Source organism: Camelus ferus, chromosome 14 (genome assembly GCF_009834535.1).
Source record: "Camelus ferus isolate YT-003-E chromosome 14, BCGSAC_Cfer_1.0, whole genome shotgun sequence".
Classification (NCBI taxonomy): domain Eukaryota; kingdom Metazoa; phylum Chordata; class Mammalia; order Artiodactyla; family Camelidae; genus Camelus; species Camelus ferus.
This window is the reverse complement of record NC_045709.1, coordinates 23,280,989-23,341,936: the sequence shown is the minus strand read 5'-3', so window position 1 is coordinate 23,341,936 and position 60,948 is coordinate 23,280,989. Positions and strand designations below refer to the sequence as shown.

Sequence of the window (60,948 nt, the reverse complement as noted above, 5' to 3'; positions counted from 1 at the left end):
CTGCAGGAGAGCCGCAGTCCCCGAAGGCCCGGGGCTCCAGCCTCCCGCTCCCTTTGTGAGGCCCAGGCTCCTGGCGCCCCCGGTCCCGCGCTCGGGCACGCGGCGCAGGGCCTGCCGCAGCGCGGCGGGCGGGGCGGGCGCTAGGACCGCGGGGAGCGCGGGCGGCGCGGCGCTACCTTAAACCCAGCCCAATGCCGCTGCCTGCGCCACTCTGCGCGCCGCGGGGCTGCGCAGGAGGAGCGCTCGCCGGCCACCTCGCCCCGCGCCCGCGGCGACACCTGTTCGCGGCCGCCGGCGGCACGCGGGTCCCGCCGCGGCGCCCCTCGCTCCCGCCGCCGCCCGCCGCCAGCTCTAAGCCAATGGACGCCTGCCGAGGCCCTGGAGAATTCTGGATACCAGCTTTGGACGCCTAAAGTTTTCCCCTCTTTTTGTTTTATTATCATTATTCTCATTTTTGGAGGGGGGCCGGGGGGCAGATTAGTCGCCGCCACCAACGTGAGATCTTTTTTCTCCTTGAAGGATTCCTGCTGATGTCTGCAGAGTCGGTTAGAGTAAAAACGGCGCATGCCTTCCTGGAGTCAGGATCCGTAAATTCTGACGTAGCCCGTGCATCTCAAAAATCCCTATAATAACGCCTAGGCATTTAAGTTGCTATGGTCATTCTGATCTCGAACCAAATGGAGAAACTACGGATTTTTTTTCCTTACTACGGTCGGATGGGATGAAGACCTTCCTGCCTGCCGAGAGCTGGGGACCTGTCTGTAGAGATACATAGATATGTTTATCAGTATGTCAGTGTGTGAGTATAAAGTGGTGGTTTCTTAGACTATCCGTGGTTTGACCTTGAACCTGTGCCAGTGAAACAGCAGAGTACTTTTATTTATGCACTTAATGGATTGAAGAAAAGGACCTTGTTTCTCTCTCTGCAGCTGCAGTAAGGGAGGGGAGTTGGATATACCTCGCCTAGTATCTCCTGGGTTGGCACCAGCATTATTGTTTATCGCTGTGCTCCGAAAGCCGAATCTTCTGATGGCTCCCCTCGGTGAAGTTGGGAACTATTTCGGTGTGCAGGATGCGGTACCGTTTGGGAATGTGCCCGTGTTGCCGGTGGACAGCCCGGTTTTGTTAAGTGACCACCTGGGTCAGTCCGAAGCAGGGGGGCTTCCCAGGGGACCCGCAGTCACGGACTTGGATCATTTAAAGGGGATACTCAGGCGGAGGCAGCTGTACTGCAGGACTGGATTTCACTTAGAAATCTTCCCCAATGGTACTATCCAGGGAACCAGGAAAGACCACAGCCGATTTGGTAGGTATACCGTTAACCCTTTAGTGTCCGTGCCGGCATGTTTGGATTGTAACTACTTATAAGGTGGTGGCGGGGGTGGTGTGGTGCGGGAAGGGGTCTCTCTCTCTGTCTTGTCTGTGTCTGTGTCTGTCTTGCTAGCTAAAAAAAAAAAAAAAAAAAAAAAAAAAGCCTCCGGAATTGCAGCTCTGCCGCTGGCACTGATGCGAATCTACATTGAAAGGCTTTTTTTTTTTTTTTTTTTAAAGGAAGGTTACGATTTATAAATATAACACAAGCCCCTAGTTCTTTCGCACCAGATACACGGGAAGATCAGGTTTAGGAAGTTTCTTTTGAATGGACTGATTCCACGAGTTTAAAGCTTTCATCATTAACTAACTGAGAACTTAAAAATGCGTTTTCGCAAAGGCAGTGGTTATCATATGTGCCCAACGAAGTTCTGGCCCCCTCCTTTTCCCCTCTAGTGAGTATACTGCTTGAACTGTAAACTAAGCATATCGCTCATCCCCACCGTGAGGGTCTGGAACCCTTTAGGCGAAGGTTGCTGATGTTCTGTTGGGAAGAGGACTGAAGCCGTATTTTAGACTTCCGAGCTCGGGAAGGGGCAGAGACACGGCGTGGTGGTGGTGGTGGGGGGATGACTCGGGAAGGGGCAGGGCGCTCACCAGGGGCGTAAGTCCTTCCAGCCATCAAGTTATTCCCCGGCCCTGTAATTTCCATAGTGTGCAGCCCCGTGTGGGTGTCCTGGGTGGCCCTGGTGTGAGTGTGTGCGCTCGTGCAAAAGCGGCGAGCTACTTTTAAAGGGCATTCCGAGGATTTCATTTCCCGAGGAGGGTACTTGTGACTCAGCATTGAAGGCTGCAGACCCGAGAGCTGGTGACTGTCCCCTCAAATGCCAGCACACGCGTGCCTGCTGGGCCACCCTGAGCCCAAAAGCAGCGAGTCAGCGAGCACAGTTTGGGGGTGGGGGCGACTCGGGTTTTCCCCTTACTTGCAAAAAAAAAAAAAAAAAGCCAGTGTGGGCAACCAGGCTGTTGGTAGGAGTTAACTTACGAGTGAATCCACCTGACAACACTTAAACTAGGTCGTAAAAGCAAAGTCCTGTGGTGATTTCTCTTCCTCATGCTTTAACGCCAGACGTTGAACAGGATCTAAACTATCTGTGTAGGTTCGTGGGCTGGAGACGATGTCGGAGGTGAGGAGGATTCGGGCCTGAGATGGGGCTGGTCCCGGATGCAAGAGCTCCGGGATTTTTTGCCCGAACGGAACCTGCTAGTGTGAATGGCTCTGGCAGCCTCTCCTCCCCGCTTTACAGTTTTCAGTTACAGAAATGTAACTCCCGGAGGAGTGGAGGCAGCTCTGGCCGCTGCACAGCGAAGACGAAACTTTGCTAAAGTGCTTTCTCCCAGGCTGCGGCCGAGCCGAGCGCTGCGCTCCAGAACCTCGGGCGGCCGGGGCGGGCGGCGTGGGCGGCCGGGTGCGCCGCGCCCAGCCGGGTCCCCCGCGCGCCGGCCGGCAGGTGCCACTCGGCTGCCCGGGCCCCGCGGCGCACTCGGCGGCCGCCGGCCAGCTCCGCGCGGTCCTAGACGCGCTCGGGTTCCGCAGCTTGCCCCCGCCCCGCTCGCCCTCCGCTGCGGGGACTGCCGTGTCCTAGGCGCCCGGCCGGCTGGCGCGCTCCGGCCGCGTTTGGGGGTCGGGCTCTTTTTGCCCACGCTCCGTCCCTTCGCGCGCGCTGCGTGTGAGTGCGGGTCCGGCTGGGCCGCCGCCCGGGCAGCGGGGTCGCGCGCGGGGTGGGAGCTGCCGGAGGCGCGCGCGGCGGGGGAGTTGGCGGTGGGGCCGAAGCCCCTGAGCCCCGTCCTGTCTCGGACCCCTCTCCCTCCTTCGAAGCTCACAGCCGGGTCTCGGGAGCGGTGGGCTCGCGGCGCCGGAGGTGGGTCGGGCCAGCCGGCAGGGCCAGAGCCGCGGGGAAGGGAGGGGGACAAAGGGCGGCGCAGGCGGCGGGGGCCGCGTGCCATTGTTACCGCTCCCGAGCGGAGCCCGCCACCCCTCTCTGCGCCCTGCGAGGCCGGCCTCCCGGCCCGTGGAGCCCGCGGTGGGCGCCCGAGTGCGGCCGGCAGCCTCGTGTGCGGAGCAGCCGAGCCCCGTCCTCGCGAGCGCCGGAGACCCGCGCAGCAAGATAGGGAGGCCCCGGGAGGCTCCGGTTAGGCTCCTCCAACCCCCACCCCACCCCACTCTCCATCCCCAGTCCCCACCCCGACTGTGGGCTTTTTTTTTTTTTTTTTTTTTTTTTTTAACGCAGTCACCTTTCGGGTAGGACGTTTGCTACAAGCAACCGAGTCATCAGGAATCCGGTGACTCTGCCGCGGGAACAGCGAGGAACTAGGGTGGATGGAGGGAACTGGGGGCCGGTGGGGGCGCAGGAGAGAGGCGTGCTCTGGGGTCAGCCGACAAGGACGCTGGCACAGAGGCTGAACAGAGACCATAAAACAAAAACCCGGCCTCGGCACCCCCCACCCCCAATCCCGGAGGTGACACGTCCTCTCCTTGTCCGCCTGGCGCAGTCGGCGGGCTGGTAGGGGCAGTGCTGGGTGGGAGGCCGGGCAGCGGAAGCCCCGGCCCGGGTTGGGGTCGGGGGGGCCCATCCGGAGCTCGGGGGGTCGGCCAGGAGAGGGCAGCGGGGGAGGGGCGCGCCCGGCGCTCGCCGCGCCCTCACCGGGGTTTGGATGCGGCTGAGTGGGTGGTGTGCGCAGTGGGGGCGGGGAAGGAGGGAGAGGCAGGAGGCTTATTTCAGTCTTCCATCCGGTGGCAGAGAGAAGCGCCCCCGGGGTGACAGCAGTGCCGCGGTCTCCCGCTGCGGCAGGTCCCAATATTAGCAACCTCTGCAGCGCTGCGCGGCCGAGCCTCCCACCCTCGCTCCCAGCCCCGCCCCGAGGCTCCTGGAAGCTGCGGGCGGGCGCTAGGACCCGGCTCGGGGCGGGCGCGGGGCTGCGGCCATCACACCTGGGGCTCCCGCCCCGCCCCCGCCCCGCCCCCGCCAGCCTCACCTTGGGCCCTCCCCCTCCCTGCCTGCGCCCCCTCCTCACCCGCCGCGCTCTGGGGACGCTGTGACCCCCACTTTCTCTTCCGAGTCTCTGGAAAAGGGTAGCCGTGGGTAGGAGGCGAGGTGGGTTTGCACCTCGATTAAAATAGAAGGTGCATTTTCTACCTGAAATGGAACTGAGGAAGGAAACGTGCTGGAGAGAGTCTGCCACCCCCTGCAGCCGCAGGTGACTGCACCGCTGCTAGCGTGGCGGTGACACTGCAGCGGCAGTGCGGGTGTGGGGGCGGGGGGCGGCTCACCGCTGTCCCAGCAGGAGCTGCGCGGTGACAACTTAGGTGGGACCGAGAGGGCGCCCTTTGTTTCCCTTTGGGGCGCTGGTGGGGGGTGAAGCTGGCGGGGGGGGGGGGGAAGCTAGAACTGTCTCTGGCTGACGGGCCCAGGGAGCCAGACGTTCGCTTCCTAATTCTTTAAAGCACTTGCTAGACGGGAAAAGTGAGCAGAAAATCAGTTGAGGAAATGGTAACGTGCAAGAATCATAACCAGGGAGCGCTGGGCCTGGTCCGCTACTTCACTCGGCGCCAGGCGGCCCCTGCGGGCTGACCCTGGTCTGGCGGGAAGATGGCTGCTTCCCGCGGCGGGGCCTTCTGGCCTGATGGAAGGCCGCCTCGGCTGGACCGGGCGCTCGCGCCCGCCGGGGCTGCCCTCGGAGGGTCAGGTGGAGTTGTACTGGAGGGGAGAGCGGTGTTAAACAGCACGGTAGACAAAAGGGGGTTAAAAATCTTATTTGTAGGGCTTTGCACTTGAAACAATTGTGTTCTGTGTATCTGGCTCTTCAACATCTCACCAAGGGGAAGAGCCTGTTTAAGGAGCTCTTTTCAGGATTGGTCCAGATCTCAAAAATCAGCAGGGTCATGACTCCCATTCAGTTCGTCATTTCCCACAGAAACTCTGGGGTTTGCTCCAGCTCCTGCAGACTCGGCCTTGCTGGGATTCGGGCTCCGAGATGATTGGTTTGGCAGCCCTAGTGCGGGGCTCTCTGGGTGAGCTCTGTAGGGAGGGGTTAATCTACTTTCGAAAGCCTTGTGTCCTGCCTCGCTCCAGTCTGCACCGTGCTTGTCCTTGAAGAATGCGGCTCTGCTGAGGGTGGGGGCTTTCAGGCTGAGGGTTGTTTACCGTGGGCCGGAGCTGAGCAGCTTCTGCCCACACCCCCTTCCCAGCCGGCCTCGAGACGAGGCCCGATACAGAGGGGCTCTAGGGGGCTGGGCCTGCTTTGGGTTAATGGGCCATGTGGACAGAGCCCTGGGCGCTAATACCTGGTGAGTCTGGAGCGAGGATGACGGCCTATTTTGGTCATTTTCCTGAAGTGGTCCCAGGAACTGACCTGGCGTCTTGTGGCCCACAGATGACCTTGGACCCCATCAGACCCCATCAGACCCCCTGGGGCGCAGTGAGTGCATCCTCACTGGAGCTGGCGCTGCTGTGCAGGGGAGTAGCCGAGTGCCACTGGTCACTGACCGCACGCTTCCCCGGTCCCTCCGGCTCTGCCGGTTGCTGTGCCCTTCTGAACTGAGGATGTCCAGGTGTGTCTGGTGCACCCAGGTACACCGGGCACAGCCCCCATCCCGCCCTTTCTTCCTTCTTCCTCTCCTGTGGCTCGTGACACAGTTAACTGTTTCTGCACGGAAGACCTCTCCTGGGCTCTTACCAAGCCAGTGCCCCTCGGTCCTGCACACTCAGGTGAATAGCCAGCATGGGGCCTGGCCGTCCTCTGCTCAGTGCAGCTGGAAGCATTTGCTTGGCACCAGCTCAGGCCCAGAGAGAGGTCAGGGGACCTGACTGAGCTTACAGAGTTCACTGTGGACAGGATGGGCCAGGAATGATAACGATTCCAGTCTGGTGGGGTGCAGTCTGGTGGCCAGGTCTCTCCAGCCATGCAGCTTTGGTGCTCCAGTGGGGAGATGGCTGTGGCTCAGAATTTGAAGTTCTCCTTGCCCTCGGTCGTGAGGTGACTTCAGGAGAGCTGGGGCTGTTCTTTGGAGGGCTCTGCTTCTCAAGGAGCTGCGTGATCCGGTCAGTGCTTTGAGCTGGTGAACTCTTTTCCACCTGGTGTCCCTAAACAGGCAGTTCCTTCTCACGTGGAGAGCCCCTTGGAGCCTCGTCTCTGCTGTTAATACTTTCAGGCAGCCGCTCTGACTCCCTTCCCCAAGCCTGCGTGCGCTGCCCCTGGGCACTGACCATGCCCAGAACGCCTGCCCTGACTGCATTCTCCCCGTTGTTACTGTGTCTGTGTGCTGACGTGGCCTCCCTCCCACTAGCTGGTAAGCGCTTTGAGGGCGTGGGCTAGCTCATATCCATCTTCACATGCTCCACAGATGGCCTGGCGCTTGGATTACGGTAGTCATTCAATAGTTTGTTGATTGAATGAGTCAGTGCATATTAATTACAGCTCTCTTGTTGATGCCAGGAAGAGGAAACAAGACAGATATCTTAATACTTTCATTTCCAAAATGTCTAACCATAATTTCAGAACTCAAGTCCTTTAACAAAAAAGCTCTGTGCACATAAACAGTGTGCTAATAGTCTGCATGCACAGACCTTCCCAGGCTCTGTCTGAGGAGGGCATGTTCCTTCAGCTCACCTGTTCTTCGCTTCCTCTGCGGCATCTAGTCCTGAGCACTGGGTCCGTGGAGTCTCCTCTCGGGCACATCTTCCAGTCACTAGAAAGGGCCTAACTCTGTGAAGATGGTGCAGAAATCACGGATGGGTGAGGAGTGGTAACACGCACATCATCATACGGGTCTAGGCTCTGGAGTCTGATTGCTTGGTGGCAAGTTATTTAGCGTCCTCGAAGCTTGGTGTCCCCACGTGTCAGCTGGAGGTGAGCCTCTTGGAATGCCCAGAGTTGTTCCAAAGGTTGAGTGAGAGTCCGTCTCACTGGGCGCAGCCTGGATGCTCCAGGACTCCAGCTGTTCCAATGGTCCTTGTGGTTGCTACACCCCCGACGTCCTGTGGACCAGCCGGCCAGATGGATTTTTGAGGTCACACACTTACTTCTTGTTGGGCCTGATGGGCAAAGTTGGTTAATATTCGGTATTAGTCCCTCAGTGCTGCCTCACGTTTAGGGAAAACAGATTATCAGATGCTCTCTTAGAAGGTGCCAGTATCTTTTAGTTTTATGACTTCCCTTTTATTGACATGGTGTATTACGTGGATCAGATGCAAAGGGGCAAAATGTTTTCATTTTACAATGAAAATCAGACATGAATGAATTCCTTGCGCTGTTTCAGGATAATGATGATCTGAGCAGAGGCGTGTTCGCATGTTCTCATGCATGCAGCTGCTACAGTAGTAGAACGCCACCGTTTAAAGCATTTTTAATCATAAGAGTTAGACGTGGTACGTTGAAATAAAATGGTGCGTCAGGAAGGGAGAGCATCTCACAGGAACTGACTCTTGTGGGAACAGTGCCTTATTGTCTTCCTTTTTGCTGTGTGAGGTGGGGCTGCCTGGAAGGAACTAGCTTATTTCAGATGTATCTGCCACTAGCGACTCACAGGTCATTGGATCCAAAACATAATTTGTAATTTCTCTTTATATTTTTCCATACACTGTTCCACACTCTGTTAAATACTTTCGCAGGTCCAGAGAGATATTCTGCAGACTGTAAACACAAAATATTTGTTGCCTTTTGGGCTTATAAAAGACTCAGGACTACCAGTTTGTAAGCACTCTCTTTGTGCCTCACCTTAGAGCACTCGCTTTATTAGATTTATGTACTTCATGCCTTCATTTGACTGCAGCACAATCTGATTTGCGAGAGTTGCAAAATTAGTTGTTTAAAAAATCCATGTAAGTGCTTTTTTATTAGTCACATGAGACTGACTGTAGCACAATGTTGTCCTTAGTTTTTTTTTCTAAACTCTTAAATGTAAGTAAGGTTTTTAATATTTGGAGATATTTTGAAAGCAGCTCAATATTTGGTATGCGTTGATGCAAGGTCTACACAGAGTGTAGCGCTGTGTGAGGAAACAGAAAATGACTGAGCGTGAGGGGTGTGAGCGGCGTCCCCGGTAAACCGTTGGGTAGTCGTGTTAAAGCAACAGAGCACTCGTAGAAATTGACGCTGCTGCGGTGTGACCATAAAATTCTGGATTTATGCTCAGCTTAGGTATTGTTATTCTTGGGGAGGTAAGCAAGGCAGGAAAGGAAATAAGAAAAGATCATCATGTTGCCTTGATTCTGGGGTACAGCATTCCATGCCTGCTTGAAATCAGGAGCATTTGTGGAACTGGCGTGTTTTTTCAGACTGTTGTGTTATCTTGATTGCTTAGCTGTCCCTCTGAGGCTTGGGTAAGTACAGCAAAAATACTTTGTTGAAGCAGAAAGATTTGGGATGTGTGAAGACTTCTCAGTTTTCCAGACGGAGCTCCGCGCAGTTAGGCGGGAGAGAGCTGGATGATTTCGGCGGAAGTCAGACAGGTCATCAGTAGCACCCCTACTCTCATTTTGAGAGTCAGGACCCTTCACTGAACAGAATTCTTTCCCCCTCAATCCATGCCCACATCCAGACACCCAGGTTCACATTTTTAAAGTGGAGTAAGGTTTTGCTTACGTTGCGCGCTTTCAGGTTAATTGGAATTCGGACATTGGTTTAGCTGACCTACCCCTTCTTCGCGTCTCTGTGTCAGGACTAGCTTTGTTTATTCTTAAAGTGTTTTGTGTATTATGTGTCGTGTCGCTCGGTGTTTTGTACCATTACTACGAGGCAGGGCTTGGTCGGACACCCGACTCCTTTGGCAGCGGTTGTAAGAGAAAGCGCTTCCTGCGCGAGCCGAGTGAGCGGACATCCTCTCAGACGCCCCCCGGGTGCTGAGGCGGGGAGACGCTCCTGCTCTGACCTGCCTCCCCTCTGCTCTTGGTCTCGCAGGCATCCTGGAGTTCATCAGCATAGCGGTGGGCCTGGTCAGCATTCGAGGCGTGGACAGTGGACTCTACCTCGGCATGAACGAGAAGGGGGAGCTGTACGGATCAGTAAGTACCGCGGGGCCGCGGCTGTCTCCCTGGGGCGGCACCTTCTCTAGGTTATAAATAGCTGGAAACGAAACCGTGTTGGGAAGGCGAGTGTGCGTTTCCACTTTTGGGGGAAACCATTTCATTTTTACTGATTGATGATCAGCCCTGGACCGTCACTCGACCAAGTTTCTAAGAAGATGCTTTATTTCTCTGCCAAACCATTTTCATTATCAAGTAAATAAAAAAATTCACAACTGTGAAAAATCCCATCTTCTTGCATTGAATGGGAGTTATTTTTGAAATGAATTGAAATTACCTTTTCCCAAGCTTTGCCAAGCATTGTGATTAAAACTAGAAATAGACCACGCAGTGAGCATAAACCTTTTCTCTGAGCCACAGAAGATTTTCATTATGTAGAGAGAGACGGGAGATGGAAATTACTGTCAGAGATTCTTGTGTGTGAATAAGAGTATAAAAATGTAATCATTGTTTGCAAGTATTATGAGTGTCTTTTTTTCCTTGTCCCCTGGGTTAGAAGCTCCTTGGGGGAGGCGGGGTGGGGGTACTGATTGTAGCCTGCCAGGTCTGGGCCCTGTTCTGGGGGCTGGGGGACAGCAAGGATGCGACAGAGCCCCCCATCTGCTTTGAGAGGAGGGGGCCGACTGGACATTTTTGTATCTCTTTACTCAACAGTTTCTAAAACACAGGGCGTGGTAGGAACTTGGTATGTTTTTGCTGAAGGTATGAGTATGAATGATAGGTCGTCAGTCACCATATCCTAACTTGAGTTTTTAGCAAAAGATTTGTAGTGAAATCACCCTCTGTTTTTCATTTCCATTATTGGTGGTCAAGTGGGAATTTTCTCCATGCGTCCAACATGAGAACTTTGGTTAGAATCTACAAAAAGTTGACAATTACAAGAAGCTTGGAATGGGAGAAGTTCTGGAGTCGTCTGTTGTCAGAAGTGAAGGGCACTGTCACCGTAGAAGCTGGAGACATTTTTTCTAGACACACTCTTTTCCTATCCATGTACCGGCAAACACGGACGTGTGCGCGCGCGCGGGCTGGAAGTCACAGCGACCTTTCACTCAGGACTCCGGGGCCTGAGTGGTGGCCTGTGTTGTCTGGATGTAGCTCTCACCATTTTTGGTCACACAAGGATGGTTTTCCTGCCTTGGTGAAATCTGAATGTACATTGGTTGATTTTGTTAGATATTTGTCTTCTTAAAAAAGTGCTTCCTTGAGAGAATACGTTATTTTAAGATATGTTTTTAAGCATAGGGTGGAGTTTAGCTTTTTACAGAGTTCTTGGTTTAGATGAAGTTGTCTCCTTCCTAAACGATCTCTGTTGACACTTTCGAGTGTGAAGGGACAAAGTATCAGGACTTGTAGGTTTTAAACCGTGGCGCGATGTCCTCCGCGTCAGCCCTCGCCTGCTTCCTCGCCTCTCAGGGTGCAGCATGTCGGGCCGTGAGCCCCGGAGAGCGCTGGCCGTGCTCGGGCACAGTCTGCCCTTCGGTGGGTGGAAGGGCTGTGGTTCTGCACAGTGGGCTTCAGGTGTTTTTGAATATGGATCTCAGCACTGCCTGCTAAATTATTTGAAAATTGTACATATGAAATGTGGTTCGTGTATGCTGTTATTTTAGGAAACACATATTAAAGGTTTGTAAAGGAAGCGAGGAGTGAGTTGTCACAGACAGAGGCCCTCGTGCCGGAGGAAAGATGGGACACTTGGTGTCCTGCGGGGCCTCAGCCCGGTGCTCGGGCTCAGTGGTCGGCTGAGCCTGGACCCCGTTGGGTGCCTCCCGGGGATGCTGGCCCCTTCGTCTCCCTGCCTCCTCCTCGGCGGCCCCCACTGGGGGCAGGGCCAGGGCTGAGGGGTCCCTGACTGTAGACCAGGTGAGGCCCAGTCCCGCCTGGGGTGGTGGCCGGGTGGCTGGAGAAGCCGGTCTGGGCGTGTTTCTGAGAGGCCCAGCTGTGCGCTCACGTTTATCGTGCATCCCAGCTGCGAGCGAGGAGGTGGGGCTCGGCCCCGGGGAGCCCAGCAAAGGCAGGACAGGCTCTTGGTCCTCTAGGCCCAAGAAACGCATCGGTCCCTTCTCGCCTGAAGGGTGTCCTCAGCTTGGAAGCTGTGGTTGGAAAGTGACCAGGAGTGTTTTCCATCTGTCATTTCCTTTGTGGAGAAAGGTCTTCAGTGGCTTCTCTGCCCCCAGCGTCTCCTGTCTCCAGCCCCCGGCCGCACTGCCAGGAGGCCCCCCCGCCCCAGACACGAGCCAGGACCCCTTCAGGCCCTGCCTCTGGCCCCGCCTGCCCTTGGCTTGGTCCAGCGCTCTCCCCAGTCCGCGCGGCCTAGATCTGCTTTGCTGGAATCAGCTTTCGTCCTCCTCGTCTGATGTGCGCAGTGGTCAGGGGGCCCCTCTGGCCGGCCACCCCTCCCTCCTAGACCGGAGGGGACAACTTTCTTTAAGATTCTGTGAGAGCTGCGCTTCTCAGGCAAGACCCTCACCCCACCCCTGACTTGAACCCCAGTTTCCGGTTAGCGTTGCTGGTGATTTCCTTGGGCCCCAGTGAAGCTGTTCGCATTTCCATCACACGCGCGTCCCCGGGGACTCACGGTGTGGTCGGCTGTGTGTTCCCTGATGTGTCGAAGGGCGCAGCTGGCAGGCTTCTTTGTGGTGTTGCCCACATGTGGCGAGGGCCGTGCACATGCTGGGTGTTCGGTGAGCCCTCGTGGGGCTGCTGTGACCCTGACGTGGTGCTGATGCACACGCTTCATCGGGCCCCAGGAGTGCCCTGGCCATGGCTGACGTGCGCGGCTGCGCGTCCTTAGGGCTCTGCTGGAGGGAGGAAGCCCTCTCTGCCGTTGCGTGCTGGCTTGGACTGGGACGTGTCCTCCTGGGTGGGTGGGGGGCGGGTCTCCCCCCGGGGGTGTGGCTGGGGCTGGACAGGAAGATGGTGTGGCAGGCCTGGCGGGTGAGGGCGGGTACCAGCATCAGGAGACAGGTTGCTCCTTCTGTCCCTGCCTCCTCCTTCCCACCTGTGAAGCGAGAGCTGGACGAGGTGTCCGGACCATCCTGTCCTACTCTGCATCTCCGGAACCTGTGGTTTGGATTTTCCCAGCTGCACTCTCGAGTCCTGTCTTCCTGGCCCACGATGCTCTCTGTGTGCCCAGGTGTCCGTGATAGGGTCTCTGTGCCTCCCTTGCTTGGAGCCGCTGGCCTGGGTGGCCCCGGTCTGGGCCTCGTGCAGGTGCGGGGGTGCTGGAGCTGAGACCTGGCTCTCTGGGCCCAGCAGTCACACTTCCCGCAGGCTCAGGGTTGTCGTGCCTGGTGTGGCCGGACCCCAGGTGAGGCGGGGAGAAGGGCAGAAAGACAAAGGCAGCGGCTCTGGTGTTAAATACCCTGGAACCCGTAGCTGGAAGAGCTCCCGGGGAAGCTCAGAAAAGTGGAGAAGGTTTGCGTCTAAACACTGGGGAACCTTGAAAAGACGGATCTCACTTGGAAAGAAGGTAAGCAGAGATTTGGGGAGGTCGCCGCCACTTTTATAAAGCGAACAAACGTGTCCGTGTAGCCAGAGCTGGTGTGAAATGCATTCGGGATTATTCGTCTTCCATCTGTGTAGTTCTTTTGTTTCCAGTTTACATTAGGTTTAGCTGTAAGATGTCGGAGGTGGATGGGGTAATATTTCTTCAAAAAATGTGTAGAATTCCGATATCCCAGCAGATTGTGGAAACAGGAAAAACCGTATGGCTGATGTGGCTCATGAGATGGTTTAAGGAAAACTCAGATGATTCTAACCCCGGGGTGGAGACTGGTTACTGTGCTTCTGTTAATTCATCTGTGCAGCCGGTCATTCATTTGCTTATTCATTCACTAGCATTTCTCTCTACTGTGCCTAGAATTGTGCTGAGTGCATAACAATGCAACTAATCTCTCAAAATCTCATGGGAAAAATGTACTTATGAATGAATAATTCAGTGTGCGATGCACTATATTAGAGGAGTCACAGGTGTCTTGGGCGTCCAGAAGCGTGTTTAAATAACTGCCTGGGGAAATGGGGCGGCGGCACGTAACTGGGTCTTGAGGGATGCATAGGAGTCTCAGGAAAGGGAGGGCAGACGGGGAAGGGCCACATGAGCTTTTGAGCGTAGAGATGAGAATACCCTGCCTGGGTGAAGCTTAGAGAGGCCGTTAGGTCTCACACGCACGCACACGAGTGTGTACTGGGCAGAGGACCACAGCGTGAGAGTATTAGTTTTCACTTGTCACTTTTGTTCTTGTCAGAGAGACTGGAAGTAAGGCTCAGTTGCTTTGAGGGTCTTAATCTAAATTATCTGAGTATTGTCAAGACACTTCCGAGTGTTCTGTAATAAATCTCTCTTTAAAAAAGGATGCCACAAAGAATTAATCTCTTTCAGGAAGCCTGCATTTAGTGAGAGACATTTGGCCTTTTCATTAACAAAGTTCAGCGCAATCACTAAAATTGTAATGACAGAGGAAGGTCAGCGTGGGGCCTGTAAGCAAGGTGACAAGGCCGGCACACGGACTTCTGCCTTGTGTCCCTCTCAGCACTTGCTTTATTCTGTCCAGAGTTTTCATTCCTGTTGGTCTTTCCCACTGGATTAAGGGGTGAGTCTCTGTCTTACAGCCTTTCTGGTCCCCGGGGCCCCTGGCACGCGTCACGTGCAGTGGGCGCAGGGGGTCTGTGGGAGGGTCGCGCGTCAGTGGCGCTGCCTGGAGTGCAGCTGCCCCCTGGGCGTGCTGTGCTCCCGCGGGCGTCACCTCATCTGGCTGTCAGGGCTGAAGGGAGGGGTGGGCTGCCTTCTCCAGGCCTGGCGCTCGTGGGTGGCAGAGCGTGGACGCGGACCCGCGCTCGGGGCCCAGCCACCATCCTGACCGATGCTGGTCACACAGGCGTGGGCCTCTGGTTTGCTGCTTATGTTTCCAGAGGCACAACTGGTCCTGAGTTGTGTGAGTCCCTGTCGTCAGTGGCCAGGGTGTGATGGCTTTGGACTGAGTTTCCAGCACACAGAAACCTAAACAAGCCGGAGACGCTAGGTGGGGCAGTGGTGTCTCCGGCGTGGGGGGCCCTCGGGGTGCTTCTGTGGTGCGGGGTGGAGGTGGGGGGCTGTCCCCGAATGAAGGAGGTATCCACTGCATGAGAGGCCAAGGGCAGTGTCCCTGACACTTGGGACCCCATTTCACTTGCACTGTTTTCATTATGTTACCTGAATATGTATAAACGTAGACCCCTTACTCCTCTGTGGCAACTGCAACTCACACCATATTTATATGAAAGCTCACACTGGACGGTGAGACCAGTAGCATCTGAAGTGGCTCAGCTGACCTGATGTGATGGAGGATATCACCTGACTGGGCCAGTTTTGTCTGAGCTCCGCACATCTGTTCCTCAGGGCACCTGGGGGAGGGCAGCCTCCCCCCAGGTCTTCTGTGTCATCTGGTCTTCACTGACCTTCCAAGTGTGTCTCCTCCTCCTCCCGTCAGCCCTGGTGGCAAAAGTTGCACCACTTAGCACAGAAGGTGACGCTAAACACAGGGACACTCTTGGGTGCTCATCTGGAGGGTCTAGAATGGCCTGAAAATGATCCCTTTACTTTTTCATGAAATGAAGCAGCAGCAAAATGCTCTCTCAGGAAGCCGCTGCCCCAGGTGGGTCCTTGTCTTCCGGGATCTGCGGAGCCAGTTTGAGGAGGCACGTCCTGTGCGTGGAGCCTGCAAACAGTGTGATTCCTGCAAAGGACATGAAAAGGGTCATTTGTTCAGTGATCTGCTTGATGGCGGGTGTGCTGTGGAAGTGGGTGGTTTTAAACGGACCCTCTGGGCTGCAGAGCTCTGCCTTCCATGGCATGTGTACGTGGCCAGTTTTCAAAGGATCAGGTAGTGATTCTTTGATGGGAGGAGGGCAGGACCTTGGAAGAGCATCTCCCGTATTAGCCGATTTAGTTGAGAGCATCCTTGCTTTAGAGGTGAGGAGAGTGAGTTCGGTGGCTTAGTGACTTGCTCAAGGTCACATGGATAATACGTGACAAGTTACAGTTTGAACGTAGGCAAATTAGTAAACCTTGTCTGGTATGTATGCATAAAAATGGCCACCCGTTTTTTGTGACTAAAAAATATATTTTTTTAACCAGAAATAATGATGTATTTGAGCAAGATCCTAGCATCCCCTTCACAGATAGGATTTTGCAAGTTTTTCTTTCTAGTTTTTGTTTAGTGGTCCATTTGTTTCCTTAGCATCTAGATTCCTGGTCGTTCATTAATGGAAAGTTGTCTTGTAAAAAAATGTATCCACTTACTTATTTATTTAATTTTAGTTCAGTTTATGTTGTTGAGCAGGGCAGCTGCCTTTACTGATGGGCGGAGGTGTGTGTGAAACCGTGTGCCAGTGGTGGCAGGAGTCACAGGACCCTGGTCTGGAGGGTTCACGGGCTTTGGGAAGCCCACTGCTTGGTGGACGCGTCTGGGAGGAGAGGTGGGAGGGATGGTTCCGGGCACCAGGGGATGGGCCTGGGGTGGTCCTTCTCAGGCTCCAGAGTCCCAGAGCAGAACCTTCCTCTGGTCCGTGCTCCGTGTCCTCTTTTCAGAGTGGATGGTGGGTGGCAGACCCGGGGCCTGTCTCTTAGGCGGTTTTGACGCAGAGCTTCCTGCTTTGTGTAAGTGCTCCTAGACTTGACGCTGTCGGATGGCCCGCCATCCCTGCCAACACTGGGACCCCCCGCCCCACACACTCACCTGTGATTGTACCCTCTGCCGACACGTGCACTGAATGTAGCAGGTGCTGGAAGTCCAGTGAGCCCCCGCGATTCGCAGGCGCTGTGTCTGCAGGTTTGTCCACTTGCTAGGATGTGTGTGTGACCCTGCAATCATGTTACTCTCCCTGTCCCTGCACGGGGAGGAGCCGCATCTCGGGAGGGCAGTTCCTGGCTGAGGCCCCGCGCTGCCCCTGACTTCAGCTCACACCCAACAGGTGTACCTTTCTGGGGTCTGTTCCATGCCATGTTTCCTACGTTTTTGTGCTTTTTTGGGTTTTGGGTGATTTTGCTGATTAAGATGCCCCCCGGGGCCCAGTGCTGAGTGTCTGAGACACATGCCTCAGACGAGCCTCGGTCAGGCCTGAGTCACAGAACGGCTGATGCCCCACGTGTGCTGTGAGTGAGTTGACAGGATTAACTTCAGCAGAATCACACATAAAACAAAACTGCATGTGGATTGTTTGACCAAAACGTTGTGACCAGAGGCTGGCAGGAACCCAGCCTCCTGTCCCCTGAGTTCAGTGCCCCTGGTCCAGGGTCCGGCGACTGCAGAACTTACACCTGCAGGTGGCACTTCCTCCTGGGGGTGACCTTGGGGCCGGTTCAGGAAGAGCTGGCATCTTGCGGGGCGGGTCAGATATGCAAACCAAGAATGATGCTTTGGTGTGATAGAGGTTATAACAGAGTCGTTTACAGAAGGGTGGAGGGGGGCTGAATTCTCAGGGTGGGGAAGACGCCGGGATGCTTCACAGGGGAGGAGGAGGAAGGTAAGCAGGTGCTCCCGGGAGAGGAGAAGCCGGTGTGAAAGAGGCTTCCGGGCTGCGGGGTTTGGAGACGTGGCTGCTGGAGGTACCCTGACTCTGTTATCCCCGCTCCCCCTTCCTGTCTCTGCATCTCCCAGCTGCTTGGAGGGTCCCCCACTGTCATTATCACTTGCTGCTCGGGGGACGGTGCCGCTCTGTGTCCTGGCCCGGCAGGTGCCCTTGAGCCTCACAGAGAGCCCCCCTCCTTCCCGGGGCAGCCTCACTGCATCCTGGCTGCCTCGCCACTCCCACCTCCCCTGCCAGGACTGACTTGTCCGTGTGTCTGTCTGCTGACCTGGGGGGCCTTGGAAGCATCCTCCAAGGCGGCTGAGAAGTGTGTGCACCTTCCCTCCACCCCGAGGCTCCCCCAGGGCTCCAGGGTCATGGCGTGAAGTGGGAGGCGCGCAGGAGCCCTGTGGATGCGTCAGGCCCTGGTGGGCCCCTGGCCCCTGCCCGCCCTCGCTGCTGATTTCCGCCAAGATCTCCACTGCAGTTTGCTTCCCCGTGGCGCGGAAGTGCCCAGGGCTCAGTGCAGAGCTCTGAGACCGGGCTGCCGAGGCCACGCCAAGGGCGCCCTCCCCCGGGCAGGGGGGCGGCGCTGACCGTGGGCACACACCGGCCCCCCCCCCCCCACTGTTTTCCACGCGAATCGCTGCATCTCAGGTAGTTGTCTTTGGGTTGGCTTGTCCTCTTTCTCTCCCGGTCTTTTGAGTTGATTTCCAGTTGGCTGTGTTTTGACGGGAGGTCAGGTCTGGACTTGTACCCTGAAAAGTTTGAACTTGGACCCCGGCGGAGCCACGAGGGTCAGAGGGGCCGGTGTCCAGGGTGCCCTTCTTCAAGGACGAGGGTGGCTGTGGTGGACCTGCCGTTCTGCTCAACCTGGATTCTCCCTACTGCACGGAGATGCACGGAAATGGTGTTTCTTGCAAGTTTGAAATCTGAAATTAAGATTTAGGACATAGTCTCGGAAAGTAAACATTTTCCTTCAGATCAAACCATGGCACCCGTTGACTTCAACTTTAACACTAACGGTAAAGCTTCGCTTGTTAAGGTTAGTTTTATATGCCTTATCCTCAAATGCGGCCCGTTTTTTACCCACCTAAGTAAATTAAATTTGGATTTCCTTTATTAAGGACGTAACTTACTTTGTGATGGTGATGATGGTTTTAATGCTTCAATGCTAGTGAGCTCACTGGGCTGTGGTGGCACCCGGAATTGGTTTTTCAGGGGGAGGCAAGGTTTGAAGAAGGCCCGTGTTGGCGGAGGAGCGGGTTTCCTGGGAACAGGATGACTCGCTGGCGGTATTGGCTCTGACTGGTCCTGGAAGGAGGTGGTGGGCTCTGGTGGGAGGGGCCCTGGGAGAATGGACGGTCCCCGAGGCAGGTGCGGCAACACCGGTCACCGTCCACCTGCCTGGGGCCCTTTCTCCATCTCAGGTGGGGCCAGGAGGAGGGGTCTGGGCGATGGAGCGCAGCTGGAGCTGGAGTCGGGTCCTGAGGGAACGGAGGGCACTGGGGACGGCTGCATCCCCTGGGGGTTTCACGTGGGGTTTCTCGGGGAGTCTAGGGGCCGGGGTGTCTGAGAGACTCAGGGTCCTGGGCCCTCTCTGCGGTGAGCCCTTTTCTCTGCCCCCTGCCCACGTCCGACTTCCCCCTTGGCCCTGGGCACCACGTGACCGTGAGAACTTTTTCTTTTCCTGCGGGATTTTGGTTCTTCTCCCAAGTAAGCTCCCTGTGGGCAGGTCCTGATGTGGGCTTCATTGGTCCAGCGAATCTTTGATGTGCATTTTAAGTGGTCCCTGAATCACCTGCTTCTCTTGTCAGATAATCGTTGGTCGCTGAGCCAGGTTCACTGAGGCCGCAGCGCCGGGGGTCGGCGACCTCAACGCCAGGAAGTGGTGGCGAGACCCCTCCAGGAGGGGCCGTCCTGAGGGTCTCCCCGGGGGGAAGGAGGGGCCCCTGGCACCCAAGAAGGGTCTTCTCCCCTGTCCTTCTTTCTTCCCTGAAACAGCAGGGAAGCTTGGATTTCTGGAAGCTCCCTTAGCTCTGCGTCTGTGCAGGGGCGGCCGGTACCGCACACTCGGCTGGTTCCTTCCCGCGCCTTCCAGAGACACTGCCGTTTCTTCCTCCATTTCCTGCTCCTTGTGCCCTTCCAGAGTCTTCGTGGGTAGTTCTGTCCACATTCGATGTTCCAAGGCCGAATCGTTAGAATCTTAGGCTGAGAGAGACCCCAGGCTTCCCTTAGTCCAAGCCCCTCGCTTTACGGGGCAGGAAACTGAGGCCCAGGAGGGCTAGTCCACCGGGTGTGTGTGTGTCTGGAGGGCTGCCACTCCTTCACCGAAGGAGATGCTGTGCAGCTTTCAGCCTCTCAGAAGCCGCCTCTGGGCTCTCACATCATCGTGCTTGTTAATCTCTCAGTGTCTCCAATTTTGTTTCTCCAGACCAAGGCCTGGGTTTAACCCCCTCTGTGTATCATAGGAGATCGTCGGTACGTCCTTCCCTTTCGGCTCTGTCCCCTTGGACGACTGTTGCGGAGACAAGGTGGCCGGGCTCTGCGGTGTCCTGAACAGCAGGGGCGTTTCCCTGCTTCCAGCCCTCAGCCCGGCAGCCCCTCCTCCCCGCCCTGTCACCCTGCTTTCGGTTTACACGTAGGGTGGCACTTGGACTGAAGCGTTTTTTCAGCTCTTGCGAATCTTCGACGTGCATTTTAAGTGGTCCCTGAACCGCCTGCTTCTCTTGTCGCATAATCGTCTGTGACAAGGAATGTCAGTGTGATTCCTTTTTAACGTGGTGTTCTAGGAGCCTGAAGGAAACTTCATGACCTTCTCTTGGCAGAAGAGCTGAGTGGCGTTGTCTGCACGTGGGCACAAGCGGGATGTTTCACGGTTGGCTGCGCTCCACGGACGCGGGTGCGCGGCGCCGGGCTCGCCAAGCGGACGCTGTCCCCCCGGGGCGGCCGCCGCGTGGCCTGGTCTGTCCCGCCGCGCGTGGGGGCACGAGGCTGGGGGGCGCGGCGTAGACGATGTGGGTGTGAACCCCCAGGGCCACCCGGGCCCTGGCCTCCGAGCCGCCGAGGCCTAAGCGAGCGGCCTGCAGAGGGCGCTGTGCGTGGGTTTCGGTGGGCGGGAGCGGGGCGGCGGCGGGTTCTTCGTCTCCGGTGCGCTTGGTGCCACCCACTTGCTTCGTTTTGTTGACCTTGACCGGACGTGGCGGGGTCTGCTGCCCCGCAGCCCCGTGGCCGCCCGATGGCCGGGGTCGTGGGTGCGGAAGCAGGGCGCTGGGGTGCCGGGCTTTGAAGAGGTTTTGGGAAGTGGGGCTCGGGGGGGGGGGGCGGCGCGGAGGGCAGGAGGGGCGCGGTGGGCGCTGGGCCTCCGGTGGGACGCGGCCGCCCCTGCGTGAGGACTCGCCCTGCTTCGGGGAACGGTCCTGGGCCGTGCAGCCGCCACCCCGGCCTTCGCAGCAGCGCCCGCGGAGACCGCGCCGCCGCGCTGCTCACGAGGAAGAGCGCACGCGTGTGGGCAGCCGGGGGGCGTGAGCGGCGGCACAGAACCGGCGATCGGGTCCGGTCACTGGAGGGGTGCGGAAGCCGCTATCAGGCCGGTTTCTGAGTAGTCGCTGACCTTGGGGCTCGCGGTTGTGAGTTTATGCGGGTGGTTTAAGCAACCCGTCGGCCTGAACACGTGCAACCATTTGGACAGCTGGTTGAAGCCACACCGTATGCTTATATGTGTAAAAGCAGAAATCACGTTTTAAAGTAGCAGCATGGTGTAAGTCTATGTTTTCAATGAGAACTCTTGAATCTCAGATTTTGAAAACTTCTGATTTCAGTTTTTCAGTGGGTACCAGTATGAATTGGGCATAATAATGTCCATGTGGGTTACACATTTTCCGATTGTCAGATACTTAAAATTAGTGTCTGTATGAGTTTATGTCTTGTAACATTCCTTAAACATTCTCTAGGGCACACCGTAATTTTCACGTTATTATCTCATACTTTGGCTTTAATAGGATTGGTAAAAGTTTTGAAGTTTTAATTTCAGTTTTTCCCACTGTTCAGAATTTGATGATATAAAATGAAAAGAGGTTTCCATAGTTGCTAACATTCACCAGATTTTGTTCCTAAGCATGGGCCTTAGTAGACTTTTGAATTAAATCCACATTCTCCACCCAAGCCTAGTGACATAATCCAACAGTTCAAAGATAGGTATGCCATAAACAGCTATAGTTAAATAATCTAAAAAAAAATTAAAACATGGAAATACAATAAAACAAGAATTGATCACTTTATAGTGGAATACTCTATAAACTGTCTGCATTGGAAACATGTGGTGAGTTTTAAAACATCTGATTTCTATAATTCTAAAGTGTGTAGTTTATTTGAAGGCACAAACTTTTTTTTCTCCTCTGCAAATGTATATAAGAATAGAGGTTAATATATTTTTTTGCTGTTTTGATTTGTATTCATTTACTTATTTTTAATTTAGAGAAATCACTTTGGAGTACAAATACATAACATAAATATATTCACCTCGACTAAATATTTTATCATTAGGTACTGAAGTCTGACCATAAAGAGATTAATGCTGTAAATCTTGCTACTTTTTGTCTAAAACAGAAATCACATGTTACCGTAAACTCAAATAATAAGCAGAAATTTTTTAAAACCATATGCGTGGTATAGAAAGGTATCCGGGTCTTTAATTTTTATGGTCATTTAAATTAAAAAAAATTCTTTTTAAGGCAAGCAGGCTCATCTGAGCGGCCTTGTACTGCTTGTGTGATAATTACAGGAGCTGAACTGTACTTGCGGTTTTGCAATGTCATGTCTGCACAGCCTCATCTAACTAGTTAGCCGAATCATCCAGCCCTCCCGTGAGGGAGCTGACTAAACTCTTAACCATCACAGAAACTTCTGTCTGTGGATTACAGTGTTTTGCGTGGAACAATTCACTTTATCTTCCGAGTTGCCTAGAAAGTTACATTGTGTGTGTAGACGATGTTACAGTCGCCTTCTGGGGAAGTGGAGCCGCCTTTGCAGAGCAGTGGAAAGGCTAGTTCACCTTCTTACCCGACTCACCTTTTTTTTAAGGGATTTTTCGTAAACTGACAGTATCCCCCAAGACACGTAAAGTCAGAATCTTCTCTTCAGTATTGGAAATAGATTGCGTGTCAGTCTCAGAACGCAGCGTCCTTCCCGCTGTGGTTTTGTGCGTCCTCTGTTTTCTTTTCACCTCCACCTGTTCCTCCTGCAAAATGAATGGTGTTTATAAGGAACCACCTTTTGAGGTTGGGAAGAAAGGTGGCGTGTGGCTTAGAGTGAGTGTGTCACACCTGACTCCAGCCTGGCCGGGAGCCCTGGCCCTTGAGGGGGCTTCAGATACCCCAGCCCAGGGCCTGGGGGAGCCCCGCTGAGTGAGCAGTGGGAGACTGCAGGTGGCCGGGCTCTGAGGCACGGGGGCTCCTGGGGGCGCCCTGCTCTGGTGCCCCTGTCACCACAGGACATGGACCTGCGGCCGACACTTCACTTCCGGGCCTCGCTGTCCGGCCTATTTTCCAGGGAAGGTGGCGCTGGCTGTTTGCTAAGCTTTGCTCCAGTGTGAGAGGGTCCCAGGCGAACGGTGTCCACACTGAGGTGCTTCCATGTCTGGGCTGTTGTCGACAGTGCTGCTGTGGACACTGGGGTGCACATGTGTCTTCGAATGGCATTATTTTATTCCTTTTTATGACTCAGTAGTATTCCATTATAGGTGCGTGTGCGTGTGCGTGTGTGTGTGTGTGTGTGTATTATACACCACATCTTCTTTATCCAGTCACTGCTGATGGACATTTAGGCTGTTTGCATGTCTTAGCTGCTGTGAACATTGGGGTGTACGTGTTTTTTTGAATTAGTTTCCTTCGGATATATGCCCAGGAGTGGGATTGCTGGACATTTGGTAAGTCTACTTCTTAGCTTTTTGAGGACTCTCCATGCTGTTGTCCGTAGCAGCTGCACCAGACCGCGTTCCCACCAGCAGCGTGGGAGGGCTTCCTTTCCTCCACAGCCTCTCCAGCCCTTCTCCTTTGTGCACTTTTTAATGAAGGCCGTTCTGACTGGTGTGAGGTGATGCCTCACTGTAGTTCTGACGTTCATTTCTCTGATAACTAGCCATGTTGAGCACTTTGTCATGTGCCTCTTGGCCCCTTGTAGAGAGAGACTCATAGTTGGAGGAAACAGTGCCTGCGGGCACCACGGGCATCCTGGGCCCTGGGTCTCCCACTGCGCACCTGTCTTGGGGCCGGATCCCTGACCTGCTCTGCAGGTGAGGTCACCGAGCAGCAGCCGACCACGAAGCTGGATGCATGGCCTGTGGCCCCAAAGCCGCGTCCTTCCCGGGGTGCAGGCCAGCTGCTCCTGCAGAGACCCGGGGACGCCTCGCCCAGTTTTTTAAATAAAAGGTCTGTCAGGTAATGTGATTTCCTGCTGAGAAAAAGAAAGCTTAATTTGAATCAGTTGCTCATTTACTTTGTGGAACCAAAGGCTCAGTATAGAATTCAATATGTGGGCCCATTTTACTGAGTGGAAAATAAACGAACATAGATCTGTTTAGAAAATGTACTTATCACCGCAGACTCAAACCAGGCATTTTAAGCCAGGAATAATCTTGTCTGTGAGGGGAATATTTATTACACAGAGGGGAGTAAAGACTTAAAGAGCTGTTAACACACTATTCTTACTTTGTTTCATTTTAATGGCGATGGGAGAGAAGTCCCGTCCAGCCTGGCCTCCCCTGTGGCAGGCGTGGAGGAGCGGAGGGCGGACAGGAGGGGCCTCTCTGCTGTGCCCCGTCCTGCTCCACAGGGAAGAAGAGCTCCCCTCACCCAGAACGGGGGTCGGGAGCGGTCCGGGTGGGGAGCCCAGGGCCATGCACCCCGCGCTCGCTCTGTCCCTGCAAACCCGGCCTCAGTGGCCACAGTGTCCCCATCGTTCTGTCTCGCTGGTGCTTTTTGTTTTTCTTTTTCACTTTCCCCTGTTTCAGCTCACCTGCCAAAGACAGTCCAATGAGATAATATTTTGTCACAGGCCCATGCGGAGCTTTCTGGTGACCCAGAAGATCACCGACCGGCGGGGCAGGTCCTGTGCCCCCGGGTGGTGTAAGCCCCCAGGGCACTGAAGAGCCAGTGGGGGAGCCACTCACAGTGCCTTGGTCTCAACATCCCCACCTCCGCGGCCCCGTGTGTCCACACAGTCGGAGGTGATGGGTTCACCCAGCTGGTGTCTGCGAATCGGTGCCCGATTGTGTTCCCAGGCGTGTAACTGCACGTGGATGTGTATTTGCTGGGTTTCTTACTGATGTGAGGGGCCAGGTGGGCAAGAGTAGGGGGCGGTTCCCAGAGGTCATTCTGGTGTTTGCTGCTGAGCACTGCCGTCCAGGCAGGTGTCGGGCTCGAAGCTTCGAGGTCAGGGGAGAGGAGCGCTTGTGCTTGGGGAGTGCTGGTGCTTTGGGGTGTGATGTGGACTTCATTACTGCCCTCGAGGTGGGCGCTGCAGGGGCCCTGGGTGCCGGGGGTCAGGGACCCAGGCTTTCTGAAGGCTCCGGAGGGCAAATACGTTTATGAAAGTGTGCCACCCTTCTGCTTCTGAACTGGGGGCGGGGTTCTGCCTGAGGTCAAGGAGGTCGAGGGCTAGCGTGTCTGTCTTCACGTCTTTGTACTCAGGAGACCCCGTCCTGATGGAAAGCACGGCTCTCAAACTGCGGGCCAAGGACTCTGCATCAGGGCTCCCCCAGGACCTGTTAAAATGTGCACTTCCAGACTTTCTGGACCAGAATTTTAAAGGGTTGGGGATTGGAAACCTACATGTAGAAAAAAGCATCCCCAGTGATTCTTCTCACACTGAAGTTTGAAAACCACTCTTCCAGAGTGATAAATAAACTCCACTGCTTCAAAGGGCAGAAAGTTTCTGACATCACTGGGGACGCTGGTCTGCGTGGCAAGGACGAAAACTACGCGCAAGGTGAAGCGGCTCTGAGACTTTCTCTTCGTGAAGGTTCTTCCCCAGAATGGTCACCATCCTAAATGCTGCCGTGAAAATGGGCACAGCTCATGGTGTTACTTGCCTTTGCCTGCTGACTCACTCAGATAATTGGCGTGTGGAAAAGTTTAACTAGAAAAAATTGAGACTTTTGTGCTTTAGTCATTATGAAAAAAATTAGAATGTAGTTAAATTGATAGAGTTAAGCAGTTTTTGCAAAACGCATTAAAATGGGCTCAAATCAGTGTTTCCTCACCGATTATGTGATGTAGCAATTGCTTTAAATGCAAAAAGTAGCTAATGCTGCAAAATACCCGCTCTCTCTCTCCCCCCCCACCAGGAGAAGCTAACCCAGGAGTGTGTGTTCAGAGAGCAGTTTGAAGAAAACTGGTACAACACGTACTCCTCGAACCTGTACAGACACGCGGACACGGGACGGCGGTACTACGTCGCCCTCAACAAGGACGGGAGCCCCAGAGAAGGAGCCAGGACTAAGCGGCACCAGAAATTCACACACTTCTTACCCCGGCCCGTGGACCCCGACAAGGTCCCCGAACTGTACAAGGATATCCTGAGCCAAAGCTGACAAAGACAGCTTCTCCGCTCGAGCCCTTAGCAAGTAGCCACTATACAGGTTTCACGCGGTGGGTTCCTCTCGGTTCACTGTCATCACATCAGCTCCACTGTTGCCAAACTTTGTCGCATGCGTAGTCTGACGGCGGCGTGGTAGGGGTGCTGGTTTTGTCCCCCCACTGGGGACCGCCTGCACCTGCTGGCGGGGATGGAGGGGTGCAGAGGGTGGAGGCCGAGGGGTGAGCGGTGGGGGGGTGAGCGGCAGGGCTCGGGGATAGAAGGGAGTGGAGGGGACTCGCCGATGCATGTGGGGTTAGACGTCCTCTATCCTCGCCAGCACAGCTGCCACACCGACCATCAGGACCTGGCCGCGCGTCTGCAGGGGCGCGGGGGTACGGTCCTCCTTAAGAGTCGTCCTCGGTTCATTCTCACGGGTGTCATCCCAGTGAACTGACAGAAAAGACCTCTTAGTCAAAAAAAAAAAAAGTTAAATTTATTTATAGAAATTCCAAAGGCAACATTTTATTTATTTTATATATTTATTTATTATATAGAGTTTATTTTTAATGAAACATGTACAGGCCAGATAGGCGTTTTGGAAGCTTTGGGCTCTGTAAACATTAAATGGCAGCGTCCGCTACGAACCTGTGGTAAATGCACGCAGCGAGCGCTGCGTGCATGGGTTTGAGACATTCGAATGGCCCTCACGTCCGAAAGGCGACAGTCGCTTTTGTGCCCGTGTGATTGTAAACTGACGCATTCGTTCACGACACTGAGTACCCACTCTCCAGACTGCTTGTTCCGTAGCTTACCCCAGAGGATTAAAGATCAACTGGGTCTCAAACTTTTATTCTGTGTCTGTAATATTTGCTCTCTCCCAAGTGACTCCCTCCATCATTGTAACTCCATGGCTGGAAAACAGGAAAGCGTAAGGGTTGGCATAGCGCCGACTTGTTTAAGTCTATCGCGGGTATACCAAAGCTAAACCATAACTATGCTATTATTCTGTCTGTCTCCAGAATAATAGGACTAACATTGAGCATCACCGATTTAGAATTCTCAGAAAGGAAGAAAGCTTACTTGGCACTGATTTTTTTTTTTAGGGGACAAGAATCAGAATCAGAATAACAGGATAATTCATGTAAACTTTTAATTTGTGCGCTTGGCTCTCAAATGTGAAATTAGACAAGTACCTTAGGGGTCATCGTGACATCTTTTACAGGAAACTGCTTCCAGTGTGACCTGTCATAACACAGGGTCACAGACCCCTTCAAGTGAAGCTTGCAAATCTCCATCAATAATGACAATGAGGGGAAAGTATGCACTTGTTGACCGTGTTTTGTTTTTTAAAGTAGTCTTCACAAGCACTTGGTTTTTTTAGAGGGAAGGTTACTATACAGAATATCTTTTACAAGGCTTTTATAACGTTTTATGCTGAAGAGCATAAGAATACATATTTCTTTAGTAGCAATAATTTTGAAACTTGCCCTTGGGCAAGGGAGACTATTTCTTACTATATACTAAGGAGAAAAGAGCCAAATTCTTAAAGCAATATTTTAAAAAAAGAAATTTATAACAAATTCTCATACCGCATGGAACACTTTCTAGCTGGTTATGTGGGAAATTGAAAGTGACAGTTAAAAATGTGTTGGAATTTATGTAACTAATTTTAAAACTTAATATTCCAGCTCTGTTTTGCTCTGATGCACATTCTCTATGAAAAATAAAAGTATGTCACTGGTGAGTTAAAGCTGTTTTGAAGCGGAGGCACATGGCTTACTGTCGTGAGCCCCTGGGGCCCTCCTGGGGTCCAAACTGGAGTGGAAGCAGGGCCCTACTGGTGATGTGCATTAAGGAAGAAGTAGGTCTAACATGTGGAATCGAAAAATACTGTAGGGGGAAGGGACAGAAGCGACGTGAAGTAGTTGATTGATGATAAAGGTCTGAATGTTCTCTTCATTTATTTTCTTGGGTATTTTTTTTCAACTTTCTAAACAGAAAGTGCATTTAATTCCAAGATGTAGTGTTCTTATTTATTATTTAACCCTTTGCTGCTGCTAAAATGCACATATTCAGGCTTTAGTTTTTCCAAAAGGCATTTAATTAATATTTGTGGCTGAAAAACATTCAACATCTCACCATAGGGAAGAATCAAGGTTCTAGGATGTCATAGGTACAATATTTAGCACGGAAGACATTGATTTTAGGAGATAGCCAGAAGTAATCGTACAGTAGCATGAGGCGGGAGATAATCAGCCTAAAAGAAAGAAAACAATTTGGGAAAAAGACTAAACTCTTCATGCATTCCTAGAAAATGCTACTTTCACGTCTACTTTTGGAGTTCTTTTGTTTTGGTAACTTTTTTTTTTTCTAAAGCAAAACAAAATGCTATGTGCTTTGGGCAACTGATACAATAAACTGTAATGGTCTGTAAATAAATAAATGCTGACTTATGCAATTTCTGTACAGAAGTGTTCCTGGAGAGTAGACGGCTCAGGGTCTGGGTGCAGGCGGCGTCCTGCTGGGCCGCAGAGGGCGTCACCCCGGCTCCCGGCTTTGCATCCGGCTCGTGTAAGGGATCCAAAGCCTTTGGCTGGCTGCCCCGAGTCACTGCGGAACACTGAGGCCAGTTTTCACAAACAGAAGCCCAGCCAGCCAAACCGCTATCTTCCTGGTGCCAAACACTGCACCTCGGGCACAGACTTAACGGGCATGGACTGGCCCACCCTCCCATCTGTCATGCGAATGTCCCCAGGTGGTGTCGAAGGACCTGCCAGGTCACCAGTGGGGCACCCAGCCTGGCCAGGTCCTGTTCCGTAGATAAGTGGGCGGCTTCAGTGGATGGTTTTCATTCTATTTCATCTCATTAACACTGCAACCTTGTGTTACTTACTTGATAATCTGTAATTGTATGTAAATGCACACAGGATTATGTAATTTGTGTAAATACATAATTACAGACTTTTGAAAACTGGCATTTTTTACTCGATGTCCATTTTGGAGCTGCTTCAGACTCTGTGCCCACGTGAGCCAATGGGATTTTAGGAACACGACCGCCTGGCTCTGCTAGCTGCTGTGTGTGTGTTGAGGGGAAGAGGTGGTCCGGGGAACGGGGTGGGGGACAGACATCCCGATGTCTCGTCTCTTCTGTAAGCGTCATCTTCCGGGGTAAAGGTTTATGAGCTTGCATCAGGCAGGACGCGGTGTGTGCACATCAGCTGGGAGAACGGGCAGGGGCATGCTGCGGGAGGTCGAATTCTGTTGGCTGCATCATTTGACCTTGAAATGTGCCAAATTTAGATCTACTGTTTGTGGTCACTTGCACGAAAGAGCCATGAAGTGGTGGGGGTTGGGGAGAACGCCAGATGGGTTTGAAAGCTGTGTTAGCACCACACCCTGGGGGGGGGTGTGTGCGCGTGTGATACACTCAATGTGACACTCGCATGCGTTCCACCTCCTGCTGCCGCACCAGCGCACACTCGCCAGGCTGGCGGCCCTCCGGCTCCAAGCTCGGACGGCCGTTGTGCCGGCCACCAGGGAGGCAGGTGCACCATGGAAGAGAGGCCTCTTCGCTGCTCGGGCTGGTGGTAAAACGGAAAGTTCCGACTCTGGTGGCTCCTTGTTCTCTAGCTCTCTCCCAGCTTGTATCTTGGAAAACATTTAAAAGACAGCTTTAATGAAAAAAAAATTACAGGCACCCCAGATACTCAATAGCCCTTGGCCAGCCGTGCTTGTAACTGGCTCTTGCCTTTTTCCCTCTGTCCCCTCCTGAAGGTCCTTCCAGTTACGCCTGTGGTTCTGGTTCTGACTCCCTTGTTATTAGCAGGCTTAGCAGGGACATCTGGCCCTGGGAACCAAGGATTCAGAAGACAAGGTGCAACGAGGTCAGCGGGGGCTGCAGAGCGGGCTCTGTCCTCCTCGGGTGACTGGTGGCGGGCACAGCTGCCCACGATCCTGGCCCAGCGTGGAGAAACATCTTTGTAAAAACACCTGTGCAGGCTTTTCCCTGACCGTTTTGTGGGATGTCGTAAAGCATTCTGTAAACTCCACCTGGCTGTCACCTCTGGCTTCCGGAGTACCCATGTGTGTGGGGCTGGTCCGCGGCAGCTTGGCTGAGGTTTTGGCTTCTCACTAAGAAAAGGGGCTTTTCCTAGTCTGTGAAGGTGTTAGAGTTACAACGGCCCTTTCACAAGGAAGTGATGCTCCAAACACCTCTCCCCTTGGTGGCTGACAGGTCCTCTCCCCTCCCTCCCTCCCTCCCTCCCTCCCTTCCCGGTTTCTTCTCCTCACCCCATCCCTCCTTCCCTCATTCTGTGGGGTGGAGCTTGAGAGACAGGCATGGTCCTGACGGCACACGGGGAGTTTACCTGACAGGCAGGTGCACTGTGATGGACGCTGGGGTGGGAGGGTGCCGGGCCGTGGGGCGTGTGGGTGCCGCTGAGGACGTTTGAGAGCCCGAGGTCGTCCTGTCTCAGGTGAGATGCAGAGGAGCAGGAGGTACAGTAGAGAGAGCCCGCAGGCCCTGGCTTTCCAAAGGCGTCAAGGTGCATGGCTCGTGGAGAACGTGGGCTCCTTGGATGGTTGTCTGATGTTTCCTGGGTGCTTGTGAGGGACCTGAGGATGTGGAAAGCGCTGGTGACGTGGAGATGGCGGGGACCAGACTTCAGTCAGGCCAGCTGGGCTGCCCTGCGTCCCCAGGGCCACGCTCAGGACGCTCCTTTCTGACTTCTGGTTGCCGTTCGGAGGAAGGTGACTCTATTTGTTTCTGTTACCTTTACTCACTTCAGTTGTCCCCCTCACATTTACCTCATGTCACAGGCAAAACCCACAACATAATGGCGATGAAAATACAGGATAATAAAAGAGGTGGAAATACGATCTTTAAAAATCTACTTCTTTCTTTCAATAAATATGTATCAAGCAACTGCTATAGGACATAGGACAGTGCTAAGGACATAACAGAGGAAGAAAAGACAATATTCTGATTTTGTTACTCAAATGCCAGGCTGGGTTCTATGTCAACGACTATACAAACGTGCAGTCTGAGGTGCCGTGGGACTGGGCTGCCCACGTCATGAGGCAATTAGGACAGTGTTGACAATTTCCCATGAACTTCACCGTCTTCAATTTACGTGAATTTAGAAGAACCCAGTCAGATGCAGCCCCCTTCGAGGCCATTGTTGCAAGTGGGGCAGCGTTGTAGGAGTGTCCTCAAATTGGATGATACAGATTTTCTCAGTAGATGAGTCCCTCCTTGGCAGTAAATGAGTTTCTTTTGAATTAGGCAACCCCATTTTTCCTCCCTTGGAAAAATCCAAAGGAAAAGGCACGAGAATTCCAAAAATTTGTCAAGTACGTATTTGTGATGTCTTTTAAGGACGCCTCCCCTGCCATGCAGACAGTGGGCCTGTAACAGCAGCTTCTACACTGCAGGCACGAAGTTACACGTCTTGGTTAGAGGGATAAAACGTCCCGTTCCGCCTTCACAAGAATTAAACGTCTGTAGTGAGTCAGCTTCTGGTTTCCCTGCAGCTTGCTTTGGTTTCCTCCTCTGGTTACGGGGCGCCCCGGCTCCCCGCTGTCTTGGGGCCCTTCCCTCCTTGTCCCACACTGACTAAAAGAGCAGAGATGCATGTGTGCCTCTTACAGAGTAAGCAGGACTGATGGAATGTGATGGATGCTCTTTAGAATTGCCCCAGAACAGTTTCATGATGCTACGTCTGGTTTTGGGAATGCGGGCTAACTGAATTAGAGTGGCACTCCAGGCGGGGCATATTGACGAGAAAGGAGACTCTCACCATGCCTGCCCCTGGAGGTCCACAACCTCAGGGCAGAACATTTCCCTCATGCTGCCATTCTTCCAGTGTTGTGCCATCAAGAGACCGATTTGAGTTATGAATGATACTTTGGGAGGTGGGTGCAAAATTTGAATCAGATTCTTTCTTCCCATGATCGCTTCCATGAAGCAATTTTAAATTTTGAATTTTGCGGTGACTCTACTCTCTGTGCTCTTTCTTCCTCCTGGCATATTTCCTCGTCAAGGAGGCTGGATCCCACTCTTATCCCAGTGCGTTCATTTGGTTCCAGATGCAAAATGCTTATTTCTTTTAAAATGTAGATTATTAAGTGAAAGAACTTTATTGTATTAACAATGCTTCCTGCTGAAGTATGTGAATTAACCTGCCTGAAAACACAGTCTAGTCACATCTAGCCCTATGCCTCATTCTGCACTCCACGTGGTCCTGAGCATGTCCCCAAATGCAGCAGTACCTGGAAATGGCCCAACTGCTCTCAGATGAGCTGTTCTATGTCCTAATTAGCTGGTTGCTATAGACACGTGGGTCGTGTTTATTTTTCAAATAGCAGGAGCTCACATTATAGGAAAACTAAAAATAAAATAGAAAGAATAAATATTGTAGTTTGGATAAGTAAAATTTTTTGTAGTCATGGGTCACATTTAGTGCTTAAAATTTTTTTAAACCTTTAAAACCTGGTCAACTATTGAGTTTTATTCTTAGATAAACGCATGATTTTTCAACATGTCTATATAATACCCAGTGGATTATTTAAAACCTGCCCAAAATTTAAGTGAAGGGAACTCTTCATTGAAACTCATGAGTTTATTCAGCAAGCAGTTACTGACACGGACCGCATTGCAGGGGTTGGGAAAGCAGCACAGAACCGGTAAAATCGGTTTCATATTCACTATGAATATAAATGAGTCACTTAGCGCGTGCCTACCACTTGTGAGAGCGCCAGGAGTTACCTGCCATAGCTTTTCTCCTTGTCTCCTTTGTGTAAAATACCGCTTCTTTCTGGAGAAGAGGACTGGGATGTGGTTTAAAGCAGAATATTATCTCTTTAAAGCAGATACTTTATAATATAATGGACTTACGCCATTGGGAAATCTTCTTTTCACTCCCATTCAACTGGACACTTAAAACTGTTCTCAAAGGTATTCCTTCTTGCTTTGACTTTGAGTTGAAAAATGTCTTGGAAAAACAAAACATGCATAAAGTCAATGTGATGTAATTTAGCGTTCTTTTGGGTCATGTTTTATAATGATTATTCTATATTTGTAGAACAGGAGTTAAGTTTCCAAATTCCTGGGTGACTGTTTTTATCTCGGAAGCATGTGATGGCTTGTCGTGAAGTGGTCTTTTTTGGGAACCACACCCAATGGTTCTGAGCATACTCAAGGAACTGTATTAAAGAGCATGTGAGAAATATGTGAACAATCTATAAATACATTTGACTAGTGACTGCTCTCTAGAAAGGGTCTAAACTGTGATTAGTACATGAGGACAAGAAAGTTACCTGAGGACAGGGAAAGGACCACCCTGAAGGATGGGAGGTAACGGTACTGGCGCTTACACAGGGTGAGGAGCACTGCCTCTTCCTTCCAGCCAGAGAAGTGAACCTCCAGATTCACAGGGCGTTGTGTGGCGTGCACAGAAGGGCCTCAGCTGTGCAGAACAGCTAACCTTAACACTGTTCTAGTTCTACCTAACACATTTGAAAAGAAACGCCAAAAAGGATCAAACTATTTTCAAGTCAACTTCATCCCAGAACAAAGCTCAATAAAGTTTATGGGAATAAAAATTATCCATCACCCACCCAGCAAGGTAAAACACACAATGTCTGGCATCGAATCAGAAATCATCAGACATGCAAAGAGGCAGGAACACAAAACCCAAAATGAGGATAAACATCATTCCAGTCTGACTCAGAACTGACCAAGATGTTAGCGTGAGCAGAAAATTACATTGAAACAGCTATTACATTTCATATTTTTTAAAAAAGTTTGAGATATGGAAGATACTAGGAAAAAATTCAAATTTGACTTCTAGAGTTGAAAAATACAATGTGTGAAATGAAAAATACATTGGATAAGATTAACGGTAGTGTTGACACTGCAAAACAAATGGTGCCTGCACTTGAAATTATAGCAACAGAAACCATCTAAAGTGGAAGAAACAGAGGAAAGGGAATTAAGGAAAGCTGAACAGAGCATCAATGATCTGTGGGAAAACTTCAAGCAGCTTAATGTACATATAACTGTAGTCCCCAAAAGAGAAGAGAGAGAGGCGTCAAAAAAATTTAAATAAATAATGGCCAGAAAGTTTCTAAAATTTGATAAAAACTATAAACATACAGACCCAAGATGCTCAGTGAACCTAAAACATAACAAACATGAGGGAAAAAAACCTATGGCAAGGCATATCATAATCAAATTGCTGACAACCAGTGATACGAGAGAATTTTTAAAGCATCCAGTTTGAAAAAAGCCACAGCATATATTTGATACAGAAGAACAAAGTTAAGAATGACATCAGATTTCTTGTCAGAAAAAATATGAATAAGAATATAGTGAAATAACATCTTTAAAGTACTGAAAAAACAAATCTGTCAAACTGGAATTATATTATAGAAACCGGAAACAATATATTTTAAAAACCAGAAACAATATATTTTAAAAACAAAGGTTAAGTGAAGACTTTTTTTGATATACACAAGCGCAAAGACTTCATCATCGGCTGACCCTTACTATAAGAAATGTTAAAATGATTAATATTGTAAATGTTAAAACCTTAAAATCTTTCAGGCAGAAACGAAAAGATGCCACATGGAAACAGGAATCTATTCAAAGGAAATGAAGAACACCATAAATGATAACTGATGAGAAAATACAAGATTTTTTCCTACTTGAATCACTTTAAAGGGTGATGGGCTGATTAAACAAAAACAATAACACTGTGAGATTTATCACATTTGTAAAAATAAAATGTGTGACAGTAGTACAAACCCAGAGGGAGAGACATGGAAGTACGTATTGTAAGGTTCTTATCCTATCCTCGGAGTGGTGTGCATCACAGTGAGCTGAAGATGTGTGCTGCCAACGCCACAGCAACCACTAAGGTAATAAACAAAGAGTTGTAGCAAGATGATAGATTTAAACTTGTCTATACTGAGTCACATTAAAAGTAAATGGTCTAAACATCACAAGATTGGATTTAAAAAGCAAGATGCAACTATATCTTACCTACAAGTAATGAACTTTAAATATAAAGATACAAAAAGATTCAAAGTGAAAGGATGGAAAAATACGTACTGTGCTAGCATTCTACAGAAAAAGCTAGAGTAGCTAAATTAGTATCAGACAACCTTGATTTCTCAACAACATTTTTGCTAGGGATAAAGAAGGCTGTTCATCAAAGGGGTCATTTCCTCAAAGGGGTCATTTCATCAAAAGAACATAAAAATCCAAATTGTTTGTGTACCTAACAAGCAGAGCTTCAATATATATGAAGCAGAATGTGATAAAACTACAAAGAGAAATAGCCAAATTCACAATTACAACTTAAAATTTCAAGAACCTTCTTTTGGTAATTGATAGAACAAGTAGACAGAAAATCATTAAGAATATAGAATGTTTAAACAACACTTTCAACCACTTTGACCTGATTGACATTTACAGAACACTCCACTCAGCAATAACAGAATATACATTCTTTTCAAGTGCACAAGGAACATTTACCAAGATATTCTGAACCATTAAATTAATATAGACACTAATTACAAAATTCATAATTGAATTTGCAATTAAAAACCTTCCCACAGATAAAAGTCTAGACTCAGAGGCATCACTGGTAAATTCTACCAGATGTTTTGGGAAAAAGAAATGTCATTTTATGATAAACCCAGAAAACTGAAGAGAAGGAAATATTAAAAAATTCGCTTTATGAATTAAGCCAGAGAAAGGCATTACAGGAAGAGAAAGTGACAGATCAATATCCATCATGAACATGGATATAAAAATTCTAAATATAATTTTAGCAAGTTGAGTCCAACTATATTAAAAAAGGACAATATACGATGTCCAAGTGCGATTTATCCTTGGAATGCAAGATTGACTTGCGAATTGAAAATCGATCCATGTAATTTGTCTTATTACCATACAAAAGAAGAAAAGCACATTATCAGCTCAATAAACCTAGAGAGAGCATTTGACAAAATTAAAATAATTCCTGACAAAATCCTCAGAAAATTAGTAATAGAAAGAAACTTCCTCAATCTGATAAAAAACTGTCTGCAAAAGAACTACATGAACATCATTCTTATGGAAGACTGAGTGCTTTACCCCAGAACTGGGGAACGAGACAGGTTGTCCATGCCTTCCACTTCTACCCAGCGTTGTCCTGGAGATCCGCGGCAGAAAGGAATAAAAGGCGTTCCGATTGGAAAGTAAGAAGAGGAACTGCCTTTATTTTTTTTGCAGTTGACATGATCATCTATGCAGAGAATTTGATGATATGTACGGAAAAGCTACTAGAAATAAAAACCAGTTTAGCAAGATTGCAGGATGCAAGAGCAATATGCAAAAGTCAGTTGTATTTCTACATATTCCTAATGAGCAATCAGATGTTGAAATAAAAATAACATTTAATAGGGTAAAAATATTTAGGGGTAAATATGACAAAAGATATTCAAGATCAATTCACTGCAAACTACAAAACACAGCCTTAGAGAAATGGAAAATTACACCCTGTTTATATATTCTTAAGATGTAAATTCCCTGCGTATTAATCTCTTGATCCAAGGTAATCCCAAAAAAATTTCAGTTTGTTTTTTTTTTTTTTAGAAATGAGCAAACTGGTTTTAAAATTCATATGGAAATGGAGATTCTCTAGAATATCCAGAACAACCCTGACAAGAAACAAAGTCAGAGGACTGACACCATTTGAATTCAAGACTTATAAATTAAGTAACTGACCGTGCAATTGGCATAAAGATAGACAAAAAAATAACTGCAACAGAATAAAAGTCCCCAAATACAGCCACACATCAGAGGACACTCAATTTAAAAAGTATGCTCATTACTTTCTAGCTTGTCTTGAAAAGCAAATACTGATAAAGAAAATGCCATATAGCAGCAGAATCAACTGAAAAAGAGATCTGACATGCTAAATTCACTATTTTTATCCCTATACTTCTGAAAAATAAGACTATTTTTTTAGAACAGTTTTAGGTTCAGAGATTTCCCACACACCCCCTCCCCCCACCGCCATCCACACATCATCATAATCACCCAAAGTCCATGATTTCCATTACAACTCCCTCTTGGTGTTGTAAACATTTGTGGAGTTTGGACAAATGTGTAATGACATGTATCCATCATATGGTACCATATAGAGTATTTTTACTGCCCTAAAAACTTCTAGCCTCCACCCCTCAAACTTTTAGCAACCACTTGTCTTTTTACTGTCTCCATGGTCTTGCTTTTTCCAGAATGTCATGTAGTGGGAATTACACAACACGGAGCATTTTCAGGTTGACTTCGTTCACTCAGGACTATCATTCAAGATTTTTCTGAGTCTTTTCATGGCTTGATAGGTCATTTCTTCTTAGCACTGAATAATACTCCACTGCCTGGAAATACCACACTTTATCCATTCACCCTCTGAAGGACATTTTGGTTGCTTTCCAGTTTTGGCAACTATGAATACAATTGCTATAAACATCCATGTTAAGGTTTTGGGGTGGACATCACTTTTAATCTCTTTTGGGTAAATACCAAGGAGTAAGATTGGTAGATCATATGGCAACGATATGTTTAGTTTTGTAAGAAACTGTCAAACTGTCTTCCCCAGGGGCTGTGCCATTTTACATTCTCACCTTTGATAAATGAGGGTTCCTGTTGTTCCACATCCTCACCAGCATGGATAACAAATTTTTGACAAAGATACAAAGGGAATTCAGTGGAGGAAGAACAGTCTTTCAACAAATGGTATAAACAACTGGATATCCATATGCAAAAAATTCAATCCATGCCTTGTACCATATATGGAAATTAATGCAAAATGGATTATAGAGCTAAACATCAAAGCAAAAACTATAAATCTTCTAGAATTAAACATGGGAGAAAATATTTGTGAACTTGGGCAGAGATTTCTCAGAACACAGAAAGAGCACAATCTCTTTCAAAAAGGCACCATTAAGAGGATGAAAAGAAAAGCCACAGGCTGACAGAAGAGATTTACAAATTACATCCAGACTTATTTGTCCAGGGACCTATATCCAGAATGTATAAAGAACTCTCAAAAGTCAAGAAAACAGGCAAAATATTTGAACAGACAGTTCACCAAGGAATATGCAAATTGTAAGTAAGTACCTAAAAAGGTATTCAACATCATTGCTCATTAGGGAGACGGAAAATAAAACCACAGTGAGATACCTTTACACACGTATTAAAAGGCTAAAGTTGTGAAAATGGGACATACTAAGTGTTGCTGAGGATTTGGAGGAACTGGAACACTCGTACGTAGGTGGTAGGGATGTCAAGTTGTAAAACCTCTTTGGAAAACATTTTATCAGTTTCTTAAAAAGGTAAACATGCATCAACTATATGGTCAAGCCATTCGCCTCCTATGGATGGACCCAATAGAAATACAAGCATATGTTCATACAAAGACAGATGCAGCTTTTAAAATAATAGCCAAACACTGAGAAAAACCCAAGTGTAGGCTCCAGGTGACTGAACCTTAGTTCACTTCATCCTGGTACATCTCACAACGGAATACTGCTCAACCATGAGAACGAGTGAGTTACTCAAACATGCTGCTGCCTGGATGAGCCTCAAAATAATTGTGCTGAGCGGAGGAAGCTGGACAAGAAAGAGCACATACTGTACATTTCCATTTGAATAAGATTCTAGAAAATGAAGTCTGATGCAGAGTTACAGGGAGCGGATCAGTGGTTTCCTGGAGACCACAGGGTGGGCAGGGATGAGAGGAGGGGCTGTGACGGGGGTGAGGAGGCGCAGGGGTGATGGATTTGTTCATGATCTTGACTTACCTGGTGTATAACTGTGTCACACTTATCACAGTGTACGCTTCTGTGCAGTTAACTGTATGCCAATTATACCACTGTGACAACATTTTTAAGTACTATGTACAAAATTTTTGTTTTTATAAAGAGCTGTCAGATAGATGAAATGGGATGGTGGTGACTGTGTGATCCCTGGCGCGTCAGTCACCCCCTTTGCTTTCACCCGCAGACAGGCATCTCTCCATCCGGGAAGAGGTCCCCACATTCGCTAACTGCAGAAAGAGGAGAACCCAGAGGCAGGGAAACAGTATTAAGATATTTGTCCCTGATCACCATTTTCTAAAACTCAGCTCTTTAGAGTCCTCCACTCAATTCTAAACTAAACCTCCAAGCGAGGAGAGCACAGGTTTGCAGCTGCGAGAGGCTTGACTTACGACATGCAGTGGGGGAGATGTGGCAGCTAAACGAAAGAACAGCCACAAGACAGTTCTGACCTGTATGTAGTTCACAGCAAACACCTTTTTGGGAGTGCTTTGTAATGATTAGTTCTGTATTTTTAGCACAGAACAGGAGTTCAGTTTCCAAATTCCTGTTTAGCTGTTTTTATCTCGTGACAACTTGTCACGAGGCTAAATCGGGAACCACACCCGATGGTTCTGAGCACACTTGGGGAACTATATTAAGGACGCAGTGACAGATGCCCCATTCGATTAGTTACTGCCCTCTAGAAAGGGCTAAGCACTTGAAGCCGATGCCAGACCTCAAACTATGTTGTGAAGTTCATGAGAGATTCGAGGGAAGAACTAATCCATTGTGTAATCCAGTGACTGGATAACCCACTCTTAGGACTTTGAGATACGACTCCAAGGTCCAGACTGTAGGATTAAGGATTAACGGTCTGAAGACAAGTTACAGATAAAGGAGAGGAGGTTCAATTAAGGCTTCATTTCTGCTTTCTGCAACTGGAATTAGAGCTTTTCAGCTGGAGGGCAGCAAATAAACCAGCTGTGCTTTGTCTCAACGGAAGTTTGGCCGTTCTGTGCTTTGCAGTGCATAGCGTTGTGCCTTCCCTGCGTGGGACCATGTTCCAACTGTGCTGCTTGACTATGTAAAAAGGAGATTGAATCCGCTAAAATGCTAATCATTTATACTGGCGTTAATTCACAATTGGGTGAGACCAGCTGGGTGAGACCCCCTTCCCCTCCGCCTCCTCCTTCTTCAAATGGAAACAGATGGAAGTTAGAGAGTGAAGTGACTTGATCTGGTTCAGTTTCCACTGGGAGTGAGAAACAGTCCACCTTAGAAGACGAGCTATCTAATTTTCACTTCATGTGTCCCCAAAACGTGCCCTCTCTTCAGTCCTCTGAATCTGTTTCATCTCCGTGCAGAGGACACCAGGCTGATAAGTGGTCCAGGAGCCCTGAGATGGTACCCGCCTGGGCTGAAGCCATCACTGGCTTGATGGGGAAGACCGTGGGCCGTGATTCACGTTCCATGATGCGGTTCCCTTCTTCAAGCAAGCGGGTATCTGGCCCAGAGCTGCCTGGCTGGAGACTCTATTTCCCAACCTCCCTTGCAGCTGGGTTTGACCACTTGATTAATTTCTAGCCATGGAATGCACACAGAAGAGATTGATGGCGTTTTTAGACCTGGCCACAAATATCACACGTCACTCCCCCATCTCTCTCCTTCTCGTAAGACCTTGAGACTCAACTCTGACCATGCTGACCAGCCTAATGTCCTAGGGGCTGGTGGGATGGCTCCCATCCCCCTCCGGGCTGTTCAGAGAGACACAGCAAGGACACTAAGGACGCTCTATCACTAGACCTTGTCATTTCACTGCTGCCTCCCCTGTCGGGCCGGGGCCTTCAGTCCTGCATTTCTAGCAGCTTTCTGCTCGGTCTTTTCAATGAGTAACAAGTGCAAAAGACAAAAACAGAAAACAGCCCATAAGCTGTGCTACCATCTATGTTCATCGAGCAAGAATTTATTTCATAGAAAATGACTTTACAACCTTTGGTAATTCCATTGTTTTATATGAACTACCCATTCGAACAAAGCCACCTTGTTAGTGACTCCTGGCTAGGTGCGTTGTTAGGTTTTCCTTCCGGTTTGGAATTTGGTGGTTTATTGCTAGGGGTCACACCTGCATTTTATAAATGACTTCTGCAACCGTGTCAGAGATTAGCCGGAGGAGAGTAAAAATACACATACACGGAGCCCAGCATGAGGAGAAGTGTATGTGATTGTCCTACATCTGCCAAATGTCATGAAAGCCCAGAAGATTCTGTGACTCTTTACAGCACCAATTTCAGAAGATGCAAAACCACATTCTCCCACCTCTGTGACTCAATAAAAGAGAAAGCCGACTACGCGTCTCTGTTTTGTTGATCTACAGTGGGGCTTGAATTTCGACCACGTCGTTTACCTGGAGTTAGCGGAAGAGGACTTGGATGGTGAGCGCTTTGGGAAGTTGGGAGGCTGTAAAGGCTGGGTGCTAACTGAGCCCAGGAGGAGCAAGCAGCTTTGTGGGGCCTCGTCAGCTCAGGGAAGGCAGAGGAGCACACCCCAGGGCAGCTCAAGGCCCTGTTCCCGCTTCCAGCTCCTGCCTCAGCTGTACCATGGCCCCTCTTTAGGGGGCTTCTGGGGAGCGTGGCCAGTGTTCTCTGCCTTCGTCCCCGTGCTGGGGGGACGACGATTCTGAATTGCCTCTGCTCTGGGTCACTCTGTGAGATTCTAATTTACTGCCGCGTGTTTCCACACACCTCCCCGAGCTTGTGTCCCACTGAGCTCGGCTGCCTCTGCCTGATGGCTCAGTGTTTCTTACAGCTCCTCACAGATGTTCAGACAGACCTATTATTTCACCGCTGCTCCTGCCCTGCCTCCTGCGAGCACCGTCTCACGGTGACACCACCATCCATGAGGACGTCCACGAGGAAACTCGGGAGTCCTCGTTCCCGCCCTGCCCCAAGCCCCCCCCCCCAAGTCCTGACTTATCCCTAAACTGTTTTCAGAACCGTTTCCTCCTCCCTGCCCTCCCCAGCGCGCCGCAGTGCAGCCCTCCCTCACCCTCCGGCAGCAGGGCCGCACCCCCCGACGTCGGCACGGCCCCTCACCGACCCTTCGCGAAGCGGCCGGGGTGGACCAGGTCTGCGACCCCGTGCCCCGGGCCGGCTGTGTTTCGGGATGTTCTGCAGCTTAAGCAGGGGACTGCATGGTGTAGGCGCCCTGTTTCACCCCCGCAGGGCCTGAGGGAGCACCTCCAGTTCCAAAACGTTAGTGGGTCTGTTCTGAAAAAGGTATCCCAGCAAGCGGGTCAGTGAAGCCCGGACGTAACTTCAGACCCGTGCAGGTCGGGCTTCGCGGCCTCCAGCTCAGACTGGGATCGGGTTTCGCCACCTGAAGTGCTCAACATCGCACTGGGAAGTTCTGGGTTCCAGGCGTGCGCTCTCCCTGACGTTTCTCCGGCCCGCTCTCTCCACTTTGGGAACTTTTGGGGCCCCCTTGGGCCGCAGGACAGATTCTGGCAGAACTTCCAGGCCCGGGACCTCCTGAGGAGCACCCGCGCCCCCCGCCGCGCTCCCAGCGCCCCGGGCTGCTTCCCGGCCCCCTCTCCCTGGGGACCCGCCCCTGCTGCGCATGCTCAGACCCACCTCAGCGCCGCCTCCCCCGGGCACCGGCCGCCCGGCGTGGTGTTGAAACAGTCGTCGGGCCTCTGGGCCCCTGGGTGGTGCTGGGCTCTAGAGGTGGGCCCACCACGCGCCGCGGGCCTCGGGGCAGCGGCCGCTTCACTGAGTAAATTGAAAAATGGCTCCCCCTCCGCTTGCTTTCTCCCTGGAATGTATTTACTGTTTTATTGTGGGTGTTAATGGGGGAACTGGGATTCCGGAGATGGACTTCAGGCTTTGAAGTTGACTTTTCCAAAAACAAATGTATGCATCAAGGGCTGTCTGGACTTTGCCTCTGAACTGCGTAACTACAGCTCCTAAGCATTGGCTAAATGGACGGAGGAAATCCTCTCTGTTCACCACAGAGCTTGACAAAGTGGTGCCTGTGGCTTTGTGGGATGAACTGTGCAGAGAAGTCTGGGGTGTAGGTGGGGACCCCTGAGGCAGCCGAGAGGAGTGAGGGGGGCGCTCAGCAGGTGGCTGGTGGTTCCTGTGTCACCAGGATGTCACTTGCTCCAGTAACTTTTAACACAAAGCCTCAGTTTCTGCGTTTGGAAATCACAGAATGGCACCTGGGGCCTCGGGAAACCTGTAGAAACCCCGTCCTATAGTTTGGGCTGCACCATGAACGGGCTTTCCCGGGACGGTCACTCTACCTGCTCAGCAGAGGGGGTGCTGGGTGACACACAGGTCACAGTGAGGCGTGAGGAGAAGAGCAAGTACTTTTCTACTCAAAATTAAAAGCTGAAAGTGTGTGCCTGCGGGGAAGTGCTGCTGCGCCGCCCGCCCGGAGGCCGAGGTCCCCCCGGAGGCATAAGTGGCACGCGAGGGTCTCAGGGAGGGCCGCTCACAACAGGCCACAGAGTATTCACTTTTTTCTTTTACTCAGTTAGAGTGGTGACAAGGTTTTCCACGGGAGAATGTCCCTCTCATGTAGTTGGCTCTGATAGGCATTATTTATGGTGGAGAGAAAGGTCTGGGAATACGTGAGCGTGCTGGAAATTGTGTGTAAATGTAGGTGCACAGGTGAACTGGTTTGGGGAAAAAAATTGAGAATCATTGAAATATAAGATTTTTAACGGCCTTTCTAACCTTAAAATTCTATATGTCACGATCCATGGCTGTGATCCTGCTAGATCTTTGCTGCTTTGACATGACCCTTACTATGTATCATTTTTGGTAATTAATGCTTTATTTCATTTATTTCTTTGCAAACTGGCCATTCACCATGCCCTTCATTCAGCCGGTATTTATGGGATGATGACTAGGAGGTGAGCCCTGCGTCAGGTGCTGGGGAGTCTCCGGTGAGTGAACCTGGTGTATTTCTCTGCCAAGCTTGCTGCCTGGCAGTGGTGGCAGTAGGGGGAGGGGTGCTGACCACCAAGGGCCATAGCAGTTGGGGTAGGAGACACGCAGATGGGGACCAGAAAACAATAGGGTTTTGGGAAGTAGGATTCCGTCCTGCTGGATTGGAACGTCACTGCTTGGCATCTTTAATTTCTCTGCCTGTCTCTCTCTGTCTTTGAATAAAAGCCCACACAGCTTTCCGCAGGTTCTTCATAAACTGTCCTTTCCTCTGTCTCGCCCTCCTTCCCGGCTGTGCCTCCTGGTACCAGCTCAAGAACGCTCCCCGCGGCTGTTTACCGGCCCCATTATTTATAGGCTGCTATGTTCCCCCATGCTCCTCGCCAGTCACCACCCAGACGCGCTGTACGTAGTTCGTTATTTTAATCTTTCCCAGTAAATCAATTCTCCCTACCTCCCCATCATTTTTATTGCTCTGCTTTGAACTCCCTTCAGCTTTTCTACCTCTTTATGGTATTGAAGTGCCCGGAATTTAATGTAGTTTTCCAGGTGGGGTTCGAGAAAGGCTGTTAGAGCGGGACTCTCACCTCTGTTCGCTGCTGGGAACGGAGCCCAAAACTGCATTAGCCCCTGAGCTGCGGTATCAGCTCTAGCAGCGCACGTCTGATTGTCTCCTGCCCAGCGCCTGCCGGCTCCCACACAGCTCCGCGGCGTCCCTCCGGTGGTCTCGCTGCCGTCTAGCTTTTAGTCAAGGGTCGGCACCGAGAATCAGAGGAAGGAAGGTGGCGAGCACAGCCCCAAAGGGTAAACGCAGTGGGTGACTGATGACAGTGACCGTCCCTGCCGCGGGAGGTGTGGCCGCGCGCGGGGCTGAGGCTCCAGGACTTGTTTGTGTTCTCCTCTGGCACTCGCCTCGTCTGGCTGAGGAGCAGGCTCAGAGACGCTAAGTAAGTGTCGGGGAGTCCCCCAGCTTGAGGCAACACAGCTGGGTTTGAATCCTGGCAGCCGGACCGCAAAGCCTTTGGAACCAGCGCCGCTGGTGAGGGGCCGGGGCTGGGCGGGGGTGATGGTGCCGCCTGGAGCCGGGGGTCCGCCGGCCCAGTGCTGAGCTGAAGCACTGTCACCCCCGGGGACCACTGCCCGGGTCTCCTTCCCCAGCCTCATAAAGCGAGGTGCATCAGAGGACCAGTGAGATCTTCGAGTGAGTGAGTGGAGGTTAAGTTCCGGGCACTTGTGGACACGAAGCAGTGTTGTCACCCTCTCTGCCCTCAAGCAGCTTCCAGAGTCCCCGTACCAGAGCAGGGCACAGAGCCCAGCGAGACAGACCCTGCAGAGCAGACCCGGCAGGACTGTGGTTGTGAAGGAGAGAACGCCGAGGTCGGAGGCTGTTTCTGAAAGGTGTCTGACTACGGCATCTTGCCACCCTCAGCCAGTAGCATCGCTTCCTGCTCCTTCTTTTAGGTCAGTGTTGAAATGGAGTCATTCAACTTTATTTCTCCTGATACTGATGCAAACCTTGATCAGGAGTCGATGAAAAGTGAAGATTGACGGGGGAAATTAGGGTGCGAACGGTGCAGTTAGTGTGCGTAAGGATGGTGTTTTTTGAGAAACACAGAGTTTGTGTTTTGAACCCATTCCTACTTTGGAGGAACGTTGCTGGCCATCCCCTCCCTCTGCCCATCAGTCTTGAGGGGTTGTTTGTGGGGCCGCCGGGTGTAGAGGAAAGGGTGTGGCTGTTGGAACCCAAGCAGTGTCGTTATTTAGCTTCATAAAGTTAGGCAGGTCATTTAATTTAAATTAGGATTTCTGCCAATGAGCTGCTGTGAGGTATAGATGAGATAGACCCGCAAGGGCTTGGGGTCGGAGCAGGTGCTCCACAGGTGCTGGTTTTCCCTTCTGCTCATCTCTGTCCCTTAACTCCGCTATACAGCCTGTGAGCATGCGGTTTGCCAGGTGAGCCACATAGCGGCAAATACTTCTAAGTTATCTACTGTGGTCAGGACTCTATGATGTATACAGTCCACTACCATCACCCTCACTGCCACCATTACCATCACCACCATCACTACCACCACCACCATCACCTCCACCAGCACCAGCACCACCAGCACCACCATCACCAGCACCACCACCATCACCATCATCACCACCGCCATCACCACCACCACCACCAGCACTGCCATCACTACGTCCATCAGTGCTTGATGAGCACTCGTCGTGTGCCAGGCACTATGCCAAGCACTTTGCAGACATGTTCTCATTTATTCTTCAAAACTGCCCTTTAAAGTAGGTACTATTATTTCTCCAGTTTTGAAAACAAGAGTACCGGTGCTTGGAGAGGTTAAATGACGTATTCAAGATTATATGGGGTGTGAGAGATAAAGAAGAAACAGGAGCCCTGAGCCCCTGCCCTGAGGAAGTGTGTGATCTGCTGGGAAGTGAAATTAAAGCCCATGCAAAATTAGTGCCCTTGCTTTGGCGAGGCATCCTGTAGTGAGTGCCAAATCGCATGGTTCAGGCTAGAAAGGCTGCAGATGTTTGGGGGCAGGGACTGGTGAAGGTCACTGTGCGCACGGTTCTTTTGTTTTATGGGATTAACACTTATTCGGATTCTCTGGAGGACCGTAGGGGTACATGTGGGACACAGGAACCTCAGCCAGTCGTTCTGACTTCACAGGAGTCCAGGAGACTCTGCCCACAGGCTTCTTAGGGAAACAGAAATGGAGCGAGACCGGGCAGCACAGAAACTGGACTTGGGAAGCTGCGCTGGACCCAGGTCTGCTCTAGTGATGAGGCAACCTCATGTCCTGGCAGCAGCAGGCGGTCTGGCTCCTCCGCTGAGGCTCTGCTGTAGCTGAAACCTGATGACTTGCTGATGTTTTCAGCCCTGCTCCTGTAAGTTCCCTCTCCCTCCCTCCCTCCCTCTCTCCCCCCCTCCCCCCCACTCTCGAACCTTCCTGTTCAGATTTCCAGCAGTGGGGCTCTCATGGCTCTGCCTGGTCCTCTCCATCCTTCTTTAAGCAGGGCTTTGGCACCTGGTGAACCCTCTGGCCCCTGGCCTGCCTGTGACGGTTCCGCCCAGGTCAGAAGCCCATCCTAGTCCAGTCAGCTTTGGCTGAAGTGTCTTGGTCACATAGAACCTGGTCACCTCTGCAGAAGGAGCCCTCTGGACAGCTGTGTCACCAGGTGTCTGTCACAAGAGCTTAGGTGTGGCCTGTTGACAGCAGCTGGGGAAGCCTCCGTGGAGGAGTGGAATTTGACGGGCAGGAGCCTTAGGGGAGACACAAACGGTGGCCTGGAATGAGCTTGTGGCAGCAGAGAGTACCAGGAGAGGGACGGGGAACGAGCCAACTCTGTGCACCCAATCCTGGCCTAAGAGTCAAGCAGCGACTGTGGACAATAGTTTTGAGGCACAAGGGAGCCATGAGAGGTGTGGGAATACAACAGATGTCTACCGTGAAAACAATCTAAGAAGAACCAGGGTCGGGGGAGGGTAGAGTTCAGTGGCGGAGCGCGTGCTTAGCACGCACGAGGGCCTGGTTTCAATCCCCAGTCCCTCCTCCAAAAACAAATGAAAAACAAAGAACCAGGGAGGCAGAGTCATGACGTGCAGAGTCAGGGGCGCCGGGCAGGAGGGCAGGAGCCCCCCTCGGAGCGGCGCAGGCTCTCCGCGCAGGCGCCTTGAGGCGCCCCAGTCCCCCCGCAGCCTGGGCGGCTGGCGCGCCCCCGGGGCCCCGTGCGTCCCGCAGCGCTCGCGCGGCCCGGCTGCAGCAACGGCCGGGACCTAGGTGAGCTCGCGTCGCGGAGTGGGTTGGTAATGAGCCATGGGTTGTTTTAAAAGTAGCTGTTTTGCTTACTGAACCTGCCCGCTTGCTAAATTCCTCACGGAAACGCCGTACCTGCCGCTCTCACATTTCCGCTCCCCTACTCTGTCTGCAGGCTTCTCAGGAGCGGCTCGCGGCTCTTGCGCGGCAGCGCGCTCTTCACTCTTCACGTTCCGTGTGTTCTGCTGCTGCCGCCGAGCAGCCCCAGCGCTCGACCTGCCCTCCTGGGGCCCCTCCAGGGACCCTGGGGCACAAAACAGATGTGGACCCGATTAGCTTTTCTTCGAGAAAGTACTTCGCAGTCTCTAGAAGCTTCCGGAGGGCACGAGATTTGGGTGCAGAGCTACCAACGATACACACCGCCATGGCCGCGTGTCCTCTGAACTGACGTGAACCATCTGATTTTCCGTTGTCTGGAACACGTCTGCCATATTAGAAGAAATGAGATGCTGCTGTTTTTCGGAAGACACACCATTACTTACTGCACTGCTGTTGCGATGAAGTAAGGATACTGCCGATTAAACAAAGACACGTAGGAACCTTTGTAAGACACCTCCTAGACGTGGGGATGTGAAAAATAAACGTGTGAAAAGTAGATGTGTGACATGGGAAAAATAACGTGTCTGAGAAGTGGTGAGTTACAATGGGTTACAAGTACCTCTGGAATCGTGGGTTCAGATCGGAAGCAAACCAGTGGTACCTTAATTATCAGCCACACCCTCATCTTAAGCCTAACCTGGATACTACCTAGCCCTATGGCTAGCGTAATCTTTTTTAAAATTTTAATTAATTACTTATTTTAAAAAATTGAATTACAGTCAGTCACAATGTATCTGTTTCTGGTGTCCCTGTTGCTAATCTAATCGTAACCCAGTCCTCCTGTCTCTTCCCTCGCCCACTGGGCTGAGCACTCGATTCTTTTAATGTCGTACAAGAAACTCTTTCTCTTTGAGATGATGTCCCAGCTGCCTTCTCTCGGGCTGTCCTCACAACACACCACAGATTGGATGGTTCAAACCATAAACGTTTCTCCTCCCAGTTTTGAAGGCGGACAGTCCAGGGTCAAGGTGCCAGCAGAGGGGTCTGGGGAGCCCATCCTGACCTCTGACTTCTACCTGTGTCCTCACGTGAGAGCAGAGAGGAGGCGAGCTCTCTGGGGCCGCTCCTTCTCAGGGCACTGACCCATTGTGAGGGTCCCCCCTCAGGACCTCTGCACCTCGCAGGACCCACCTCCTGACCCCGTCACCCTGGGGGTTTAGTTTGAGGGGGACACAAACACACAGCCCACGATGCCAGCAGCTGCCCTGCTGGCCCTGGGAGCTCCTCCCCACCTGCCTGGCCTCTGAGCTCAGGGTTCTGTCACCTTCCCTCCGGTCCAGCCCTTCCCTCCTCCCCTACTGAAGCGTTCCCCTCCTCAACCTGGAATGTGCTTCCCCGCTTCTTTGCCTGAGCTTTGAGGCCCCCTTCGGGGCACCACACACGCTTTTGCTGCTGTGTCCTCTTAAGCTCCTGGGGGCATTCTGTCCAGGAGTAAGAGCCATGGTCCGGCGCTGGGGGGAGGTGAAAACGAGGGCCCGTGAGGCCCGTGTTGGTGAGGGCCGAGGATGAAAAGGTTCAGCCCGTGGTCTGACTAGCAGGGCCCTGGGAGTTTCCTGAAGACCAGAAAATCTGGTTACTGGGAGGCTTGGATGAGAGCAAAGAGGTTCCATGGGCCTCGGGAGGCTGGGACGTGGAGTGTGCCCCCTGTGGCAAGACCGATGAGATCAGTTCCCTCCGCTGGCTCTTTACTTGGGGTCTCTGTGCCGGGTCAGCTATGCATCCAAGCCACAGGTCAAATCTGCTTGCGACTGTTTTTGCCAATAAAGTTGTATTGAGGGCCAGACACCCTCCTTCTGTATGTGTTGTCCACGGCTGCATTCACACCGCGGCCGCAGCCGGTCGCTGTCATGGAGACGACGTGGCCTGCAGATCCGAGGACACGTCCTCGCTCGCCCTCTGCAGAAGACGTCTGCTGACGCCCATTTGAGACGGGTTCGAGGTCCCGTCCCGCAGGGCTGACACTTTAAGCCATCCCTTCTTGTCTCCACTAAAAAAAAGCAAGTGAAAGATGAAATGATACGTTAATCAAGATAAAGAGTAAGTTGGAAGTAGCACACGAAAAGGAAAATAGAAAGAGTGAAAGTGAAGGACAGGTTAAAAACAACAGACCCAAGGTCCAAGCCAAGGTCTGTGTCTGAGCGCGTCCCTCTGAAAGTGCCTGGGAAATGTTGTGTGTCTGTCATGACGGCCGACTCGATGGCTGGGACCAGAGGCCTTGAGAAGTGGGGGCGCCACGGGCAGGCCGGCCTTCGGGCCGCAGGGGAAGCGTGTGTTTTAGCTTCGGGGACGAGTCCTCACCACTCTGCCCCCCGGGCCCCGGGCCCTTCCTCCCCGCTTGGCCCACTCACTAGGCAGGGTCCCCTGCATCCAGCCTGTGACACAGACGCTCTCCTTTCTTCCTGTCTGGGGTCACCCTCAGTGCCAAACTTCTTAGGAAACCCAAGACGCACAGCTGCGGGGCTAGGGTGGGGCAGAGGTGGTGCGGATCTGCCCCCAGTCTGCTCCATCAGGGCCGCGCGTTTCTCAGAGAGCACGTGTCGCTTGGGAGAGAGGCCGATGCGGGTCGTGGGCAGTGAGCATCCGAGCCCTGGCAGGCCGGCTCTCAGGGGGGCCTGAGACCTGGGGAGAGCAGGCACTGCTGTCCTCTTTCCTAGCCCCTTTCCTTGCTGTTTGCACTCAGACATTATCCTTTGTCAAAGGTGTCTGGTGAGAAGAGGTGATGGGGGTTCTCAGGTGAGCAGCTCACAGCCCAGGAACCAGCTCCCTGGACGAGCTGCCTGCGTGGCTCACATCCAACAGGGCCATATGTCATGAAATCCTAACCTGGACCCTCTGCCAAGCCACACACTGCCTCTTGTTGTTCAGAGACAGGTGCCAGAAGACAAATCTAGCCGGGTTTGTGGGACTCGGTTGCTGTGGGGGTTCTGCCCAAGTCAGAAGGTGTAAAATGTACTTCTGGTCAAATACAAAGACAGTGACCCACTGACCATCCATGTCCGTGGGAAGGAGCCAGGCAGGGGCAGAGCCTGGGCCGGGGTTGGGAACTCTGTGCAGTTGCTTGGTCCCTAGATCTGGGGGTGATGCAGCTGGAGAGCTGACGTGGAGGTGGCTGTACTGGTGGGTGAGTCCAGCCGCACCTCCAGCTTGTCTGCAGACCCGGCCCACCCATAGGTCCTCCTCCATCCCCAGGCACCCCTAGGCCTGTGGGGGACCCTCTGCTCACACCCTTCAGCCCATGTGTCGATCTCCTGGGGTGACGTTCCTCCCCCTTTCAGTTACACGCACTGGGTCTAGGATCCACCGTTCTGTGCGCAGGGCCGGCAGTGCTCGGGCAGAGTGCCGGCCGCGCACACGGGGGTCGGGCTGAGTACCCGCGAGAACAAGGAGGGGGGGCGCAGTGAGCGGCTGACGGGGTTGATGGGGAGGCAGCAGGGGCCGGTGGGGGCGGGGGCGGGTTTACGGAAGTGACACACGAGCTCTGAGGGAGCCTTGGGAGTAGCACAGAGTTCCAAGCAGAGGAGAACGGTCAGGGGACTACGAGACTAGGTGGGGAGGCGGGGAAGCAGACGCGCGTCGGGGACAGCGCGTCGGGGGCCGGCGCGTGGCCTCGTCGGGATGGTGGGCGGGGGCGGTTGGGGCGGGGAGAGGCGTGTGAGGGGAGATCTGTGAGTGACGGGTAAGGCTGACTGAGCGGCAAGAGCCAGAAGGAACCACGGCTTAAACAAGATAGAAACGTGTGCAGCCCAGCAGCTGGCGTGTCGCGGACCCACGTTCCTCTCTCCTGTTAGTCTGCGCTGCAGACCCTTAGCGGATGGTCCAAGGTTGTAGCATCCTGTTCTAGAATCAGGAGGCAGAAAGGGACAAAGAAGAAGGGGGGAGGAGCACACCTATTCCATCTCTTAGAGAAGGTTCCCAGAGTCAACCACCAGGACGCACGTTCGTTCTGTCAGCCAGAACTTAGTCCCATGGACGTCTGGTCTCCATGCCCAGATTCCGGGCAAGGCACCAGGGGTTCTGCCACCAGGGAAGGAGGAGGGGATGGACATCAAGGGACAGTGAGTGTACCCGCCCGGGATTGCTGGGGACCTTGAACGCAGCTGGAGAAGGGCTTGCCGCGCTTTGGGGGTTATAGGGAGCTCGGAACTTTGAGTAGGGGAGTTATACGAAAAGGAGTATTTGAGGCAGGTTAATGAGCCCGCTGTGCACAGACGACCAGCTTGGAGAGAAGGAGAAGGTGGGAGGCTGGCCAGCCCAGCGTGGAACTGCTGTGGAGAGAGCAGGGCGATGCAGGCGTATGCTGGATGATGGAGACTCAAGACTTGTTGCAGAGGTAATAAAGCAGAGCTGGCCAGATGAGGGAAAGCAAAAAGTCAAAGAGGATGCAAAGGTTTGAAGCCTCAATGCTTGGGAGAGTAGGACTGGCAACATTTGAAATACAGACCAGTGAGAGTTGCTGGTTCAGGGAGGGTTATGGTGGATTGAATATGTTAAATTTGAGGTTCCAGAGAGCCTTTAAAAATTATTTCTTTATTATTGTATTATTTATTTTATTTTGTTGGGGGTTTGCATAATTAGGTTCTTTTATTTTTAGAGGAGGTGCTGGGGATTGAACCCAGGACCTCGTGCATGCTAAGCACATGCTCTACCACTGAGCTCTACCCTCCCCCTCAAGGAGGCTTTCCAATGAGGCTTAAAATGAGCAGTTGAACCTGTGGGTCCAGCACGACGTGTAAACAGTAGCTCACATCTGGCTTTCAGGTATAGTTGCCTTGTGTGGGCTTTCCCCACACAGTTAAAAAGAAATTGAATTGATCGTTCATTAATTGCTTATGAAAGTCTGCATTTCTGACTCCTCTTGAAAAACCTTAAGATTTGGGTCCCTGAGCTCTCATGCTTGCAGGACCACAGTCGGTTGGAGTTGAGGGTCCCCACTTTGCTGCGGTCTCCCCTGCTCCCTCCTGCCCTCGAGTCCAGGAGGTTATTAATGGGACCTGCTCAGCCCCTGCAGATATTGGGGTGTTCGACCCCTAGTCTAAGTTTTGGAAAAGATGTATCTTCTTCAAAAAGAGGTATGGGGACCACAGATACAGATTTGGGAGCCATGATTTTAGAGAGTGAGTCGAAGTCATTGGCACGAGTGAGACTCAGGATGGGGACATAGTGGAAGGAGGAGAGACGGGGCTGGGAGCATGGGGCGCGCACGCACAGGAATCAAGGGGACCAGGGGACCGGTGCCGTGGACTTGGAGGGCAAGGGCAGAGAGGGAGGGGAAACCCAGAGCAGAGAAACCAGAGAAACCAGAAGGGAGAAGGCTTTCGAGATGGAAAGCAGCCAGTGCCAGTGCTGCAGGGGGAGGAAGAGAAGCCCCAGCCAAAGGCCATTTGCTCTGGAGATCAGAAGGTCTTGCGAGTTTCGGCAGCATGGGGAGGGCAGGAGTCACGTTGAAATACCGCTTTGATGTTCGTAATCGTCTGGGTTCATCTGCGCAGAGACACCGGGGTGCAGAGGATGGCAGGTCACACCTGGGACTGGCTGGCTTTAAATTTCTCACTCACCTGGTGGGAGCCCGGAGGGGACTGGACGCGAGGCGGGCAGACTGTTCTCCGGTGGGGAGGGCGCTTCTGTGTTCAGCACCCACTCGGGGCCAGCTTCTCATTTCATCCTTACAAAAACCTTGGAGGGAGGTCCCGTGATTTGCATTTTTACAGATGAGGAAACTAAAGCTCACAGAGCTTACAGGATTTGCGCCAAGTGATTTAAACAGTGAACAAGCTGAAGAGGGAGGGTTTGAACGTGGCCACACACCAGCCACTCATGTCGCCCGGGGCAGAGCGGAGGCAGCCCCTCTCCTGTCACTTAGCCTCCGCCTGGCAGGTGACAGTCACGCCTACAGCTGCAGGAGACCTTTCTCACCGCTTCTTAGCGCTGGTCCTCCTTGCTGCATCTTGCGCTGGGTGTGCTCCCAAGTGGGCAAAGGACATTAGGCTTTAAAGAGAAAATGACTTGTTTTGAGCTTGTTGGTGCTGCTCAGTACATGAAAGGCCTTTGCTTTGTCCCAGTCGCACCGACATCTCCTAGGGCTCAGTTTATCTCTGAACACTGTGTGCCATGAATAATACCCACACTGTCACCCTCAGTGGACTGGACTTCAGAACCGGTTGGAGTGCTTGCTTAATCCCATCTGCTCTGCATCCTCTGGCTCTGCGGAGATGAAGACAGAGTTCAGAGTCTGCGTTCTCAACATCTCCTCATTCCCTCCCTCTCTTCTCCCTTTGGGAAGTCATCAGCACCTGCATAACACTACCTGACATTCTTCGAGCGCCTCCCATGTGCCAGACGCCACGAGAAACACCTTGACCTGCATGCCCTCATTTTGTTTTTCACAACAGCTCCTCCTGGCAGGTATGCTTAGTGTTTACACTTTACTGGGGAAGAGAAAGAGAGGCTGGAGGGCTGGCAGATCCTGCCCAAGGTCACACCATCAGCCGCTGAGCTGGAATTGGATTTCCTCTTCCCCGTGTCACCGTGTGCCCACCACAGAATCAGCTGTCCCGGAGGGACAGTGGGACACAGTCAACTAGGGCAGCAACCAATCCGCCGTCCTTCCAGGCATCATGGCGCCCGGGCGAGATCTGCTTCTCGAATGCTGCCTTCTTCTCCTTGGGGAGATGTCTCTTCACCTTCACTTGCAATGGGGGGGGGGGCAGAGTTTCAAACTAATGATGGACCCTGATTTCTGACCCCAGAACCAGGATGCACAGTCCAGCAGAGGATTGTTCTCTGACTTGTACCATTGCTTATATGGAAAATTTTGCCAGGAGTAAACATGGAAGCCTATTTGCCTCTATGCGGAATGACTTTGCTATTGAAAAGAATAAGATGACAAAAAGAAATTGAGATCACCCTGGAAAATCTGGGGAGCCTGCTTGCTGGGCAGGCTCTTCCGTCTCTGAAACTCTAGGAAGGGCTTTGTCAGGCTGGCCCGGGCCCAGATCGCTGCCCAGCTCCAAATGCAGATGGCTGCTCCCTGGGGAAGTGGTGACGCTCCGTAATGGACCCCTCGTGTTAACAAGAAACATCAGGTGGGGCCGGGCCAGGGGCTTAACAAGGTACTTACCACAGTCGTCGTGCCCAGGGGTCTCTCGCTGCGACTGCTTCACAAATTTTAGTAATCTTCCCTCTTCTGATTTATGTGGCTTTTCTAAAGGGCACTGTTCTCCAGCACATTAACGCGGATGCTAAATTTAGCTGGAAAGAACCCAACCTCTGATGCTCTGGAGCCCAGGGGAAGGCCGGCATCTCCAGGCAATAACCTACTTTCGTCCCTGTCTTCCTTGCTGGGATCTCTCCCGCCGTAGAGGCTCTTTGTATCTGGAGGATGTGCTGAAAGTTGCTAGAAGCCCCTCCCGCTGCAGCGAGCCGCCCCCCTGGGAGCTGCCCAGGGTAAGTGTGCAGTGAGGCATCCTTCCCAGTGACCTTGATGGGCTCTGTCCTTCCTTTGCAAACAAAAACACCAACTTGGAATTTTAATGAAAAGGCAGCGAGCGGGCTTCCAGGCTCGCGGCGCTGGCAGAGCTGCGGCTCACTGCAGTGTGGGCTTGAGGTGGCCGTGGTGAGGGCTGCGACACTGACTTATTGGGGAAAACACAGAAGCTGAATTCATCTCCAGGTTCACCAGGAGGGAGGGGCTCAGAAGGAGACCATTTTCTTTTTGGTGCATGTACGAGATGTGGTTAAAAGCATAGGGAAATCTAGACGGACAGGGCCCACGGCCGGCCCCAAGCAGGGGAGGCGTTCGGCTGACAGGCAGCATCCTGTGGTGGGAGCCATGTGGACTCACCCGTCTTACCTCGTAGCGCTGGTCACCGAGTGACGGCGGATGAAACGTGGTTCGTGGTTCAGCGTGGTTCTGGGTGCACATGTGGTTCAGCTGGCCCGTAAAATGACTTCAGTTTGCTTAAGTGGGTTGTTTTGCATTGAGAAAGTTATTTAAAGCTTTTTTAAAAATGGCATGATTGGAGCCTGTTATTGGTTTACATTACTTGGTGAGAGGGCACACGCTGTTTCTTGCAAAGATCTCCTGAGTCCCAGACTGAAAAAATCCTCTAAATGATGGGCTCACCCACTCTGGGATCTTCAGACACCCACTGTCTTGAGTGGGCGTGGGGACTGGCAGCCGGAGCCCAGGTGGGCGGGGCTGCCCGGCCTCCGTCAGCAGCAGGACCCAGAGCTTCCGACGCGGGCTCATTCCCGTGCTCCCCAAGGCGGTCTTCTTCCGTGGGTCGGAATCTATGCTTGAAGGGGGTTCCCAGAGGTTTCCATGATTGAGAAGCTGTGGGAGCTCTCAGCTAGGAACTCGGGGAAACGCAGTCTAGTCGTGGGATGACAGTAACTGGGGTTTTCAGAGAGGAGGAAGGCAGAGGAGACCGTGGTGAGTCGTGTTACTTTCTCCTGCTTCTTCCGAGAGGACGTCGGGAGCGGCCAGCAACAAGGTGGGCAGCAGCTGAGGGGGCCTGGCCGTGGGAACGGTGCAGGCATCACACCCCTTAGTCCTAACAATCCCTAAGCAGGCATTAGTGTCCCCACTTTATAAAGTGGGGAACGAGGCATGGAGCTGTCAGACCTGCCCCTGGGGGCACACAGCTATGTTCTAGAAGGTGGTAGAGACCCTGGCCGGCCCCTTCTTCCCGCGCCTCAGTTTCCTCTTGGGCTGTAATTGAGCAGCTGAACCCCTTACTCACCATCTGTATCCACCGAGCTGAATCCCACCCCGGCCCCGCCCACTTCTATGGCTGGGCGCAGGGGTCAGAAAGCCGGGACTTCAGGCTCCACAGCGAAGCACAAGACTTGCCAGACTCCACTGGGATGTGTGGGCTGGTGTGCTACCCGCCTCTGATGGATCCCAGCACCAGAGGGAGGAGGGGGCGGGCTCTGAAGAGCTTCTGCCGCCGTTGTCACGGAGACAGGCCAGGTGGTGGGATGGGGGAGGCCTGATTTATGGGATTTGCTGATTTCCCTGGTGTACGTCCTCTCATCCTGGCTGGTTCCAAACTACGCATGGCTTAACAGCTTGCTTTGAAAGTTCCTGGACATTAGGGGGAGGGCATAGCTCAAGTGGTAGAGTGCGTGCCTAGCATACACAAGGTCCTGGGTTCAGTCCTCAGTACCTCCTCTAAAAATACATAAGTAAATCTAATTACCCCCCCTACCCCCGCCCCGGACATTTGACCACCGAAAGCTGCATATGAGCCCTTGAAATGGTGCCTGGTTACTGTGGGCCAGCGTCTGTGCCTTGCTGGTCTTCCCAGGCCTCGTGTCACACACCCCTTTGTGATGGCACCGGTCCCACTCCTGCAGATGGTCTGACTTACCTCTGTGTGTCTTGCACACATGGTACTGGGTGACACTATGCACACAGTAGGTCTTCAGTAGCTGTTGTCTCAGGGAATGGACCTGACTGTCAGGCCCCACTCCAGCTGGGCCAACAGCTAAAGCTACACACTTGGGCCGAGCGCAGGGTCCACGCTGCTGACGGCAGAGGAGCCAGTGCCAGAAGCCACAGTTTTCGTGTGTCCTGGGAGCGAGGACTGGTCACCGCCTAGCAGGACAAGCCTGGGTTGGCCACAGCGAGCAGAGACAGAGGGGACCCTGTGTGGAGAGAGTCTGGGGCAAGGTGACAAGGAGGAGAGGTAGATGCTGGAGACGCGGCCGCGGCTTCACCACGGAGATGGTGTTTATGAGCACAGCATGTGGGGAGCGTGCAGAGCTGCACACTACTGCTCCCCCACCCCCACCGGGCACACCAGGTCCAGAGCTTCCTCCCGGGGAAGGGGTGGTGTGGAGGCGGTCGTCTCCTGCTTGACCTCTAACCTGGGATGCTCAGCAGGGCTCTCATGCACATCCGACTGGTCCAGGAGCCCAGGGACCTGCAGAATTTGCTCCATCTCCAGCTCGGGGGGCCCCCCAGTCCAGGGCTCTGTGAAGGTTCGCTCTCCGGGGGTCTTCCTGCCCTGATCTGAGCTCTGATCTGCTCTTCACCCTGTAGAAAATTTTCTACGATGAAAGTCTGACCAGTGCCTTGAATGAGATCTCCCCTGTCGTCAGGGTGGTCTGTTCTTGGGAGGCATCTGCACCCCATCAGAAGCTGGAGTCCGTCTCTAGATTGGTCTCCGGCCGGTGTCCACTCACCTGCATGCCAGGCTTGCTCACTACCCTGCTTCCCTTCCCTGGAGACAACCTGGCTCCCGCTACCCCTGGGTTCCCCTCCTGGATGCAGCCCCCCCCTTTCGGGTCCCCGGCTCTGGAGCTGCTCACGCCCACCTTCGTGCACCCTGTGTGGTACCTCTGCTCTGAGGCAGTGATGCCACAAAATGCCCACTGTGTAGCGGGCACAAAAATTCACTCAAATGAGTTAGTTATTCATTGTTTGCATGTTTGCTTTAATCATGGCAAATTGGAGCCCAGGCTCCACAGCTCCCCTCAGGGTTCGTGGGGTTGCAGGAAGGGTGGGGGCAGAGGCGCGCAGGGGGCAGGGGGCTGTGGGTGTGACCAGGTCGCGGGGGATGCTCATGGCGCCTCTGCCCCCCTTTTCTATCCCCAGGACCAAACGATGACAGGTGACTGTGTGACGCACACAGCATCCTGCTAGCAGCTGTAAATGGAGGCAGGGAACGCAGGTTCCTCGTGGGTGCGCCTGCAGCCCAGCCTCGTGCCCTGGGCGACACCTGCGGGAGCCAGCCTGGCTCCGCGCGCTGAGCTCTGGCTGTGGAGCGCGCGCCTCCGGCAGCTCACGTCCGTGAGGGGCAGGACTCGGCACAAACAAGCCGCCGGGGAGATCAACGCCTGTGCTGCATGTAACCAGCCGCCATCCTGCCCCCCCGGAAGTGGGCCGCCGACAGGTGGGCAGGCTCCGCGAGGTGATGCTGGTGCTCCGGCGCGCTGACACTGGAGGCCACAGAGCCACGTCGTGGGCAGCAGTGTTAAAAGGACGAGAAGCAACCTTCCAGGAGACCTTGGTCCTTTGCCCCACATGTCGGTTTTGATTTTTATGATTGCAGATGCAGTGGATCAACACATCATCTCCCCATGGTGCCTCTGGGGAAGTCCTGCCGGGGGGCTGTCTGCTCTCCATCCACACGGACTTCTCAAACGCTGACCCCCGGGAGTTTAGATAAGCAGACAGACCTAGAGCCTTGGCAGCTTGCTGTTTCTGGTTCACAACTGGTGATTTCCTGTTTCAGACCAGCTTCTTTTCCACCTGCTGACGTGGTCACTAGATTCCTCTGAGTTTGGGGAGAAGAGAGACTCCGTGAGGAGCCTCTTTTTAAAAAGCAACATTGCTATTTTATTTTTATGTGAGTGAGTAAATCATAGTACATTTCATGGGGACATTTAATAAAACTTTTCAATATATAGCAAATTTAAGTACACTGCTGAGAATATAATGAACATGTGTTCCAAGATGGAGCCTCCCTCTGTCATCCCTGAGGAGACATATTAGTGCTTTGGTTTATCAAGAAGTCTGCACCAAACACACTTCATGGCCTCAAGATTTTTTGTCTTCATTCACTGGTATCAGAGGAAATCACTGCTCATGAACTTACTAGGTTTCGAGGTGGGGAATCGCATGGAGAGCGGTGTCAAGTGAAGGTCAGTTCCATCAGATGAGAGTCTGTCACCAGCAGCCGCGGTGCCGACGTGACCGAGGAAGAGCCCGCAGGTATTCGAAGGTGATGCTGTGACAAGACCTCCCCGAGTTAGCTCACTCAACCCGACTGGTCCTTCCTTTCATCATCCCTGTCCCCAGGTGAGGACACCGAGGCTTCCGTGCGCTGGGTTGGATCCCTCAGTGACAGAGCCAGGACTGAATTGGGTCATCTGACACCAGGGCCTGCAAAACCGCTCCTTGCGAGCCCAGACTCGGATCCGCAGTGGAGCCAGTGGCACCGGGGTGAGAAGGGCCTCCGCTTGGGGTTCGGTCTTTAGGTGGAAGTGAGGTGCCCGTGTCTGGTCCGCAGACTTCCTGTGACCCCGTGTAGCTCGAGCATTCTGCTGGGGGCCTGGGCAGGCGGGTCCCCAGCTTGGAGCCCTGTGCGTGTCCTGCGGGGGGAGCTCTGGGTGTCTCACCTCCCGCCCGCACCCACTCCTTCCCCTCCTGCACCCCACATCTCACCGGGGAGGCAGAACCCCAGGCTGTCGGGGTCCCGTGTGGCTGCGGCAGCCTTCTGCCTTAATGAATCCGTCATCCAAATTTTTAGAGGTTCCAGACTCCGTGGGCTATAAAACTCACTTGGGAACTGTCACGGGTTGAATTGTATCCACCCCACCCCCAATCTGTTGAGTTCTTAACTCCTGACACTTACAAATGTGATCTTGGGTCTTTGCTGGTGGAATCTAGCTAATCTGAGGTCATGCTGGATTGGGGTGGATCCTACTCCAATGACTGGTGTCCCGTAGCAAGAGCGAAGTTTGGACGCAGACCCAGAGGGGGAGGCCATGTGAAGACACAGGCAGGGAGGGGAGTGATGTGCCTATGAGCCAAGGAACAGTTCTCCCCGGAAGCCAGGAGTGGGGCAAGCGAGGGCCCTCCGGGGAAGGGCGGCCAGCGCGCGGCGTTCTGGCCAGGAGAGGGGAACCCTTGCTGCGCTAGACCCCTCGGCGCGGGGCGCCTCGTCAGGGCGGCGGGAAAAGCCGTCTGGGGGCCTTGGCTAGAAAGCGCGGCCCCGGCCCCCGGGCAGCCCCGGAGGGCTTCCTAGGCGCGGGGGCCGGGCTTGCCGGCGGGGAAGGCCGCTGTGGGCGACGCGGCCCGGAGGCTGTGCCGAACTGACTCGCGCGCGCGCCTGCAGCGCAAACCGCGGGGTGCTGCTGACAGGTGCTACGCCTCGTGACCTCAGTGAAGACTAGCGACAAGCACTGTCGTTGGGGAACACAAGGAAAAACGGAAACGCGGCACCTCCATCCAGTGCCACTGCTCGTGAACTGACGGTGTGGTTTGACGTGCTGTATCTTCTTGCTTCTTTACGTACATACTGACGTGCAGACAAAAACGGGCTTCAGTGATGTGGGATTTACAAGGAGCTCCGTGATCGACGATAGCAGAGAAGAAGAGAAACTACAGAGTCTTTTGTAAGTTTATTTCACAGGACGGAAAGCTGTTTATCACTGTAAATGAAAGATGAAGAAGGGGTAAAAATTCCGGCGGCTGGCTTTGTAAGAGAGGGCGTAAGAGGAACGTGCCTCGAGACCAGGTCCGGATAAGGCCCCGCTGTCCGTGCACCTCTCTGGGCTCGGAGGCCAGCCCTCAGGTGCACACCTGTCTTATCTTTATTACTCTCTGTATCTTTAACATTCGAATGTTGACCTATGCAGTGGTGGGTGTGGGGCGTGGTTTTGCACCAAAAGATACAACCCTGTGGAGGTGGAAATATTTTTCCATGACTTCAAGCTGGACTTCTGGGCTTCTGCTCATCGTTCATCGGGGCAAGAGGAATTGCTCTGAATCCACGCCTGACGCTTCCTTACTCTGCTGAGCCCCCTACTCCCGACCATGGCACCTGCTCTTCAAGTTCAAGTTCAAGTTCAAGTGCTTTAGCCCAGCAGGGGGCTCTTGGCAACTTGGGCCCGTTTTTCTCCCCAGTCTGTCCCCACAGCTCATCGCTGGGTCTTCTGCACCTTCCCTCCTGCCACCCTCCCCCGGGGCCATTTCACTGG

General features: G+C 52.4%; 1 protein-coding gene across 6 annotated transcripts; it reads left to right on the top strand.

Moving 5' to 3' along the window:
• The first annotated feature begins 223 nt into the window (after window positions 1–223).
• On the top strand, window positions 224–49,009 carry FGF9 (fibroblast growth factor 9). 6 transcript variants are annotated; one of them, XM_032496456.1, is made up of 4 exons: window positions 4,787–5,058; window positions 6,464–6,661; window positions 9,271–9,374; window positions 47,255–49,009. In XM_032496456.1, exons 1-4 carry the CDS (start codon window positions 4,962–4,964, stop codon window positions 47,525–47,527), a joined length of 672 nt encoding a protein of 223 aa, XP_032352347.1. In that variant the 5' UTR covers window positions 4,787–4,961; the 3' UTR covers window positions 47,528–49,009. The 6 variants fall into 6 exon arrangements, with proteins under 6 accessions (XP_032352348.1, XP_006176612.1, XP_032352345.1 ...); XM_032496458.1 differs by having other exon boundaries at window positions 4,787–5,383; XM_032496457.1 differs by lacking the exons at window positions 4,787–5,058; window positions 6,464–6,661 and adding an exon at window positions 224–1,306.
• The last annotated feature ends 11,939 nt before the right edge of the window (window positions 49,010–60,948 follow it).

Bases quoted from the DNA above. Each gene is read 5' to 3' on its own strand.
- FGF9 (XM_032496454.1), top strand. From the start codon at position 2,585: ATGGCTCTGGCAGCCTCTCCTCCCCGCTTTACAGTTTTCAGTTACAGA. The intron at 3,042-9,270 runs GTGAGTGCGGGT...TTGGTCTCGCAG, and splicing joins TCCCTTCGCGCGCGCTGCGT to GCATCCTGGAGTTCATCAGC. The intron at 9,375-47,254 runs GTAAGTACCGCG...CTCTGTCTGCAG, and splicing joins AGGGGGAGCTGTACGGATCA to GCTTCTCAGGAGCGGCTCGC.